Source organism: Pseudorasbora parva, chromosome 11 (assembly GCF_024679245.1).
Source record: "Pseudorasbora parva isolate DD20220531a chromosome 11, ASM2467924v1, whole genome shotgun sequence".
Taxonomy (NCBI): domain Eukaryota; kingdom Metazoa; phylum Chordata; class Actinopteri; order Cypriniformes; family Gobionidae; genus Pseudorasbora; species Pseudorasbora parva.
Genome location: NC_090182.1, coordinates 3,380,242 through 3,452,330, shown reverse-complemented (window position 1 = coordinate 3,452,330; position 72,089 = coordinate 3,380,242). Strand labels below are relative to the sequence as shown.

Sequence of the window (72,089 nt, the reverse complement as noted above, 5' to 3'; positions counted from 1 at the left end):
ATCCACATCGGCCTGTGGTAATAACCATTGGGGAATAACAGACCATGGAAATGTTAAACTGATGGGCATCTCATTTATTTACATTTCTTTCATCACTTCATCCATCCAAAAGTCTTGTTTTCAAACTTTTCTTTTTCCCACCATGGATTTAAACGATCTTTTACTGGATGATCTGTAACATGTCCTTGTATACTGACCCAATAATTTAATGATAATTGCATTCTCCTAAGATCTAAGGGCATTTCCCGTTTCAATCTGCAATGCTGCAGTAGGAGTCGACCTTATAGCCCCTGTTAATAACCTTAATGCCTTATGTTGAAACCTGTCCAATTCCTTCAGCACGCTCACAGAAGCAGATTGATATATTATACATCCATGATCAAGTGCTGAACGTATTAGTCCATTATATATACTTCTCATTGCCATCCTCTCAGCCCCCCAATCCTTACCCACCAAACATTGCATAAAATGTTGTACTTTCCTAGCCTGACAAGCCTGACAGACATCAAGATGTTTGGTCTGGAAACTCACCATTGACGGCTCAATCCGAGGGGCGGGATAAACGGATGTCTTTCAAACTCCCTCTGCACGCGATAGGATAGCGCTACACCAACCAGAGCAACGACGGTGAAGTAGAGCTCGCTGACTGATTAAACATTCGCCGTATCCGGTCGGCTAAACTCTGAACACATCTTCCCCTTTTAAAAATGACTTCAGTGCCGTTCTTTGTTCTTTTCTCTCGAAAAGCTTAACTCCAAGTCTTCAGATTCTGAGGAATACAGCTCAGATAGGTATTGAGAGTTGCTAGACGACACATGCCGGAAAATTAAATTTGCTGCCGCTAGGGTGCGTCTAGATTTCTAGGCTAGTACTTTCCTACATTTATCAATAATTTTCTCAATATGCATTTTAAATGTGAAATAGAAATGTTGAAATCATAGGCAGAGTTAACAATGGAATGACACAGCTGAATATAATCAAGCATAATGAGTCCAGGCAGTGGGTTATGGGTAATGTAGTCCATGATAAGACAGCACAAGAGTCTGGAGGAGAGCCCCCTAGTGGAGATCATGAGCACTACAGCTGGAGGATGAGACAGTCCTTTGATGAACTGCTAATGTCTCATACTATAAGACTATCAATTTAGTTTTATTTTTGGTAGTAAATTATGCCAATGTACATTTTTATATAAATGACTTAGTGTTATGAACAGTCTTAAAGAAAGAAAAGATGACTAACTTGTAATTAGTTTTAGTGGTTTATGTAACCGGCCCCAGAAGGTCCAAAAGTTCACCAGAGATTCCACCCTCTAATAAAACCATTATCAGGAAGTGACTAATCTTTTTATTTCTACCTTTCATTTTTACTGAAAGCTAAAACGAGTCGGTGTTGTGAAGAACAGAGGACGACGATTTGCATTAGGATTTTTGTGTATTTCTAAATTAGATTTTTATTGTAATCGTTATTTACTTTTCAAACCAAATTTTAGAAAGTGAAAGTAAATTGTAGATTACTGGATCTTTCACAAGACGAGGAAATGGATTCACAATCTGCTGAAGATCCTACTTGTCCTATTTGCCTTGAAATCTTCAAGGTTCCTGTTTTTCTGTCCTGTAGTCACAGTATTTGTAAAGAGTGTCTGCAACAGTTCTGGAAAACTCAGGAAACTCAGGAGTGTCCCGTCTGCAGGAGAAGATCCTCAAGAGGTGATCCTCCAGTTAATCTAGAGTTAAAAAACTTGTGTGAATCATTGATAAAGGAGAGAAATGAGAGGCGTTCATCAGAGTCTGAGGAGATCTGCAGTTTACACAGTGAGAAACTCAAACTCTTCTGTCTGGAGGACAAACAGCCTGTGTGTGTCGTGTGCATAGTCTCAAAACAACATGACAATCATAAATTCAGACCCATCAGTGAAGTGGTTTCATCTTATAAGGTAAGACAAATGTCTCTCATTTCATGCTAAATACAGTGATAAACACAGTAATATTTGTGTATACAATAGAATAGTAGCCTATTTACTTTTGCTCGGACTAAATCTCCATGATCACTACTGATATAAAATTATCCACTAAGCTTTGAATGCTATGATGTTCAAATCTTGAATGTAACAGCATTGGTACAAAACATTTTTGGAAAAAATTAGATATGTCATGGGTTATGAAATCAAGCTCTAGGCCTGCAGACGCTTCTACACACATTAGTGTAAGAATGGGTCGCTCTCAGGAGCTCAGTGAACTCAAGCGTGGGGCCGTGATAGGTTGCCACCTGTGAAATAAGTCCATTCCTGACATTTATAAATATTCCACGCTCAGCTGTTAGTGGGATTATAACAAAGTGGAAGCGATTGGGAACAACAGCAACTCAGCCACGTAAAATCCCAGAGCGGGGTCAGCGCATGTTGAGGGTCACAGTGTGTAGAAGTCACCAACTTTATGAAGAATCAACAGCTCCAGACCTCCAAACTTCTGTGGCCTTCAGGTGAGCTCAAGAACAGCGTAGAGAGCTTCATGAAATGGGTTTCTATGGCCGAGCAGCTTATCCAAGCCTTACATCACCAAGAGCAATGCAAAGCGTGGGATGCAGTGGAGTAAAGCAGCCGCCACTGGACTCTAGAGCAGTGAGATGCGTTCTCTGAGCGACCAATCACGCTTCAGGCTGACAATCCCATGGACGAGTCTGGATTTGGCGGTTGCCAGGAGAACAGGACTCACCTGACTGCATTGTGCCGAGTGTATAGTTTATGGTGTGGGTTTGTTTTTCAGGGGTTGGGCTTGGCTGCTTAGTTCCAGTGAAAGGAACTCTTATGCTTCAGCATACCAAGACATTTTTGACAATTTTATGCTCCAAACTTTGTGGGAACAGTTTAGGAACAGCCCCTTCCTGTCCCAGCATGACTGCGCACCAGTGCTCAAAGCGTCGGTCCATAAAGACATGGATGAGGAGTTTGGTGTGGAGGAACTTGACTGGCCTGCACAGAGTCCTGAGCTCAACCCGATAGAACAGCTTTGGGATGAATTAGAGCGGAGACTGAGAGCCAGGCCTTCTCGTCCAACATCAGTGCCTGACCTCACAAATGAGCTTCTAGAAAAATGAGCAAAAATCCCCATAAACACACTCCTAAACCTTGAGGAAAGCCTTCCCAGAAGAGCTGAAGCTGTTAGAGCTGCAAAGGGTGGGCCGACTCCATATTAAACCCTACGGCTTAAAAATGGGATGGCATTAAAGTTCATGTGCATGTAAAGGCAGACGTTCCTAAACTTTTGGCAATATAGTGTACTTTCAGTTCCTGCATTTGCATTTGTACAACCACAAATTTACAATTGCATGGATATAATAATTAAGAATTGCCCATTGCAAAAAAACACATTTGTTTGGGGATTTCTTGATGTTTATCATTTGCAATTAAATCATTTTAAAGGACCCGCCGTTTTTCATGTGTTTTTAAAGCTTTGATTATGTTTACAGTGTGCAATATAACGAGTTCATGTTTCGCGTGTAAAAACAGTATTTTTCACACAATTTGCTTATCTGTACAGCGCTGTTTCCTCTGTCCTACAAACGGCCTGATGATTTCCTTGTTCTATGAGGTCCCTCCTTCAGAAACACGTAACGAGTTCTGATTGGGCCAGCGCTTCCCGTGTTGTGATTGGACAGCAGCTTAGCGCACTTTGCCCGGAAAGGTCCCGCCTCTTACCATAACGGGGAGATGCAAGCGCTGAATGCGCGCTCTTCTCCACGTGGGAGAGCAACGAGACCACGCCCCCTATTTTGTTAGTCATCAAACTGTTCGTCATTACAGCAGGAAGTGCAGCGGTGTAGTCCAAACCGGCCGCTCGCTAGGCCTCGAAAGGGAACTTCTGTTAAATTAAATATCTCGCTTGGCATTGAACTTTGAGCTTTATAATTTTACAGGTATTATTTATGCTCTAACAGCAACATTACACACTAACTAAAGTTTGAACGATGGGATCGCAAAGAACAGGACCTTTAAAGATATATGGGTAACACTTTATAATAACGTTCAGTTGTAAGTCATTTATAAGTGGTTAGTTAATGATGAACTAATCATTTACAAAACATTCATAAATGATTATCAAGTGATATGCTAACATTTTATAAATGTTTTGTAAATTCCGTTACAAGTCATTTACAAGTGATTAGTAAATAATTAACTAATGATTTATGAAACATGACACTGCATTTCATAAATGTTACTAACATTTGTTACTTTTTTGTATATTTTGTAGATTCAGTTATACATTATTTATAATTATTAGATAATGATAAACTAATCATTTACAAATCATGACTATACATTCATAAATGATTAAGTATAATATGCTAACAATTTGCAAATCTGTAAGTTATCTTTAAAAAATAGCATATCATAAAGTAACCAAACAAATCTTAGTAAATGGTTAAGTTACTAGTTAATATATTATTAATCACTGAAATGTCAGTGTACCATTATCTCAAGTTATGAACAAATGATGATTAAACCATTAGTAGATAATGAATATATAATTTATTGATGCATCAATACATTTTTAAGCTGGTCTGTTAAAACCCACAAAATGCATTTATGCTAAAGCAATTTTTTTTTAAAGAATGATAAATTACTAGTTGTCAAATTAATAAACATTTTAGAATGACTTAAAGTCAGGGGATTGCAGTGCGTTAAGTTAAATCCTTTCACTCAGTTGGTCAGACTGGTGTTCTGTGAGGGGTCTAACGTTAGTGATAATGTGAACTGGTGTTCTGTGATGGGTCTAACGTTAGTGATAATGTGAACTGGTGTTCTGTGATGGGTCTAACGTTAGTGATAATGTGAACTGGTGTTCTGTGATGGGTCTAACGTTAGTGATAATGTGAACTGGTGTTCTGTGATGGGTCTAACGTTAGTGATAATGTGAACTGCTGTTCTGTGAGGGGTCTAACGTTAGTGATAATGTGAACTGGTGTTCTGTGAGGGGTCTAACGTTAGTGATAATGTGAACTGGTGTTCTGTGATGGGTCTAACGTTAGTGATAATGTGAACTGGTGTTCTGTGAGGGGTCTAACGTTAGTGATAATGTGAACTGGTGTTCTGTGATGGGTCTAACGTTAGTGATAATGTGAACTGGTGTTCTGTGACGGGTCTAACGTTAGTGATAATGTGAACTGGTGTTCTGTGACGGGTCTAACGTTAGTGATAATGTGAGCTGGTGTTCTGTGACGGTCTAACGTTAGTGATAATGTGAACTGGTGTTCTGTGGGGTCTAACGTTAGTGATAATGTGAACTGGTGTTCTGTGATGGGTCTAACGTTAGTGATAATGTGAACTGGTGTTCTGTGAGGGGTCTAACGTTAGTGATAATGTGAACTGGTGTTCTGTGATGGGTCTAACGTTAGTGATAATGTGAACTGGTGTTCTGTGATGGGTCTAACGTTAGTGATAATGTGAACTGGTGTTCTGTGATGGGTTTAACGTTAGTGATAATGTGAACTGGTGTTCTGTGAGGGGTCTAACATCAGTGATAATGTGAACTGGTGTTCTGTGATGGGTCTAACGTTAGTGATAATGTGAGCTGGTGTTCTGTGATGGGTCTAACGTTAGTGATAATGTGAGCTGGTGTTCTGTGAGGGGTCTAACGTTAGTGATAATGTGAACTGGTGTTCTGTGATGGGTCTAACGTTAGTGATAATGTGAACTGGTGTTCTGTGATGGGTCTAACGTTAGTGATAATGTGAACTGGTGTTCTGTGATGGGTCTAACGTTAGTGATAATGTGAGCTGGTGTTCTGTGATGGGTCTAACGTTAGTGATAATGTGAGCTGGTGTTCTGTGAGGGGTCTAACGTTAGTGATAATGTGAACTGGTGTTCTGTGATGGGTCTAACGTTAGTGATAATGTGAACTGGTGTTCTGTGATGGGTCTAACGTTAGTGATAATGTGAACTGGTGTTCTGTGAGGGGTCTAACGTTAGTGATAATGTGAACTGGTGTTCTGTGATAGGTCTAACGTTAGTGATAATGTGAACTGGTGTTCTGTGATGGGTCTAACATTAGTGATAATGTGAACTGGTGTTCTGTGATGGGTCTAACATCAGTGATAATGTGAACTGGTGTTCTGTGACGGTCTAACGTTAGTGATAATGTGAACTGGTGTTCTGTGATGGGTCTAACGTTAGTGATAATGTGAACTGGTGTTCTGTGACGGGTCTAACGTTAGTGATAATGTGAACTGGTGTTCTGTGACGGTCTAACGTTAGTGATAATGTGAACTGGTGTTCTGTGAGGGGTCTAACGTTGGTGATAATGTGAACTGGTGTTCTGTGAGGGGTCTAACGTTAGTGATAATGTGAACTGGTGTTCTGTGAGGGGTCTAACGTTAGTGATAATGTGAACTGGTGTTCTGTGATGGGTCTAACGTTAGTGATAATGTGAACTGGTGTTCTGTGAGGGGTCTAACGTTAGTGATAATGTGAACTGGTGTTCTGTGATGGGTCTAACGTTAGTGATAATGTGAACTGGTGTTCTGTGATGGGTCTAACGTTAGTGATAATGTGAACTGGTGTTCTGTGATGGGTCTAACGTTAGTGATAATGTGAACTGGTGTTCTGTGATGGGTCTAACGTTAGTGATAATGTGAACTGGTGTTCTGTGAGGGGTCTAACGTTAGTGATAATGTGAACTGGTGTTCTGTGATGGGTCTAACGTTAGTGATAATGTGAACTGGTGTTCTGTGATGGGTTTAACGTTAGTGATAATGTGAACTGGTGTTCTGTGATGGGTCTAACGTTAGTGATAATGTGAACTGGTGTTCTGTGAGGGGTCTAACGTTAGTGATAATGTGAACTGGTGTTCTGTGAGGGGTCTAACGTTAGTGATAATGTGAACTGGTGTTCTGTGATGGGTCTAACGTTAGTGATAATGTGAACTGGTGTTCTGTGATGGGTCTAACGTTAGTGATAATGTGAACTGGTGTTCTGTGACGGTCTAACGTTAGTGATAATGTGAACTGGTGTTCTGTGATGGGTCTAACGTTAGTGATAATGTGAACTGGTGTTCTGTGACGGGTCTAACGTTAGTGATAATGTGAGCTGGTGTTCTGTGAGGGGTCTAACGTTAATGATAATGTGAACTGGTGTTCTGTGACGGGTCTAACGTTAGTGATAATGTGAACTGGTGTTCTGTGACGGGTCTAACGTTAGTGATAATGTGAACTGGTGTTCTGTGACGGGTCTAACGTTAGTGATAATGTGAACTGGTGTTCTGTGATGGGTCTAACGTTAGTGATAATGTGAACTGGTGTTCTGTGATGGGTCTAACGTTAGTGATAATGTGAACTGGTGTTCTGTGACGGTCTAACGTTAGTGATAATGTGAACTGGTGTTCTGTGATGGGTCTAACGTTAGTGATAATGTGAACTGGTGTTCTGTGAGGGGTCTAACGTTAGTGATAATGTGAACTGGTGTTCTGTGAGGGGTCTAACGTTAGTGATAATGTGAACTGGTGTTCTGTGATGGGTCTAACGTTAGTGATAATGTGAACTGGTGTTCTGTGATGGGTCTAACGTTAGTGATAATGTGAACTGGTGTTCTGTGATGGGTCTAACATTAGTGATAATGTGAACTGGTGTTCTGTGAAGGGTCTAACATTAGTGATAATGTGAACTGGTGTTCTGTGAAGGGTCTAACATTAGTGATAATGTGAACTGGTGTTCTGTGATGGGTCTAACGTTAGTGATAATGTGAACTGGTGTTCTGTGACGGGTCTAACGTTAGTGATAATGTGAACTGGTGTTCTGTGATGGGTCTAACGTTAGTGATAATGTGAACTGGTGTTCTGTGAGGGGTCTAACGTTAGTGATAATGTGAACTGGTGTTCTGTGATGGGTCTAACGTTAGTGATAATGTGAACTGGTGTTCTGTGATGGGTCTAACGTTAGTGATAATGTGAACTGGTGTTCTGTGATGGGTCTAACATTAGTGATAATGTGAACTGGTGTTCTGTGATGGGTCTAACGTTAGTGATAATGTGAACTGGTGTTCTGTGAGGGGTCTAACGTTAGTGATAATGTGAACTGGTGTTCTGTGATGGGTCTAACGTTAGTGATAATGTGAACTGGTGTTCTGTGAGGGGTCTAACGTTAGTGATAATGTGAACTGGTGTTCTGTGATGGGTCTAACGTTAGTGATAATGTGAACTGGTGTTCTGTGATGGGTCTAACGTTAGTGATAATGTGAACTGGTGTTCTGTGATGGGTCTAACGTTAGTGATAATGTGAACTGGTGTTCTGTGATGGGTCTAACATTAGTGATAATGTGAACTGGTGTTCTGTGATGGGTCTAACGTTAGTGATAATGTGAACTGGTGTTCTGTGAGGGGTCTAACGTTAGTGATAATGTGAACTGGTGTTCTGTGATGGGTCTAACGTTAGTGATAATGTGAACTGGTGTTCTGTGATGGGTCTAACGTTAGTGATAATGTGAACTGGTGTTCTGTGATGGGTCTAACGTTAGTGATAATGTGAACTGGTGTTCTGTGGGGTCTAACGTTAGTGATAATGTGAACTGGTGTTCTGTGATGGGTCTAACGTTAGTGATAATGTGAACTGGTGTTCTGTGACGGGTCTAACGTTAGTGATAATGTGAACTGGTGTTCTGTGATGGGTCTAACGTTAGTGATAATGTGAACTGGTGTTCTGTGAGGGGTCTAACGTTAGTGATAATGTGAACTGGTGTTCTGTGAGGGGTCTAACGTTAGTGATAATGTGAACTGGTGTTCTGTGATGGGTCTAACGTTAGTGATAATGTGAACTGGTGTTCTGTGAGGGGTCTAACGTTAGTGATAATGTGAACTGGTGTTCTGTGAGGGGTCTAACGTTAGTGATAATGTGAACTGGTGTTCTGTGAGGGGTCTAACGTTAGTGATAATGTGAACTGGTGTTCTGTGAGGGGTCTAACGTTAGTGATAATGTGAACTGGTGTTCTGTGATGGGTCTAACGTTAGTGATAATGTGAACTGGTGTTCTGTGATGGGTCTAACGTTAGTGATAATGTGAACTGGTTTACCCTCCAGTGAAGCATCAGGTGCACGTGTCAGAGAAGACAGCTGTCTATACCCTCACCAGTCAGCATTTACATTAAAGTACAAAGTGTTCATCACCTCTTAGAGATGATGTTGTAAACGCATGAATAAATCATTTACAAATCTTTATCACCCGTTACAAATGATCTGCACACGTATACAAGGCATTTACAACGCTTTCTGCGTCCCCTAATCTAAAGTGTAGACTATTCATCACTTGTAAATGTTTTACACGTCATTTGTAGATATTTCTCACCCATTGCAAATGCGTCCATTGATTGCTACAACAAATGTAACATTAAATGTGAAAATTACATTCTGCTATTCCTCACCTGTTGCAATAGAAATGTGTAAATAGGTAATTCATCTAAATACTTAAAGCATTTAACTCCAATTCGTCACAACCAATCCCTTCCCTAAACCTACCCGTTTGTGTTTTAAAATAATAATAAAAACTCAGATTTACTACAGCTGGAGGATGAGACATGTTTATTGCACTCACCGATTCTGAAGTAAATTTCATCAGTACTTTATATGCTTCCTTTTTCTTTCTAGTTGCCCCGTTTTCTCTTTCACTATCCGTACCCGACATAGGACACCAATGATTCTTTCGTTTCCTATTTTCTACTACGGTCCAATTACCATTTCTAGATCCCTCCTTACCTCGATCAAACATTTCTCCTTCCATATCCAAATCCCTTCTACTATCTAAGTCACTTCCTTCCATCATTTGCTCCACTCACAATCCAGTTGTTTGCCAACTCCAGAATCGACCAGTTCTGAACTCCATTTATTTTAATTAGACACAACTGAATAATCGAGCATGAGTCCAGGCAGTGGATTATGGGTAATGTAGTCCATGATAAGACAGCACAAGAGTCTGGAGGAGAGCCCCCTAGTGGAGATCATGAGCTCTACAGCTGGAGGATGAGACAGTCTTATATTAGAGACACTAGCAGTTCATCAAAGGACAATCAGTTTTGGGTTTTTGGTATCAAATTATGTCAATGTACACATTTATGTAACTGACTTAACATTATTAAGTATAAAAAGAAATAAAATGTCTAACTTGTGACTAGTTTTAGTGGTTTATGTAACACCAGAAACTCCACCCTCTTACAAACCCTATCAGGAAGAGACTTGTCTTATTATTTCTTACTTTCGTTTTTACTGAAAGCTGAAACGAGTCAGAGCTGTGAAGAACAGAGAAGGACACTTTATATTAGGATTATTGTGTGTTTCTGAATTAGATTTTTATTGTAATTATTAACTTTTAAAGCAAATATTAGAAAGTGAAAGTAAATTGTAGATTATCGGATCTTTTACAAGACGAGGAAATGGATTCAAAATCTGCTGAAGAGCTTTCTTGTCCTGTTTGCTATGAAATCTTCAAGGTTCCTGTTTTTCTGTCCTGTAGTCACAGTATTTGTAAAGAGTGTCTACAACAGTTCTGGAAAACTCAGGACACTCAGGAGTGTCCCGTCTGCAGGAGAAGATCCTCAAAAGCTGATCCTCCAGTTAATCTCACGTTAAAAAACTTGTGTGAATCGTTGATAAAGGAGAGAAATGAGAGGCGTTCATCAGAGTCTGAGGAGATCTGCAGTTTACACAGTGAGAAACTCAAACTCTTCTGTCTGGAGGACAAACAGCCTGTGTGTGTCGTGTGCATAGTCTCAGAGAAACACACCAAACACACATTCAGACCCATCAGTGAAGTGGTTTCATCTCACAAGGTAAGACAAATGTCTCTCATTTCATGTGATAAATACAGTGCTAAACAGACACACATAATATTTGTGTATGCAATAGACTAGTAGACATGGCCACAGGTGTATAAATCAAGCGCTAGGCCTGCAGACGCTTCTACACACATTAGTGTAAGAATGGGTCGCTCTCAGGAGCTCAGTGAACTCAAGCGTGGGGCCGTGATAGGTTGACACCTGTGCAATAAGTCCATTCCTGACATTTCCTCACTACTAAATATTCCACGCTCAACTGTTAGTGGGATTATAACAAAGTGGAAGCGATTGAGAACAACAGCAACTCAGCCACAAAGTGTTAGGCCACGTAAAATCCCAGAGCAGGGTCAGCACATGCTGAGGGTCACAGTGTGCAGAAGTCACCAACTTTCTGCAGAGTCAACAGCTCCAGACATCCAAACTTCTGTGTCCTTCAGATGAGCTCAAGAACAGCGTAGAGAGCTTCATGGAATGGGTTTCTATGGCCGAGCAGCTCATCCGAGCCTTACATCACCAAGAGCAATGCAAAGCGTGGGATGCAGTCGAGTAAAGCAGCCGCCACTGGACTCTAGAGCAGTGAGACGTGTTCTCTGAGCGACCAATCATGCTTCAGTCTGACAATCCCATGGACGAGTTTGGTGATCGCCAGGAGAATGGGACTTGCCTGACTGCATTGTGCCAAGTGTAAAGTTTGATTGAGGGGGGATTATGATGCGGGTTGTTTTTCAGGGGTTGGGCTTGGCCCCTTAGTTTCAGTGAAAGGAACTCTTAATGCTTCAGCATACCAAGACATTTTGGACAATTTCATGCTTTCATGTCCCAGCATGACTGCGCTCCAGTGCTCAAAGCGTCGGTCCATAAAGACATGGATGAGGAGTTTGGTGTGGAGGAACTTGACTGGCCTGCACAGAGTCCTGAGCTTAACCCGATAGAACAGCTTTGGGATGAATTAGAGCGGAGACTGAGAGCCAGGTCATCTCGTCCAACATCAGTGCCTGACCTCACAAATGAGCTTCTAGAAGAATGGGCAAAAATCCCCATAAACACACTCCTAAACCTCGAGGAAAGCCTTCCCAGAAGAGCTGAAGCTGTTTGAGAGGGTGGGCCGACTCCATATTAAACCCTACGGATTAACAATGGGATGGCATTAAAGTTCATGTGCAAGTAAAGGCAGGCGTCCCTAAACTTTTGGCAATATAGTGTTCTTTCACTTCCTGTATTTGCATTTGTACAACCACAAGTTTACAACTGCATGGATATAATAATTAAGAATTGGCCATTGCAAAAAAACACGTGTTTGGTGATTTCTTGATGTTAATCATTTGTAATTAAATCATTTTAAAGGATCCGTTTTTCATGTGTTTGTAAAGCTTGTAATCCCGTGTTGTGATTGGACAGCAGCTTAGCGCACTTTGCCCGGAAAGGTCCCACCTCTTACCATAACTGGCGATGCAAGCTGAATGCGCGCTCTTCTCCACCCGGGAGAGCAACGAGACCACGCCCCCTATTTTGCGTGTTCTTGTGGGCGGAGCTTTAGTCAACAAACGGCTCTAGTGACGTCATCACAGCAGGAAGTGCAGCGGTGTCGTCCAAACCAGCCGCTCGCTCTAGGCCTCGAAAGGGAACTTCTGTTAAATAAAATATCTCGCTTGGCATTGAACTTTGAGCTTTATAATTTTACAGGTATTATTGCTCTAACAGCAACATTACACACTAACTAAAGCTTGAACGATGGGATCGCAAAGAACAGGACCTTAAAAGATATATGTCCTGCCATTTTCAGGCCCAAATGCTTCTGAGACATTCATCATTAAAATATTAATATAACAATAAAAACATCCAGACACACAATGTTTAAACCTCTTATAGCTTCATCAGTTTCACAGATTTTCATCTTAACCTGTAGAAGGAATTTAATACAGCGCTGAGGTCCTTACAAAACAAGCTCAAACATGGAGAAGAAATGAAAGGAGAGTGTGATAAAACAATCCAACACATCGAGGTGAGGATGTGTAAAGAGTTAAACACTCAACACACACACACACACAGTTTATTATTGACATTAGTGGAGTGTGTGTTCACACAGAGCTGACTGAAGTGAATGTGATGTGATTTCAGTCTCAAGCTGAGCACACAGAGCGTCAGATTAAAGAAGAGTTTGAGAAGCTTCATCAGTTTCTCAGAGACGAAGAAGAAGCTACAATCACTGCACTGAGGGAGGAAGAGGAGCAGAAGAAGCAGAGGATGAAGGAGAAGCTGGAGGAGATGAACACACACATCTCAGCTCTTTCACACACAATCAGAGACATGAAGGAGATGATGAAAGCCAATGACGTCTCGTTTCTAAAGGTGACCAATCAATCTGGCTTCATTCTTTGAGTATAAAACAACTTGAGACTCACTGACAATGAGAGTGTTTGATAAGATATTAACGTGTTTTCAAACTCTATATTTTCCAGAACTTTAACGCCTCAATGGAAAGGTGAGTGAGCTGCTCGTATCTCTTCTCTCAGTGGATCTGAACTCAAATTCACTGCAGTTCTGACTCCTGAATGTTCCTCCAGAGTCCAGATCCCACAGCCGGATCCACGGATGAGTTCTGGAGCTTTGATTGATGTGTCCCGTTATCTGGGTAACCTGCGGTCCAGAGTCTGGAAGAAGATGCTGGAAACTGTCCAACACAGTGAGTCTCAGCAGATCTGACACCAGCGCAAAACATCCTTCAGATAGAAACACACACAACATTAACATCTGATAGAAATATATTTAATAATCACTCGAGTTTCTGAGTGAATCTGAACTGTATTTCAGAAGATCATCAGATCATACAGTGAACTCATAATGACTACAGAAGTCTGTTCCTCATGGTCTCTGCTTATGTATTAGGATACAATAGTGTTTATTGAATATGATATTAAACCTGAAGCCTCGATCCATTCTGACAGAAACTGACAGACCATTGTCATGATAGCAGGATTTATGATCTCTTTCATATAGTGTATGATATACAGAAAAATATACATGTTTGTATTGAACATTTATGGAGCAACAGATTTTGTGTGAAAATAAATCATAAAAGTGGTTTACTTTATTAAAAATTTTTTAAAATGTATGAGGTGACGAGGGCCACACATGGGGCAAAAGGCACAGTATTAATACAAATACTTTAGCTAAAATAATGTTTTATTTAATACCTGTTCAAAACAATCACTTTAGCAAAGTTTGAACATGTTTCTGTTTATTTTGATGAATAAAATAATACCTTTTTGATTAATAAATTTGCTGTCATTAAAATATATCTGAAAAATATAGAAACAAAATCATTTAAATAAGTAAAGATTCTGAAAGCGTTGAAGGAGATCCCATAATAATTTAATATATATTTACAGTAATAACAATAACTTTTATATTAATAATAATAATATTTGTCATAATAGCAGGATTTATAGAAAGTCTTTATATGTGTTTTATATTTACATTTCTGATCATATTTCATCCTGTAATCTGATGTTCTTCTCTTTGCAGCTCCGTTGACTCTTGATCCAAACACAGCAAATCCTCGTCTCACACTCTCGTCTGGTCTGACCAGTGTGTGTGTGTCGCTCAGTGATGAAGATAAAACACTTCCTGATAATCCAGAGAGGTTTGATGAGTGTCCATGTGTCCTGGGATCTGAGGGCTTTAACTCACGAACACACTGCTGGGATGTGGAGGTCGGTGACAGTACAGGCTGGGGTCTTGGAATAACCACAGCATCAAACCAGAGGAAGGGAAAGGATTTCTCTGAGTCTAATATCTGGTTTGTGGGGTACGTGAACAGCAAATACGGCTCTCATTCCCCAGATCAACCCTTCACTGCCTTTCCTGTTAAAGTGAAGCTTCAGCGTGTGAGAGTTCAGCTGGACTATGATAGAGGAACAGTGTCATTCTCTGATCCTGTAACTAACACACATTTACTCACATTCAGGACGTCCTTCACTGAGACTGTCTTTCCATTCTTATATAATGAATGCACAACTCCTCTGAGGATCTTACCAGTTAAACTGATTATTACAGCAGAAAATCACAGTTAAATCTGATTCTGCTTCCAGATCAATGGGTTATTGATGTGATATGATACAAATTAATATAATTAGTATTGTCATCATTTAAAATGCAGTGAATGGTTAAACATTTATTTTCTTACATGGACCTGTTGTTATAAAAACTGCTTTGTCTTTTGATTCTTTACATTTTTGAGCCCAATCTCAGATTTGTCCTGTGGTGTGACCGTCTCAAGCATGGGTCAGAAAACCACAACTTTCATAAAAAAAAAAAAAAAAAACATAAATATAATCTGTGGCAGGGTGAGTACAGTTTTTTGAGCACTTTGTTGTTTTGGCTTGGATTTAATTTCTTGAAATATGAACTGAATTTAGAAATGCTTGGCTGTGTTTAATAAACTAAATGTATTTTTGAAATGAAGACGGCGTTTGGAGTGGAGTGTGTGTTAAATAATCACTGTTCCCTGAATCAACGGCTCAATACAAGAGGCCGACCTAAGAGTTCACAGTAAAAAAATCCCCATAACATTTACGGTAAAACAAACGGCAGCTGTGGTCGCCAGAACTTCACCGTAAGAAATACGGTAGCAACATTTAAGGTTTTAAAGAGGTAAGTTAAATTTACAGTAAATAACTGTATTTCATTGACTGAAATAGTGTTGAATTACCAACCTATTGAAATGCTAATATCTGTGATGTACCTTTGATATACACTGACAACCAATCACAGTGGAGATGAGAGTCACATGACGAATCAAAGCTCAGGAGGATAACGCTAATATATCAAAGGTGCCCAGTGTCATTCACACAAACACTAAACACCGGCCCATGACACTTTAAAAATGCAATAAACATTAATTTAACAACATTAAATGTAACATTAAACCCTAATGAACATAACTGGTTAGAAAAAAACTAAGAAAAAAGAGTAATTTCAGTGAAAATACATCAAATGTGAAGTGTCATGCAGGCAATTCTGGGAATATCAGTTTACGGTTTTTAACTGTAAATTACACAATGACTTTTTCACTTCCAAAAACTGTAAATTTAATGGTATTTTAGTGTAAATGTAAGTTTAGATCAGAGTTATTCAATGTATAATACGGAAGCTTACTCGCCTAAAAGCTTACCGTTATTTGGTTTAAACCGTGCGTAGTACAATTTTTATTTTATTTTTTAGTACAATACGACAAAAAGTCTTTCTTTTTGTTAAATAAAGAAAACAAGGATGTTCTGCCGTCTCACAATACTTGAAGCACAGACGTGAGAAATGTATAAAATAATTTGTGTCTACTTTTACATGTTAATATGTAAACGTTTGGGAGAAGGAGAAGCAGATCTGAATAAGCGTTACGGCATGAAAGAGCTCAGATCGGTGCGGTTTTCTGTTGATTTTGTTGAGTTCTGTTTTTATACCGTGAGACTGCTTGAACATCACCATCATTTAACCAAACAACACAGCTGGACAGGGACGGACTGGGGCTAAAAAACAGCCCTGGACTTTCTCCCAAATAGGCCCATCATCCGGCCATTCGCCCCTAGCCGTGCGCAGCAGACACTGTACTATGGTGTACTATGTACTACACTGTACTTGGGTTCTTCTTTAACTTCTTCCCATCCACCTTTCTCCTTACGTTTTCTGCTAGCCATTCTGCCGCGATTTGATTCCTGAAATCCGGGGACCAATCACAGTTTTAGTTTTTTTGTAGCACGTAGCAGTATATAAGTGATCGCATTAGTGCCCCTGCTGATGGCTGTTCATATCAGGGACGTTTATAGGATTGTCATTTTAGGGGGTTAGCACACAGTGAGCGTAGCCTATGGGAAAAATGTTCACACTTTAGTTTAGGGTCCAAATTGCGCTATTAACTAGCTTACTAGCATTCATACCCACATTGTAAAATAAGGCAAATTTTGAACTTTTGCAGTACAGTTGGATGTTTAAGCTATTTCATCTTATGTTAAACTGACTTTAAAAAATGAGTTACATCTTGTTTAACTAATAAAAAATAGTTTAACATTTCTTAACTTATTTTGATGAGTTAAAACAATGTAAAAACATATGTTGTCATAATTTTTTTTACAGTGGATATTGGCTGTTACGTATAAAGCTAATATTAATACCTTATTGCATGGCCATATTGTAGCCTACATGCATTAATCGTACCCGATAATGTTGACAGGTTTATAACCTGATATCCCAAATGATCTACATATGAGCATTTTAAGATGTTCTGAAGGCCAAAATATAAAACCATGTCACTGAGCAGTAGATTATTTGTCTTTATCTCCACATCTCTCTCTTTCTCTGTTTTTATCTTGCCCTGTCTCTTCCCCTCATAACGCTGAGCTTTGACTGATATAGTTTTTCTATTTTCGTCAGTGAATAAAATAAACATGGTTTACATATTAACATACTGATATTTATATGTTTTATGAATAATGTTCTTAGACACGTTAATATATTGTTTATTAAAGTTTAAGTTTATTAAATTAATTCACAATATAAACACATTCATAATCTTATGCCCAATACAGGCTGAGGTTTTTATTTTTTATTTACTGAAGGTTACAAATAGAATTATATTAATTTACAATATATACACATTCATTATCAATATGCCTAATCTGATGAAAGTGGCTTTGCTAATATTTCTTGTTGAATGCAGAGCTGCCAACTCTCACGCATTGGCCGTGAGACACACGCATTTGATTGGTTTCACACGCCACACCCCTGATTTCTCACGCTGAAGTGTCAACCCTGTCGGTCAAATGCCTGAAAGATAAGTTTATCTATAGATCTACCTGATGAGCCACTCGTAATCGATTAGTTATGCTTTCGGTGAGGGGGTTCAAGATAAATGTGCAAATAAATAAGTGTAGCGCGACCAAAAGCTACAGTCCGTTTTGAGTTCTGACGAAAATGAGCAATGAGCGAAGCGCGAAAGCGTCGCTAGCTAACTATGGTCGCAAGTTCCATCATTAACGTTAACCGAGTCGGTGTTTCCCGAAACATTGTTCCAACAAACGTTTGCAAACTGCATCACGAAGTTGGTTGGAATAACAGCTCTCGACCTGTGATTAGAAGCAGAGTTTCTTGGTTTCATGACGTGGACTTAAATGTCCGTTTCTTAACGAAACAATTCGTAACGAAAATAAATAGTCAAGCAATGCGCACGCGAGCAGCTCATGACTGGAGTCTCAGAGCGGTTCTGTTCGCGCTTCATCACTGCATGTGCTGTGAGTAACCTGCGCATCTTTAGCCTAATCCTGACGCCTGAGGATCTCATTTAAGGTGCATACATTTTGTTCTTGCACTGATGTTAAATTTGTAGCCATTTTGCACTTTGACGGCCAGTTTGAGATATAGGCTATATTTCAGAATTTTTGCAATAATTCTGACAGTTTTTCCATTGAAATGACTGGGAAAAAGTGTTCAAATAAACCCGAATTCACCCCATACTCTGTGAAATTATAATTACATTGCATTATGTTGCTTGGAACCCCAAATATTACAACATTCTTCATTAACAGTTATTCAGGTATTTGTAACAAAATCAGGGTATATGCAGGAATCCTGAAGTTAATTTCAATACCTTTTTAAGACTTCTTAAAGACCTTCTCAAAATATTTTAAGACCTTATCGCACTTCAAGTTCTAATCGGCAAACGAACCTTTAATAAACAGTTGTAGTCGAATGTAGACTTAAAATCTCTATCGTAGCCCAATTTTGTGAAACTAAATATGTCAAACTAAATATAAGGACATCCCTCAGGCAGCAGTAAAGGCTACTGCGCCTTTAAGACCTGATGCAGGGATATGCTCGTCTTTCTCGACTGTGCATACTATACAGTTCACTTAAGGCATATTCAGACTATGTCTGCTAGGATACTCATCAAGATGGACATGTTGACATACTTCTTGTGCGAGTTTGTCCGTTTAAGCACAAGACTTGAAAGAGAACTCAATATTTGCGCGCTGTGAGACGAGCTGTGAGACGCTCTCGGATGATGCACAGCGTCAGATCTTCTCACAGCGCGCACGAGTCTCTCAGCGCGTCTTCACCCGAGTGATGGCGGAGAAAACGACTGGTTATATGCGCACATACGGCAGCACTCGCATGCATTGAATAAAGTTTACAAAGAGGTGAAACAGCTCGGTAGGTGAAGCGAGTTTACCGCCACAACTCTAAATCAGCCGCATTTGGCTGGTGGCGGTGCTGATGTCCATCCCTGGCGCGTGCGCTCCGAGCCCATCTCAGACTGAGCACCCCGGTGTTTTTTAATACTTATGGGGATGAAAATAAATATATTCATAAATACTTTTTGGAGTCAAACTCTTTTGACAAAGCTTGAACAAAATACTTTCAAAATTTAAGACTTTATAAAGCCGTGATAAGACTTTTTAATACTTTATAAGGGTCTTAATTTTCCCAAAATTGATTTATCACCTTTTAATACTTTTCAAGACCCCGCGGATACCCTGAAAATCTCATTGTAAAAAAAGAAGAAGAATGAAGTAGTTTCAATATAGCTAGCGACTTTTTGAAAGTAGTGTAGCTACTTTTTCATAAGGGTAGCTTGAATGTAACTTAACTATTAAAGTAGTTTTACTACAAAACTTTTTTTTTTAGATCAGCCACAGCAAAAAAAAAGCCGCACGACAGACAGGACAGACAGATTTTTTCCTTTTTCTTCCCTGTGAAAGTATGCTGTAGGTTGATAATGTATAATCAATTTGTTCTATTTAGAGAAAATTATGGCTCTAGTCAGGGGGCGTCACTTCAGTGCAACCCTACCCACATCGGGGTACTGGCGACAGTGACTCCACATGATATCGTGACACTCACATTTCAAATGAAATGCACTGGTTTCAGATTCGAAAATCACACGGCATTCGCACTCGACCGCCACGCTTAGGACACTGACCACCTTTTCATCAGAGCATGTGAGCGACGCAGACTGGTGTGACGCTGCGCTAGATATTCCGCTGTATGCCAGTGCTCTCCACTCACACTTCCCTCTAAAATGTGAATTGTTTGATTTAAAAGTAGCAATTTCAAGCTTTCTTTAGACGTATGTTTCATGTTTAAGTCATGTGATAAGTATTCAGTGAGTTTCAGATTCTCTCGCAGACAGATAGTGCACCGTTTTTATTTATTTTACAAAAGCACAAAGTTTTGTTGTTATTGTAAGTTTATTATAAATTATGTCTCACATTTATCTGTATGACCAAAAATGATATCCGCTATCATGACTAGTGAGGAAAAAAACATCAGAGCTCGCCGGCGCGATTGACGAGCGTAACGAAACCTCTTGCCTGTTTCCGGGGCCTTCTGCTAAAAGCTGAACTGATAGACTAAGTCTGTCTGTTTTTAATACATTTCTTGAATACATGTTTTAATTAGGCCTATAGATAGTTATTATATGTGTGCCTTTAAAGCAATAGGCTATATTGTATAAAGTGTAATAGATGTAACTTGTCTGGAGTGCTAAATTGCAGAGCTGGTGCAAACGTATCCGTATTGATATGATCAGATCAGACGCTTTCTCTTTAAAATATCGTATTTGTTGTTGTTTTTTTATTGTTGTTTTTTTAAATAATAATTGCACAGCACATATTCATCTAAACGGCGTCGGGATGTTCATTAACCGTATAACGCTGTGAAGGTAGACAGTTTTTTTTAACCCCAAAGCAAAGTATGATCAAGAATACGAGTGTGTGTTGGAGAGAGAGATGCACGCAAAAAGAACTAAACCAAACTAAGCTACTGATTTTAGTTGGTCTAAATCATGGACGGCCAACTAAAATGGTCTAAATCAATTCCATTTGTAGCCTTCAGTAAATTAAATAGCTCAGTTATTTTTCTGCCTGTATTGGGCATAAGATTAGTAGCCTAATGAATGTGTGCATATTGTGAATTAATTTAATAAACGTCGTTACCTTTCCAAGCAGCCTTCAATAAATTAACGTGTCTATGAAATTGATTCTTAAAACATTAATATCAGTTAACCAGATTTACTTTCATCACTGACGAAAATTGTCCCTGACATGGTTTTTAAGCTATTGTTATCAATTTTTTTTGGTCTTCAGAACATATTAATATGCACATACAGTATTGTTCAAAATAATAGCAGTACAATGTGACTAACCAGAATAATCAAGGTTTTTAGTATATTTTTTATTGCTACGTGGCAAACAAGTTACCAGTAGGTTCAGTAGATTGTCAGAAAACAAACAAGACCCAGCATTCATGATATGCACGCTCTTAAGGCTGTGCAATTGGGCACAGAAAAAATGAAAAAAAATGAACCAACTTGGTTGAACCAATCAGATAAGAGTAAATCGAGCAGCTCATTTGATTGGCTCCAGAAGAAGGTGGACCCGCCTTCCTCCTCGTGCTTGATAAACTCAGTCAGTGACAGAATCGTGCCAAAACTGTAAGCGCAGCTAAAAGAAAGACGGAACTGTGCAAATCGGTTTATTTCGGGAGCCTTTTTGCCCTACGCACACAACAAGTCATTTAGACAGTTGCAACAGTTTATTTTTTTACACAAAGGTTGGTTTTACACGCTCAATCTATTTCGCAGTTCCTGACTCTCTTTTTTCCGCTTGCAAATCGATGTTCACAGGCGTGCAATGCTTTTGGCCGTATTTTGGCGAAATAAACGTGTCAAAAGGGTAAGCGTAGAAAAATGGAAGTCAGAAGAATACAGATCATATTTATTTTGCGTTAACATGAAGCTGCAGTTTCACAATACATGAATTACACTTATGAAAACAGTAAAATGCTGCAAATATTTTTTTCTTACACTTGAAAGGCAATTTACACCTTTGCAAAACTTGTCTTGTGCATGCAAATTTGTGGCACTTGTGTTCCATGTAACTACTCATTATAATGCTGTTTGCACATTACACTCCTGCACTTCTGTTATCCACGTATTTATTTTTATAGTCTCCAGTTTACTTTATCTCACTTATTTTATTCCACATCTCTTATTTTCTTTTACTTGATTAATTCATAATTCTACATATGTATATATATATAGCACCTTATCCTATTCCTATTTTATCCTATCCCTATTTTATAATTTATTGTGCTTTTTTTGTTAATTGTTATTTGCTGTCCATGGAGCGGACCTGTCTACATTTCACTGCCGGTTGTATTCTGTATAACTGTGTATGTCACAAATAAAACTCTTGAACTTGAACACATCTGTAACATACGGGGAAAATTAGCTTTATTTGTCATTCAAATATGACGACGAGGACCCCAACGATTGGCCTTCTTTTCCTTCTCAAACAAACTGCATCTTTAACAGCCCAAGTTTCACAATTTCCCCGGACCCCGTTGGACCACGCACCAGAGGGAGACTGGCACAGAGATTCACCCTTTTCTCGACTAATTTGGTCTAGGTCTATATTACTTTTGTATTGCTTTTTTATATTAACGTTCTTTTAGAAATATTTTATTTGTTATTTATACTAGTACCCTATTGTGATGATTTTTTCACGACCCAGATTTTTTGGTGCCCCCACCAAGCACTTGGTGCCCTACGCGCAGTGCGTGATGTGTGTGTGCGGAGCGCCGGCCCTGCTTCTTGTGTGAGTTTGTCCGTTCAAGCGCAAGACTTGAAAGAGAACTCAATATTTGCGCGCTATATTTGAGAAATGTTCTCACAGCGCGCGTGAGAGTCCTCATTCGCGTCTTCTGGCGAATGTACGGGTTATGACGGTAAAATGACTGGCCATACGGCAGCACTCGCATGCATTGAACACAGCTTATAAAGAGAGACCGTTTTGCCCACGTTTTTTTCTTTTGTTATCGCTGTTGTATCACTGAGGAGTCAGCACGTGTGTCCATCGACAGATACATAAAGCATTATTTTCAAGTTACAACCCATATTAAATATGCGTCATCAGGTGTGAGATGAATGGGATGGGAAACGCTGCACTAAAGTAACGTAGTCCAACAACAGGCTGACAGCTGAGACAATAAACTTTAGCTAACTCGCTAAAACATACAGCTAGCCGCAAAAGGCCTCTCTCACAAAGCCTACACTTCAGCTGTGGTCTGCCTGGAAGACGGCAAACAAATGAATAAACTAAGTACATTAGGGCCTGTTCTTACCTTTGTGTGCAGGCTCTACGGTTTGCATGCAGGCTGATGTTGTTGATGGTGGATCTCCTTGATGTTGTTGCCTGCCTACATCCGGGTGCGCGCATCAGTCCTTGCAAACAACTAGTCGTACAATGTCAAAGTGTATTTACATCTGCCACAATCGATCATATACTAGTTCATTCACCATTCATTGGAATGTCTCTTTTTTTGTTTTTTTATGTTGGTTTGTGTAGGTTATTAGGTTATTTGAATTTGCCATGTTGATATGAACCTCCAATGAAGTTGCTCGTCATTATTACGTCAGACGTTTTTTCAATCCACTCTTGAACGAAATGAGTTAGGGGGTCAGTTCTACTCATAAACTCAGAGCTAATCTTGTCTAAATAATCAATAACTGGGAAACTACTTGAGTGAACTTAAAACTTTTAGAGTGCCTGAACAATATTGCAGCTTTGAGTACAGCTCTGCAATTTTATTGGGTTAAAAAGTTCTGTTGGGGAATACAGTGTAAGGTTAGGGAGAACTACATCACAAAATAAAGACTAGAACGAGGCACAGGTAAAAATGCAGGAACAAAGAAAAATAAGAATAAATCAAAAAGGAAATTCTCAGACAAGGAAAACGAAATCTAGCGCTGACTGACAGAGAGCTCGAGGATTTCAAACATCATAAAAAAAACACACAAAAGCAACGAACCAGCAAGGCAAGGCTAGTTTTATTCATGAAGGGTGTCTTTATAGATGTTATAATGGTTATAAAGCAAGGACACAAGGGAAGGTAGCACAATATAAATGAACCAGAGCACATGAGGATCAGATGAGCACAATTAGTGAACCAAGGACTAGACCAGGGCTCGTATTTATCGAGCTTCTAATGGAGCTTCCACACCTGCCTCCTTTAGTTCGGCTGAATCGTACTAGAGCTCGTTTCCCTCTTTGGTGCGGTTCGTTTGGTCAGGTGTGAAAGCAGCGATCGCACTCGGGTGCGCACCAAAAGCGGACCAAACAAGCGTACCGAGAGCTCCTTGAAGAGGTGGTGCTTTCAAACGAACTCTGGAGCGGTTCGCTTGTGGTGAGAACGTGATCCGACCTCGAACAGGACCAACTGCAAAAGCACTGATCATTTTTGGACTAAACCAGCTGCCGTAGTCAGAGTTAAGAATAATTAATGCACGCCTCCGCTTGGAGTGACGAGCGATGCGCGCTCGCCGTTTACAGTGCATTAGAGCGTTGTTTTCAAGTCAAAGCTGCGCTTCATTATAGAAATGTATTGTTTGCATAAGTAGATCTAATTTCTGCTGGTCTTCGGCATTCTTTAGAGCATTTGCAGTGCATTTGCAGCAGATAGACACAAGTGCCGATATGTACTGAAGCTTTGGTAACAAAACCAACGGTTCAAAAACAAACATATAAAAGTGACAGGAGCAACGCTATACATTTCGCCGCCTTCACGCTCGCTGTCGTTACTGAGCAACCGGGTAAAGAGCTGCTGCTTTGATGATGCAAATGAACCCCGGTTCGTTCCCAAATAATATAATATGAACACAGTCGAGCGGGGGCAGGAAGAGCAAACGAACTCGGGTTCGGTCCAGGCAATCGAACCAAGTGTGAAAGCACCCTAAAAGTGCCATTTTTATTTTTATTAAGTGCTGAGAATTCATGAAATTTAAACTTTCAAACTTAAGTATAAAAGCAAGTCTTCAAATTTCTTAAAGCTAAGAATACCGCTGTGGCAAGCAGCGAGGCGAGGGACGTGAGAGCGGGCCGGTGGCGAGTGATGATGAGCGGCAGCTGCGCGACACACCGGTCTCATCTCACGGAGGAGTGACGGGAGTATAAGAGGAGGAGCAAAGACCGTGGAAGACGAGAGAGGACCAGGCCTGGACTTTACGGTGAGTTTTGTTTATGGTTTATTATGTGTGTGTGGGCAGTCGTCCATGAGGGGCTGTCCGCGTTACTTTCGTTTTATTTATTTTGAATTAAATGTTGACGTTCGCCGGTTCCCGCCTCCTTCCTTCCCATATCTACAAACTTTATTACAACCGCTTACTCTCCCAGTTATTTAAAGCTGCAGTCCGTAAGTTTTTGCGCTCTAGTGGTTAATAAACAGAACTGCATGCGTCTTGTGGAAGAACATTGCAGCCGGATCTACTTCTCTCTGTTTCTGTCTATGGCGGATCACGCAGGGACTGTGCTCCTCCGCAGCGGTACCGACCAGTCTGGCCTGAAATAGTCCTGTTACGTCCACGGACGTATTTGTTTTGCCCCTCCCCTCCCCTCCTGTTTTCTTTCCATAGCTGTGTCCCAAAGTGAAGGGTGCGCACTTCGAAGGCCATGCACTTTGAAGGCCAGACCAGGCCACGCCTTCAAAGTGCACAAAGTGCACGAAGGGCGAACCGAGGGACAGGGTTGCCAGGTCTGAATAATAAAACCCCTCCAATTGTTATTCAAAAGTATCGGAATCACAGCCAGAATGGGCCAAAATATCCCAAAATGCGGGGCGCGGGCAGTAGAAATATTGCTTAAGTAAAGACAACTTAACCTGTGGACTATAGGCTACAAACACCCCAAAGCAACAGTAGCCTAAATGCAACCCCATTCCAGACTTGGCAACAATGAACCAAAGCGCCGTTAATGGACTAGCAGGTTCTGACAACTGACAGTGGACGTTCGTGAGGAGATTTTAAAAAGAGAAATGGAGCATATATATATATATACTTTTTTGAGCTTTCTATTGGGTTTTGTCATGCTTCAAAGCCTGCGACGATGGGCTGGACCATAAGCATGTAAATATGTAGCCGGTTAAATATGGTCAAATTGCAAATATTAGTTAACAGTTTATTTCTTATGTTAAATGTAACTGTTACAATATATTTTAAACATTTAGCCTATATACGTCCAAGTTTTTTTTTTTTTTTAAGTAGGCCTACTTATTTTTATTCAACTCATCATCTCAGATGCATTTTTTATGGCATGCCATGCAGCCGTCGACCTATTCGGCCCCGCAAAGCTGCGGACAGTGGAAATATGCACTCATCCCAGAAGATGATGTCCCGCTCAGGCCTTACCAGAGTCTCTATTGTGCATTATTCCCCATCCCGGTCCAGCTCCAGCTTCTCCCGCTCAGCGCAATGAAAGTGTAGAAAAGGGTTTTCTTCGGGTTTGGCTGATAATAAAAATGTGTTGTTTCTAATGTTAAACTTAAAGTTATTTTATTGGTCTATAAATAGGCTATAGTTGTAAAAAGCCTACGTAATAGACCAATTTATTTTCATTTTCATTTTAAATTACATGTCAAGAAAATATATGTATAAACATAAATGTGTTTAATGTAGCTTGAAATTATAACGTGCATTACAAAAATAAGTAGCTAGAAAAACCACTTCTCTTTAATTTAGCCTACGTTTGACGTTAACGAAAATGAACAATAGACAGCAGTTCGTTTAATTTACAAATAACTTGCATAAAAATGAATAAGCTAGCTGTTGCAAAGGTAGCGCTGAGGCGCCATCTAGTGGCCTGTGGCGGAGCGGCGGAAGTGACTGTGCACGAGTAATGTGCATGACGAGAAACAGCTGCTCTCCCCAAGAAGACCGAATTTCCGAAGTCGCGGTGCAGTGTTCGCGCTGATTATTAATGACTGTGTGCGTCCATTTGAAGAAAGTGAGTTTCATTATATTCCTTACTTGTTTAAGATTTTTTATATATGTGAGTTTCTAGGAATAATCGAGTATATGGATCATAAATCCACTCGGGACAAAATGAGTCATGCCGTGTTGTTGACAAAGGATGAACGTCATCGTATAATTCATATTCACGTCGTTTAGAAGTAATATAAGTGTTGTTCTTGTAATATTTAGACACATATATCATTTGTTCTGTAAAGATTAACATGTTAAGGAACAGGGATTCAAAAGTTATTTTGCCTGGATAAATAGTTGGACATGATGTTAAACTGAAAGATTGCATCAATAATGGTGTTGGATGTAACATTTATTTTGTCTATTTGCAGCCATACACATATACAGTCAAGTATAATGCAAACCAACTGCATCCTCTGCATCCAAATCTGCACCTGTAATCTAAAGTGTGACAACATTGTGGTCTAATGTATGTCTGTGCTGCTGAAGAAACTTCAGTAAAGTGTTCAAACTCATTCCTGACTCCTGTCTTGCGTTCTGACCGACGCTCCAAGGCGAGAACTATAACCTACTAAGCACCTGTGGTCCTTTCTCCTAAACACTAGCCATTTAAATTGTTCTGTGTGGGCCACGCATTCAGCCTTTGGAGGATCGATGTTTCGTTGACCGTCGTCAGTGAACATTCATTCATTCATTCATATATATATATATATATAAAAAACTTTATTTTAGCATCTAAGTCAGCAGTTTTCGCTTGTTTGTATTTTTTTCTTATAATTCTGAGTGACAGATGTCACATTTGATTTAGCCTATTTTTCTGTGATATTTGTTTTAGTTACGGTGTTGACATAGGCTAGCCTAGGCTGTAAGAAAAATAAATGATTGCACGGACAATTCCTATCCAGTGTCTCTCTTTCTGTAAGGGAAATTTAAAAGATAGATTGTGGAAACAAAATCTAAATTTAGCTGGGTCGGGAATAAAATAATTTATTGCGGGTGAGCACGGAGTGAATTTTGCGCGAGCGGATCGTGCGGTGCGGAATAGCGGGAGCAGGACGAAAATACAGCGCCGCGCAGATTATATTTTGAAGGCTATTTAAAGAAAGTGTATGGGAAAAAAAGAAACAGCGAAAAGGGTGATAATGGACTGATTCCTCTTCTTGAGATAATGGTTGAGAAATGAATAGCATTTAAAAATTGGGAAATTAAAGTTTATCTTGCTCAGGGCAGGGAACTGGGAACTGTGTGAATGCACTAACGTTGGACGTTTTATTTACTTCTAGCGCTCGCGCTGTTGTGTTCAATAGTACCCAGGCTACACTTGAGTTACCGACCGCTACCGTCTTTAACTGGAATCTGATCGAGTGGCGCGGGAATGCGGACCAGTCAAATCCTGTAGTCACCAGTGTGCTATGAATTCTGGGATAGGGAAGGCTGCGAAGTTATGGGAAGGTCCCATGTGCTGTACCCTTCCTTTGCCTGAGAACCGAAGGGCGCATTTTGAAGTCGCTCATGAATTGCTGCAGCCTTCGTCGCACCGCTGTGACGCAATCGCACTTCAAATGTGGCCTTCAGAGGTGCAGCTCTCCCTTTGGGACAGCCTACGTAGTGCCGCTGTGACGCAATCGCACTTCAAATGCGGCCTTCAGAGGTGCAGCTCTCCCTTTGGGACAGCCTACGTAGTGCCGCTGTGACGTAATCGCACTTCAAATGCGGCCTTCGAAGTCCGCGCACTTCACTTTGGGACACAGCTCATGTCTCCGCAAGCAGGAAATGATGGCTGCCACCTGACTCCAATAAGCAATTGATCTGCTGTGATTGGATGAGGAGAGGAGGTTGTGGGAATTTAAGCAGTACCTTTCCAGACACGGAGTGTGTGTGTGTGTGTGTGTGTGTGTGTGTGTGTGTGTGTGTGTGTGTGTGTGTGTGTGTGTGTGTGTGTGTGTGTGTGTGTGTGTGTGTGTGTGTGTGTGTGTGTGTGTGGAGGGCTGTTCTGGGAGGATTCGCTTCTCAAACCCTATCAGCTTTATTAGTTTCTTTCTTTATCTTTGTTACTTTAAAGGAGAACCATTGTTGCTTGAGTTTGTATTGTGTTAAAGTTATTGTGGTAACTGGCACCTACTACAAGTAAACTCCTTTGTTTTGTACGTCATCATCTGTTAGTATTTAATGATCTTGTCGTCTTTTTGTTTATCACTTTTATTTTGTTAATCATTTGGGGAAAGGATTAGTAGAGAGGTAGGTGCCAATTTCTTTATTTTCTGTTTTCTCCTGTTTAAGTTAGTTAGGGAGTCAGTGTACTTCTGTTGTATTTTGTTCTCTTAACTTTTTGAGTTTAGTTAGTTTTCTCCTGATTAGTTAGAGGTTTTATGTTTGTTGTTTTGGCCTTGCCCCCTCTTGAAGCCTCAATCCTCCCGTTTGGAAATAAAAGTCCTTGTTCTTTTTCCACACAAGTTGTTTTGAGGTCTATCTCTTGTTAAGAAGCTCTGGGGTTGGGAACTGAACCTTGCTGCCTCCACACATCACACCAACAGCTATTCGGTTATAAGTCCTTTTAACCCTAGACTACATAGGGACGTAACAAGTCCCAATATAAACACTTATTATTAGGGGTGTCAACAATAATCGATTCGGCGGTGCATCGCGATGCGGGGCATGCACGATTCAGCATCGATGCGGCAAAGTGCCATTATCGATTATGTCACTGTTTATTTTCTGGCGGACGATAAAGTTGTGAAGTTTCAAATACTTAAATAAGGACATCTATTCAGCGATTCAGTGACATCTTCCAAAATCCTGTTTGTGGCACAGCAAAGTGTCTTGAATCGACTCTAAAGGCTTCAACATACAACGCAAGAACAATTACGTTATTTTGTTCTCGCAGGCCTGGTTTGGGAGTTCTCGCAGCTTGTTCTCGGCACATCGCCTGACCAGAACTTTTTTTCTTGCTGGTGTCCGAGAACTATCGTGTGATTGGTCAGACATTTAATGTGGGCGTGGTTAATGCGGAGAAACGTAGATTACGCACCTGCTTTTCTCGTGAAGTATGAATGTACTGGCCAGAACCAACTTTATTCTTGTTCTTGCCACCTCGAGAAAACGAACACATTTCTTTGTTCTTGCAGAGTATGTCCCAAGCTTAAGACTGACACTTAAGATTTAGTCCTACACTTCACTTAAAGTGTGATTGGGATGCTTGATAACTAACGTTTAAGCGCAGCTTTGAGCCAAGTCAATTCTTAGCAGTGTTCTTGTGAGTAATTTGACGATGCTTGATAAATACGGGCCCAGACTCCATCAATGAGCTAAATGGACCTTTCGGGAAGATGAACTCCCAAAACTACGGCTAGGTTCTGAGATATCGTTAAACAGTTTTACAAGAGTTCCCTCAGGAGTCAACCTGCCACAGGCTCTTCCGATAGTCCCACTCCGATACTTATTGACTCTGTCCTAAAGGCCGTCGCGGTACATCACGATGAAAGTTGGTGATGATTATAGTGGTCCCCAGTTTTTGGGGCTCATCAGAACGCTTTCTTACATCTCCGGCCTCAATTATTTCCTTATAACAGTTTCCTAAAGTGGCGGAGAGAATGTTCTTCCTTTGTTATTATGAAACATTAGGACAATGTTTTATTAAGATCATTATAAACACGTTCAATTTAAGAACATTCCCAAAATATACTCAAAAGGTTGCACAAAAATGCTCTAATTTTGTTAACTCGTCACATTATAAGAACATTCAACATCTAATCTCTCAATGATATCCTCAAAACAGTTTCCTAATGTGGCAGAGGGAATGTTCTTCCTTTGTTATTATGAAACTTTGGGACAATGTTTTTTTAAGATCATTGTACAACTTGTTACCTCAGAAACATTACTAAAACATCCTTTGAATGTTGCAGTTAAAATATTATATCTTGGTTTGCATTTAACGGGATAGGAAAATTCAAATTCATTCAAATGTTTTCTTCAGAACATTAACCAAACTTGTAGGGAATGTTAGCCGAAGTTCTGAGAACGTTGGGTGAGCGGTGGAGGAATATATGGCCGTACCATATAACTCACACATCCAAGAAATACTCTAGCTGGTAACTTCTCCTCATCAAATTGCAACATAAGTGACAAACTATCCATCCTTTCCTTATTTCTGTCACATTTCAGTCTTTTATCATTATTTACTGATGCCTCTGTAAGTTTGGCTTTTATTGTCTCATCAGAAACATCAGTCGGTACTCCTGAAATCACTCCTCTTATCCACTTCTTTTCTTCCACTATAGAGCAGATTTTTTCAGGGAACTACACTGCCACCAAAATGGTCGCATATGCGACCTTTTAAAATGCCATTGCGACCCGAATTTCTATGGGGTCGCAAATGTATCACTGATTATTTTTGTACCTACCTTATGTTTTAGGCAATATACTATGATTTACTATGAGCATTTATTAATACAGAAATGTGTATTTTAAGAAAACGTTTTATAACGTGCTCTGAGCATTCAACACATCAAGTTCAACCCCGCGACCCCCGCCCCCTCCCAAAATGTAGGCGAGGCGTTGTAACGGATTCACAGAGGCAGGATTCAATTGCAAGTAACTCTGTTTAATGACAGAAGTGTCACAGAAGCCAAAACTCAGAACACAGAAGAAGTCCGGATAAGACGGAGCAGTGAGAGAGACTCTGTTGGCGACACAGGCAGGCTGTGAGCAGCAGTGACTCGGGAGCGCGGTTGAGGTAATCCGGGAAGGGATCCAGCGTTTCACGGAAGGGGGAAACGACAACCAACACGGAGACACAAGGGGAACATCCAACAACGCTCTGACAAAGACAAGAGAGAACAGAGAGACTAAATAGGGTGAAGGTGATGAGTTGCAGCTGGTGCAGGTGATCAGCCACAGGTGCGTGATGAGCCAATCCCAGGCTCCGCCCTCATCTACATTCAACACGCACCCAAGAGTGAGACAGGGAATCCATGAACCGTGACAGTACCCCTCCCCCTAGGAGCGTCCCCTGACGCTCCCAGCCGACCTTACCTGTTGATTGTAATCATCAATAAGGGAGTGATCCAGAATGTCCCTAGCAGGAACCCAACTTCTCTCCTCCGGACCGTAACCTTCCCAGTCCACCAAGTACTGGAAACCGCGTCCCCTCCGTCTAGAATCCAGAATGCGATTAACCGAATAAGTTGGTTCCCCATCTACGAGTCGCGGCGGTGGGGGAACCGGGACTGGCGGATTAAGGTGGGAGTGAAAAACAGGTTTGATTTTGGATACATGGAAGGCGGGATGAATCCTCCTGTACGCCGGAGGGAGTTTGAGGCGGACTGTCACCGGACTAATGATCTTGGTGACAGTGAACGGGCCGATAAATTTGGGAGCAAGTTTATTAGATACGGAGCGGAGAGGAATGTTCTTGGTAGAAAGCCACACTTTTTGACCGACGACGTAAACGGGAGGCTTAGACCGGTGGCGATCGGCTTTAGCCTTGGTGCGCGCTCCCACCTGGAGCAGAGTCTCACGGGCTCTGGTCCATGTGCGATGACACCTCTGGATAAAGGCGTGAACAGAGGGGACCGCGACCTCGGAATCCAGACTAGGAAAAATAGGTGGCTGGTAACCTACACTACACTCAAATGGCGAAAGGCCCGTAGATGACACTGGTAACGAGTTATGAGCGTACTCAACCATAGAGAGTTGCTGGCTCCAGGATGAAGGATTCTTGGATACCAAACATCGCAACACTCTCTCCAGATCCTGATTGGCTCTCTCGGTCTGACCGTTGCTTTGGGGGTGATAACCCGAAGACAGACTAACCGTGGCTCCTAGTAATTTACAAAACTCCTGCCAAAATTTGGACACAAATTGGGAACCTCTGTCGGAGACCACGTCCATCGGGAGGCCATGTAACCGAAAGACGTGATCTACTACAGATACCGCTGTCTCCTTGGCTGAGGGTAATTTGGGCAAGGGAATGAAATGTGCTGCCTTCGAGAATCGGTCCACGACGGTCAAAACGACCGTCTTGCCCTGGGAGGGCGGGAGGGCGGTAACAAAATCTAGAGCGATGTGGGACCAGGGTCTCGAAGGAACAGACAGCGGCTGAAGTAACCCCTGGGGAGGTTGGTTAGATGTCTTACCAACCGCACAGACCGAGCAAGCCAAAATGAAACTGCGAATGTCGCGAGCCATAAGTGGCCACCAAAATCGTTGCTTTATTAAACTGCAAGTGCGGTTTACCCCTGGATGACAGGCAATGTTGGAGCAGTGACCCCATTTGAGGACCTCGGATCTTAACCCCTCCGGAACGAACAAACAACTCGGTGGGCCGCCGGGCGGGGGCGTTACCCCTTCTAAGGCCACTTTGACCTTCGATTCGATCTCCCATGTGAGTGTAGAGATAACTATCTTCTCTGGCAAAATACACTCGGGAGTAACCGGGCGTTCGGAAGCATCAAAAATACGAGATAAAGAGTCGGGTTTGATGTTTTTAGACCCGGGGCGGTACGAGAGAACAAAGTCAAAACGTCCGAAAAAAAGTGCCCACCGAGCCTGCCTGGAGTTGAGTCTTTTAGCAGATCTAATATATTCAAGGTTCTTATGATCCGTCCATACAATAAAAGGTACCCCCGACCCTTCAAGCCAATGACGCCACTCCTCCAACGCTAACTTGACGGCCAACAACTCTCTGTTACCAATGTCATAATTGCGTTCGGCAGGAGAAAGACGATGGGAGAAAAACGCGCACGGGTGCATCTTGTCATCTGAGGGAGAGCGCTGTGAAAGAACCGCTCCTACCCCCACCTCTGACGCGTCGACCTCTACCACGAACTGACGTGTGGGATCAGGGGCGACTAAGATGGGAGCCGAAACAAAGCGGCTTTTCAGTTTGGCGAATACAGCCTCGGCTGTATCGGACCACCTGAACGTCATTCGGGGAGAGGTCAAGGCAGTCAGAGGTGCGGCTAGTTGGCTGAAATTGCGAATAAAACGCCGATAGAAATTGGCGAACCCCAGAAACCTCTGTAGGGCCTTACGGGAATCTGGACTTGGCCAATCCATCACAGCCTTAACCTTGTCGGGATCCATGCGCATTCCCTCCGATGACACGATGTACCCTAAAAAAGGAACAGACTGTGCATGAAAAGCGCATTTCTCCGCCTTGACAAAAAGCCCATTCTCTAGCAACCTCTGAAGCACTCGTCTGACGTGTCGAACATGTTCCTGGAGAGACGAAGAAAAAATCAAAATGTCATCCAGGTAGACATATATGAATTGGTCGACCATGTCTCTCAACACATCATTGACGAGTGCCTGGAAAACCGCTGGGGAGTTGGAAAGGCCGAAAGGCATGACCAAGTATTCAAAATGCCCCCTGGGGGTGTTAAATGCGGTTTTCCATTCATCCCCCTCCCTGATGCGAACCAAATGATAAGCGTTACGTAAGTCCAACTTCGTGAAGACGGATGCTCCCTGTAACCTCTCGAAAGCTGAAGACATCAACGGCAAAGGATAGGTATTCTTTACCGTGATGTTATTCAGCCCTCGGTAATCAATGCAAGGTCGCAGAGAACCATCCTTCTTCCCCACGAAGAAGAACCCCGCCCCCGCTGGAGAAGAGGAAGGGCGGATGAATTTGGAGGCTAGAGAATCAGAAATATATTTCTCCATGGCCTCCCTCTCTGGAATAGAAAGAGAGTATAGTTTGCCCTTAGGCGGAGACTTACCTGGGAGTAACTCTATAGCACAGTCATAGGGACGATGCGGAGGGAGAGAAGCAGCTCGGGACTTACTGAACACTTCCTTCAGGTCGAGGTACTCCGGAGGCACGTTAGACAGATTCACCGTCTCACTCTGAAAAACAGAACGAGAAACAGACGAACAAGCAGACACCAAACAAGACTCATAACATTTATCACTCCACGCAGACACAGAGTTTTGTCCCCAGTCAACCCTTGGATTGTGTAACTCCAGCCAAGGGTGACCGAGGACAACGGGAGCCAAAGGGGAGTCCAGGATGAAAAATGAAATGCGTTCGGTGTGGTTGCCGGAAGTGATCAGTGTAAGTGGTTCAGTGGTGAATGAAATGTCAGGGAGAACTTGTCCGTTGAGTGCGTTGACAGAAATGGTGTTCTTGAGTGCAATGGTGGGTATGTTAAGTTTGTGAGCAAGGGCAGAGTCAATGAAGTTACCTTCCGCTCCCGAGTCGAGGAGGGCGAGGCTGGAATAATCCTGAGCTGCCCACAGCAATCTCACCGGGAGGAGAGTGGAGGATGAGGTCTTTTCCACGGAGATCCCGCCCGACAGTAGCCTTCCTTTTACCGCCGGGCGTGGTCTTTTACCGGGCAGGAGTCTAGCAGGTGTCCGTTCCCGCCGCAGTACAGGCAAAGACCACGGGATCTCCGTCTCGCCTTCTCCTCCCGGGAGAGCAGAGCTCGACCTACCTGCATGGGCTCCGGGTCGAAGGTGTAGCTGACCGCATCCGTAGCGCTGGCCTGAGGGCATTCGACACTCCCATGCTGAGGCTCCATCCTGGACCTCAGCCGACTCAGACGAGCGTCCACCCTCAAAGCAAGGTCAATGAGACCGTCAATCTTCTCCGGAAGGTCGATGGCGAATATCTCCTTCTGGATGCGGTCAGCCAGCCCATGCAGGAACATGTCCCACTGTGCCTCCTCGTTCCACTTGCACTCGGCGGCCAGGGTGCGGAACTCGATGGAATAATCCGAGACCGAGCGGTTACCTTGGCGGAGCTCTGCGAGTTGACGTGCCGCTTCTCTTCCGGTCACCGCTCGGTCAAACACCCTTCTCATCTCTGCCGCCAGTGTCTGGAACGAGGAGCAGCAAGGATGTTGGTTCTCCCACACCGCCGTTCCCCAAAGTGCGGCTCGTCCGGAGAGCAGGGTGAGGACGAATGCCACCTTGGATCTTTCCGTGTTGAAAGTCTGCGGTTGAAGAGCGAAAAACAAGGAACACTTGGTAAGGAAGGCTCTGCAATAATTGCTCTCACCGGCATAACTCTCGGGGGTAGGCAGACGTGGTTCCGGTTGCCGCGATGTAGATGGTGTGTGGGGAATCGGCGGTGGGTCGGGCACAGTGGGACCGACGAGTTGTTGCATCTGTTGGGTCAGCTCGGCCACCCGTGCCACCAAGGTGTGTACTGCCTGTCCTGTGGCAGTTAAGTTCGCCTCCTGCTGGTCCAGTCTCTCGTTGCTGCTGGTCAGTAGGGCGATACTCGCTGAATCCATGGTTGGTCAGAGCGTTCTGTAACGGATTCACAGAGGCAGGATTCAATTGCAAGTAACTCTGTTTAATGACAGAAGTGTCACAGAAGCCAAAACTCAGAACACAGAAGAAGTCCGGATAAGACGGAGCAGTGAGAGAGACTCTGTTGGCGACACAGGCAGGCTGTGAGCAGCAGTGACTCGGGAGCGCGGTTGAGGTAATCCGGGAAGGGATCCAGCGTTTCACGGAAGGGGGAAACGACAACCAACACGGAGACACAAGGGGAACATCCAACAACGCTCTGACAAAGACAAGAGAGAACAGAGAGACTAAATAGGGTGAAGGTGATGAGTTGCAGCTGGTGCAGGTGATCAGCCACAGGTGCGTGATGAGCCAATCCCAGGCTCCGCCCTCATCTACATTCAACACGCACCCAAGAGTGAGACAGGGAATCCATGAACCGTGACAGGCGTACGTTGATTAAAAATAATATACCTCTCGTTAAGACACACACAGCAATCGCATATATATCTCAACATAGCCTACAATCTGTACGTGTTGAAATTAAGCGGACAATTGACTCATATTGTAAGAAGGGAAGTAACCATCACTTGATGTCGATGCGACATGTCAAACGGAGCCTGTGAGTGGGAATGATGTGGCTGAGAAGGATTCGTCAGGGAAAGCACACGCGGGAAAAACGAAACGGACATATGAATTTCGACACCAGTGGCTCGAAGAATAAGTTACCAGTGGTTAAGGTACCAAGACGGAGCAATGCACTGTATGTAAGTTACTGTAAATTCTGTGTGCCATCAATTGCTTGCAGGACTGTCCAAATTTGTAACTGCGTCAAAACAATTCAAACACGAATCATTAACGTTAGCCGCCACGTTTACATGCACACTTTTTTGTCATTCCAATTAAAATAATTACGATTGAAAGATTCAGTGGACTGTTTACATGAGACGTTATCTAAACCGAGCTGACTTTCAATCGCAATCATCACAGAGCAGTTTGTCTGCCGCTTCAGAAAAATGTCGACGCTTCTCTCCAGCAGCTGAATGTGTTCACGGATGCCATAGCAACTCTCAACAGCCACCAGGACTTACACGGTTTTATAAAATATATTTATTTGTTGTAAAGTGTAATAATCATCTCAGAAAAAATAAATTCTTCTGTCAGGAGCAGTTGAAGTAAAAAGTGCCTGGGACAAACGCTGTCAAGATGAGAGGATGTAGCCAGGCTATGTCTGTGTCATTATGCCAACATTATCTTCATACGTTCTTAAGAAATAAAAAGTTTACCCCTCAGAAAAAAAAACTTTCCTCTCAACATTATAGCCTGCGTTTGAGCGCGGCACGCAGTCAGTAGTGAAGGCGCGCGCTGTGTATCACGTCATATAAGGACGCACACTGAAAAGTAATCCGGTCAGGTCATTTAACATGGTTACATTTTTCATGAAAAGGTTTATCCCACCCCTCTCAAACTGATTACAATTTCATTCGGTTTGGGCATTTTTATTCAGATTGAGGTGTGTATATGGAGCATTTTCATTTGGATTGGACTTTTAAACCGATTATAGTGCTCCATGTAAACGCACTGAAGCTTCACAATGATAGTATTTTTCTTATTATTTTATGGATTATATTTATTTTATTTTTCCTTAAGAGTTCAGGAGTCTGCCCATCTGTGCCCACCACAGCATGTTGAAATGCAAAAGAAATTCATTTTGCACTTTATTGTGTACTGTATTTTTTATGGCAATCTATCCCAACCAGAAAGAAAACAAGAAGGCATGTGGTTTAAAAGATGGCAAGTAAAAAAAAAGCACATCGGTATGCAATACAGTTTCATTATTGCTCATTATTATCCAGAGTGGCTTACTATAAATAATTTGTGCGACCAAATCATGTTTTGTGCCAGTAACTGAAAAAGTTAGTAGCGCAAGTGCCACCAGTGGAAAAGGTTAGTGTAGTTCCCTGTTTTTTGACCCATCATTGATTTTAATCCTATTGCTGTTTTTTGTTGTAGTAACATTCGGTTATCTCTCAACATCTTTGCATTGTCTATTTTTCCCAACTTTTCCTTCAGTGCTTTAGTTAATTTTAATGTGTTTATTGCACTCACTGATTCTGAAGTAAATTTCATCAGTACTTTATATGCTTCCTTTTTTCTAGTTGCCCCGTTTTCTCTTTCACTATCCGTACCTGGCATAGGACTCCATTTTTTCTTTTGTTTCCTATTTTCTACTACTGTCCAATTACCTTTTCTAGATCCCTTCTTACCTCGATCAAACATTTCTCCTTCCATATCCAAATCCCTTCTACTATCTACGTCACTTCCTTCCATCATTTGCTCCACTCACAATCCATTTGTTTGCCAACCACAGAATCGACCTGTGCTACGCTCCACTCCACTTTAAGACACGCACTTGCAAACTTCCCTCAGCACTTCCCCCTTGGAGGAATCCCCGCCGCCATTTTGAAGTGAGTCTCACTTCATGAAGTGGACAAAGGAAGTTTATATGGACAGACCCTCGCTCCTTCGATTTTGACCGAGGGAGCGAGTCTTCTTCATAAGTACACTTCAGGCAGGTTCATATACCACAATGCAACGCGATTGTGACATCACCACATATCACGATTAATTAACCCTACCACAAACAACTCTATGATAGTTTTTAAAACATTTAAAACAACCTAAACACATCCATATACATATAGAATGCCGCATTAAACAATTTCGTAAAGGAAAAATAAAATAAAAAATCAACTCCACAGTGGATTCCAAGTGATGAAGGGTTTAGGATGTTCCAGTTCAGTCCATTGCAAAGTTTCCACCAGTAGTGGGGCTCGTACAACGCAAGCAATGACGCACATCTGAGTGAACGAGATGGAGGGAAGTTAGCAAGTGAAGGGGATAATAAAAACGAACCGGAACGCAGCACTGTTCCTAACTCCTATGGCCCGGTCAACCAATCTCCATTTATTTTAATGAGACACAACTGAATAATCGAGCATAATGAGTCCAGGCAGTGGGTTATGGGTAATGTAGTCCATGATAAGACAGCACAAGAGTCTGGAGGAGAGCCCCTAGTGGAGATCATGAGCTCTACAGCTGGAGGATGAGACAGTCTTATATTAGAGACACTAGCAGTTCATCAAAGGACAATCAGTTTTGGGTTTTTGGTATCAAATTATGTCACTGTACACATTTATGTAACTGATTTAACATTATTAAGTATAAACAGAAAAAAAATGTCTAACTTGTGACTAGATTTAGTGGTTTATGTAACACCAGAAACTCCACCCTCTTACAAACCGTTATCAGGAAGAGACCAGTCTTATTATTTCTTACTTTCGTTTTTACTGAAAGCTGAAACGAGTCAGAGCTGTGAAGAACAGAGAAGGACACTTTATATTAGGATTATTGTGTGTTTCTGAATTAGATTTTTATTGTAATTATTAACTTTTTAAAGCAAAGATTAGAAAGTGAAAGTAAATTGTAGATTATCGGATAATTTACAAGACGAGGAAATGGATTCAAAATCTGCTGAAGAGCTTTCTTGTCCTATTTGCTGTGAAATCTTCAAGGTTCCTGTTTTTCTGTCCTGTAGTCACAGTATTTGTAAAGTGTGTCTACAACAGTTCTGGAAAACTAGAAAAACTCAGGAGTGTCCCGTCTGCAGGAGAAGATCCTCAAGAGGTGATCCTCCAGTTAATCTCACATTAAAAAACTTGTGTGAATCGTTGATAAAGGAGAGAAATGAGAGGCGCTCATCAGAGTCTGAGGAGATCTGCAGTTTACACAGTGAGAAACTTAAACTCTTCTGTCTGGAGGACAAACAGCTTGTGTGTGTCGTGTGCATAGTCTCAAAACAACATGACAATCATAAATTCAGACCCATCAGTGAAGTGGTTTCAACTTACAAGGTAAGGCAAATGTCTCTCATTTCATGCTAAATACAGTGCTAAACAGACACACATACTATTTGTGTATGCAATAGACTAGTAGACATGGCCACAGGTGTATAAATCAAGCTCTAGGCCTGCAGACGCTTCTACACACATTAGTGAAAGAATGGGTCGCTCTCAGGAGCTCAGTGAACTCAAGCGTGGGGCCGTGATAGGTTGCCACCTGTGCAATAAGTCCATTCCTGACATTTCCCCACTACTAAATATTCCACGCTCAACTGTTAGTGGGATTATAACAATATGGAAGCAATTGGGAACAACAGCAACTCAGCCACGTAAATTCACAGCGTGGGGTCAGCGCATGCTGAGGGTCACAGTGCACAGAAGTTGCCAACTTTTTGCAGAGTCAATAGCTCCAGACCTCCAAACTTCTGTGGCCTTCAGATGAGCTCAAGAACAGCGTAGAGAGCTTCATGAAATGGGTTTCCATGGCCGAGCAGCTCATCTAAGCCTTACATCACCAAGAGCAATGCAAAGCGTGGGATGCAGTGGAGTAAAGCAGCCGCCACTGGACTCTAGAGCAGTGAGACGTGTTCTCTGAGCGTCCAATCACGCTTCTCTTTCTGACAATCCCATGGACAAGTCTGGATTTGGCAGTTGCTAGGAGAACGGGACTTGCCTGATTGCATTGTGATAAGTGTAAAATTTGGTGGAGGGGGATTGTAGTGTTGGGTTGTTTTTCAGGGGTTGGGCTTGGCCCCCTTAGCTCCAGTGAAAGGAACTCTTAATGCTTCAGTATACCAAGACATTTTGGACAATTTCATGCTCCAAACTTTGTGGGAAGAGTTTGGGGACGGCCCCTTCCTGTCCCAGCATGACTGCGCTCCAGTGCTCAAAGCGTCGGTCCATAAAGACATGGATGAGGAGTTTGGTGTGGAGGAACTTGACTGGCCTGCACAGAGTCCTGAGCTCAACCCGATAGTACAGCTTTGGGATGAATTAGAGCGGAGACTGAGAGCCAGGCCTTCTCGTCCAACATCAGTGCCTGACCTCACAAATGAGCTTCTAGAAGAATGGGCAAAAATCCCCATAAACACACTCCTAAACCTTGAGGAAAGCCTTCCCAGAAGAGCTGAAGCTGTTAGAGCTGCAAAGGGTGGGCCGACTCCATATTAAACCCTACGGATTAAGAATGGGATGGCATTAAAGTTCATGTGCATGTAAAGGCAGGCATCCTAAAACTTTTGCCAATATAGTATAATTGCCAATTGCAAAAAACACATTTGTTTGGTGAAAACATGATTTCTTGACGTTCATTTTCAATAAAAAAATATATTTCCTGCCATTTTTAGGCACAAATGTTTCTGAGGTTAATATATATAAAAACATCCAGACACACAATGTTTAAACCTTTTAAAGCTTCATCAGTTTCAGAGATTTTCATCTTAACCTGTAGGAGGAATTTAATACAGCGCTGACGTCCTTACAAAACAAGCTCAAACATGGAGAAGAAATAAAAGGAGAGTGTGATGAAACAATCCAACACATCGAGGTGAGGATGTGTAAAGAGTTAAACACTCAACATTCACACACAGTTTATAATTGGCATTAGAGGAGTGTGTGTTCACACAGAGCTGACTGAAGTGAATGTGATGTGATTTCAGTCTCAAGCTGAGCACACAGAGCGTCAGATTAAAGAAGAGTTTGAGAAGCTTCATCAGTTTCTCAGAGATGAAGAAGAAGCTACAATCACTGCACTGAGGGAGGAAGAGGAGCAGAAGAAGCAGAGGATGAAGGAGAAGCTGGAGGAGATGAACACACACATCTCAGCTCTTTCACACACAATCAGAGACATGGAGGAGATGATGAAAGCCAATGACGTCTCGTTTCTAAAGGTGACCAATCAATCTGGCTTCATTCTTTGAGCATAAAACAACTTGAGCCTCAGTGACAATGAGAGTGTTTGATAAGATATTAACATGTTTTCAAACTCTATATTTTCCAGAACTTTAACGCCTCAATGGAAAGGTGAGTGAGCTGCTCGTATCTCTTCTCTCAGTGGATCTGAACTCAAATTCACTGCAGTTCTGACTCCTGAATGTTCCTCCAGAGTCCAGATCCCACAGCCGGATCCACGGATGAGTTCTGGAGCTTTGATTGATGTGTCCCGTTATCTGGGTAACCTGCGGTCCAGAGTCTGGAAGAAGATGCTGGAAACTGTCCAACACAGTGAGTCTCAGCAGATCTGACACCAGCGCAAAGCATCCTTCAGATAGAAACACACACAACATTAACATCTGATAGAAATATATTTAATAATCACTCGAGTTTCTGAGTGAATCTGAACTGTATTTCAGAAGATCATCAGATCATACAGTGAACTCATAATGACTACAGAAGTCTGTTCCTCGTGGTCTCTGCTTATGTATTAGTATACAATAGTGTTTATTGAATATGATATTAAACCTGAAGCCTCAATCCATTCCGACAGAAACTGACAGACCATTGTCATGATAGCAGGATTTATTGAAAGTATTTATATGTTTTATATTTACATTTCTGATCATATTTCATCCTTTAATCTGATGTTCTTCTCTTTGCAGCTCCGTTGACTCTAGATCCAAACACAGCAAAACCTGATCTCACACTTTCATCTGATCTGACCAGTGTGTGTGTGTCGCTCAGTGATGAAAATAAAACACTTCCTGATAATCCAGAGAGGTTTGACAGGTGTCTGTGTGTCCTGGGATCTGAGGGCTTTAACTCAGGAACACACTGCTGGGATGTGGAGGTTGGTGACAGTACAGGCTGGGGTCTTGGAATAACCACAGCATCAAACCAGAGGAAGGGACTGGATTTCATTAACTATAATGTCTGGTATGTGCTGTACATGGACAGCGAATACTTCTCACAATCTCCAGATCAACCCGTCACTGTCTTTCCTGTTAAAGTGAATCCTCAGCGTGTGAGAGTTCAGCTGGACTATGACAGAGGAACAGTGTCATTCTCTGATCCTGTAACTAACACACATTTACTCACATTCAGGACGTCCTTCACTGAGACTGTCTTTCCATTCTTATGTAATCGCTGCACAACTCCTCTGAGGATCTTACCAGATAAACTGATTATTACAGCAGAAAATCACAGTTAAATCTGATTCTGCTTCCAGATCAATGGGTTATTGACGTGATGTGACATGTTCACTGTATCACAAGTATTGTCATCATTTAAAATGCAGTAAATGGTTAAACATTTATTTGTCTTACATGGACCTGTCGTTATAAAAACTGCTTTGTCTTTTGATTCTTTACATTTTTGAGCCCAATCTCAGAATTGCCCTGTGGTGTGACCGTCTCAAGCATGGGTCAGTAAACTATAACTTATATATAGGCTTATATAAAATAAAAATATTTTATATATATTTAAAAAATCATAGAAATAATCTGTGGCATGTTTTTTACCACTTTGTTATTTTGGCTTAGATTTTAATTTCTTGAAATATGAACTGAATTTAGAAATGCACTTGGCTGTGTTTAATAAACTAAATGTATTTTTGAAATGAAGACAGGCGGACTGTCACCGGACTAATGATCTTGGTGACAGTGAACGGGCCAATAAATTTGGGAGCAAGCTTAATAGAAACGGAGCAGAGTGGAATGTTCTTAGTAGAAAGCCACACTTTTTGACCCACGACTTATACGGGTGGCTTAGACCGGTGGCGGTCGGCTTTAGCCTTGGTGCGCGCCCCCACCTGGAGTAGAGTCTCGCGGGCTCTAGTCCATGTGCGGTGACACCTCTGGACGAAGGCGTGAGCGGAGGAGACTGCGACCTCGGATTCCAGGCTAGGAAAAATTGTTGGTTGGTACCCTAAACTAGACTCAAACGGAGAAAGGCCCGTAGATGACACTGGTAACGAGTTATGAGTGTACTCAACAATAGAAAGTTGTTGACTCCAGGAAGAAGGGTTCTTGGAAACAAAACATCGCAACACCCTTTCAAGATCTTGGTTGGCTCGCTCAGACCGACCGTTGGTCTGGGGATGGTAACCCAAAGACAGACTGACTGTAGCTCCTAATAATTTACAAAACTCAGTCCAAAATTTGGACATAAACTGAGGACCCCTGTCAGAAACCACGTCAATCGGGAGGCCATGTAACCGAAAGACGTGATCAATGACAGTAACCACTATCTCCTTGGCTGAAGGTAATTTGGGCAAGGGGATGAAATGAGCCGCCTTCGAGAACCGGTCCACAACGGTCAAAACAACCGTCATACCCTTAGAGGGTGGGAGGGCGGTGACAAAATCTAGCGCAATATGGGACCAGGGTCTTAAAGGGACTGACAGCGGTTGGAGTAACCCATCTGGAGGTCGGTTAGATGTCTTACCAACCGCACAAACCGAGCAAGCCAAAACAAAATCATGGACATCGCGAGCCATTAATGGCCACCAAAACCGTTGCTTTACTAAGTGCCTAGTGTGGAGGCGTTACCCCTTCTAGGGCTGTCTTGACCCTCAATTTCGACCTCCTATACGAGTGTGGAGATAACTACTTTCTCCGGTAAAATACACTCGGGAGTAACCGGGTGCTCGGATGGATCAAAAATACGAGATAAAGATTCGGGTTTGATGTTCTTGGAACCCGGGCGGTACAAGAGAGTAAAGTCAAAACGTCCGAAAAAAAAGGGCCCACCGAACCTGCCTGGAGTTGAGTCTTTTGGCAGATCTAATATATTCAAGGTTCTTATGATCGGTCCAGACGATAAAAGGTACTCCCGACCCTTCTAACCAATGACGCCACTCCTCCAACGCTAATTTGACGGCCAACAACTCTCTGTTACCAATGTCATAGTTACGTTCGGCGGGTGATAAACGATGGGAGAAAAACGCGCAGGGGTGCCTCTTGTCGTCAGAGGAAGCGCGCTGGGAGAGAACTGCACCTACCCCCACCTCTGACACGTCGACCTCCACCACGAACTGACGTGTGGGATCAGGGGCGACTAAGATGGGAGCCGAAACAAAGTGGCCTTTGAGGTTGGAGAATACAGCCTCAGCTGTATCTGACCACCTGAACGACGTTCTGGGGGAGGTCAAGGCAGTCAGAGGTGCGGCTAGTTGGCTGAAGTTGCGAATGAAACGGCGATAGATTGTGAGTCAACTGTTGGCGAACTGTGCATGAAATGACAGACTGCATGAAAATCGCATTTCTCCGCCTTGACAAAAAGCCCATTCTGTAACAACCTCTGAAGCACTCGTCTGACGTGTTGCACGTGTTCTTGGAGAGACAAAGAAAAAAATCAATATGTCATCCAGGTAAACATATGAACTGGTCTACCATGTCTCTCAACACGTCATCGACAAGTGCCTGGAAGACCGCTGGGGAGTTGGAAAGGCTGAAAGGCATAACCAAGTATTCAAAGTGCCCCCTGGGGGTGTTAAACGCCCTTCCATTCATCCCCCTTCCTGATGCGACCCAAATGATATGCATTGCATAAATCCAATTTTGTGAATATGGATGTTCCCTGCAACCTTTCAAAAGCTGAAAACATCAGCGGTAAAGGATATGTATTCTTTACAGTGATGTTGTTCAGCTCTCAGTAATCAATACAAGGTCGCAGAGAACCATCCTTCTTACCCACAAAAAAACCCCGCCAGAAACAGAAACAGAAGAACAAGCAAAGACAAGACCCGTGGCAGGACTCGCTCCACATGGACACAGTATCGGAGCCCCAGTCCACCCGAGGATTGTGTTTAACCAGCCAGGGGTGTCCTAACACAATGGGTGCGACGGGTGAGTGCATAAGGAGGAAGGAGATGGTCTCAGTATGGTTGCTAGAGGTGATGAGGGTTATGGGTCCAGTGGAAAGGGAGATGTTGGGAAGTGGTTGTCCGTTGAGTGCACTGACCGAGATCTGGTGAAGAAGAGATGAGATGGGAAGATGTAACTCGTGCGCCAGTCAAATTTCCAAAAAGTTGCCCTCAGCCCTGGAATCCACCAGTGCCCGTGCGTCGTGAGTTCTGTTGTTCCCCCATCTTAGTCTTACCGGAAGGAGAGTTGATGGAGAGGTCTTCCCGGCGGAGACCTCACCCGATAGTAACATCAACTGTACTATCGCGCTTGATCTTTTACCGGGCATGAGTGTAGAAAATGACCCTGACCCGCACAGTACAAACACGGTCCTTGGGACCTCCGCCTCTCTCTCTCCTCCTGGGAAAGCCGGGCTCTCCCTACCTGCATGGGCTCGTGATCGATGGGACCGACCGTGTTCTCCTCCACGCTGCCCCGACCTCTGGCGCCTCCGTGGTCGTGGGTCGATTGAACGTGTTGGCCCAGTCGGTTAATGCGAGCTGTGCACAAACACTCCTGTGACGAAGCAGTGGAGCGGGAACACAGACAGCAGGAGAGCGTGACGCAGGGACTGAGATGGGATCCTGATGACTGCGTGCAATGGTGAGGGTAAGTCCGTGGTGAGATCGAGGAACGAGGAACAGGCACGCGACATGGGAGACTCAAACACCGATCTGACAACATGGAGAGGGAGAGAAGACATTAAGTAGGCTGGAATGATGATGAGCAGCTGCCGCTGATCTGGCTAACAAGTGACCACGCCCCTCAGAACAAACAACGTAACGAGACACACCCACACAACATACACAAGACTAGAATGAGACAGCGGATTTACCAACCGTGACAGTTTTATCAATATTCAAATTTTCTAACTACTCTTCCATCTTAGATAACCACACCTAAATATTTAACTTGTTTTTTTAACTGGGATAACGTACAACGTAACATTAGGATGATTGTGAATGGGCAATAACTCACATTTAGACATATTTAGCTTTAGACCTGAAGCATTAGAAAAACCGTTGCTTAGCTTAAGTGCTTGGGGTATTTGCTGTTCATTCTTTTAAAAAGAGAGTGGTGTCGTTGGCAAATTGACTGACAATACAATTATTTCCTTCTAAATCTAAGCCTAATTTGATACCCATTTTGAGCAAAATAGATTACACTTCTGTTACCATAATAAATAATAAAGGTGAACATCCACACCCTTGTCTGATGCCTCTTTTGATCTCGAACCTTGGGCGTGTACCTTGGGTAAGAGCTACAGAGCTCTTTATGTCTTTGTAAAGCATTTTACTAATGTTTATAAACTTAGGACCAAAACCAAAATGTTTAAGGGTGCTTTCACACCTGCCTCATTTATTTTCAGTTAAACGGTGACAGGATGCACGTAACTAAGCGACAGAGTCCATTAAAGATGATTAAGTAGCACTTGACTGTTGCTAGGCAACGTGGGGGAGAGGACGCTGGCGTTGTCTGTTCCCCGCTTCTCCACCCACAAATCATGTTACTGTACTATTAGATTAAGATTTTATTTTATTTTATTATGTTTGTGACTAGTCTAACAGTCAGAGCTACTATTGGGACTGTTACTGATTGCTGGCAGCCACTGAGAGGACTCTTCAGCTCTTCGCCGTTTTCCACCGCTTCTCTGATGTTTATGTTTGAATTGCTGCGGTTGGTTCTGGTTTGGAGGACATTTGATGTTTCTCGCCGCGACTGCTCACTGGTGGTCTCCCTCAGGCTTAAGCTGAATGGTGGCTGAAGTTTGCACCGGGCTAGCGTCATTTGGGCCAGCGTCATCGGCGTCCAGCATGAGGTTGGGATGTTCCGCTTCTCGGCTGCGCCGCTGTTCCGTCCTGCATTGCGGTTGTGGAGCGGCTTGGACTTCTGCGCCGACCCTGGTGTGTCCACAGAAGTGCCCGGAAAAATGTTCTGCCTCCTGCATGGTGCTGCGGCGATCCCCATCGTTTGAATCATCATGAAGACCCATCATCTCTGGTCTTCAGCTGTCGTGCCTCGACGATGTCATCAGGACACTGCCGCTGGGAGAAATTTAAAACATGGAGTGGACCACAGTGTGCTGCGGAGCTAACAGAGACTTCCACCATCAGCTGTTTTCTGTTCACCATCAGCTCTGTTTCTGTTCACCATCAGCTCTGTTTCTGTTCACCATCAGCTCTGTTTCTGTTCTGTTTTCTGTGTTGGTTGATTGTTTGTAGTATCCATTTTTACTTGTTTTTCATTGTTTTGTTTTGTTATTTTTTCCCCCTTTGTTGCACTTTGAGATTCTCCGGAATGAAAAGTGCATTATAAATAAAATCTATTAAGTAGTGCCGAAGCTTGCATACTCTTCTGCTACACACTCAAAAGGATGTACTTTTTGTTCACAAAAAGAGTACATACTTTTAGGACGTAGTATAAGTAGGCGAATTGGGACACAATAGTTTGCCAACCTCAAAATCCACCTGTTCCTTCTTCTTCTTATGTTTTATGGCAGTTTGGCAAACCAACTTAAAAGGTGCATTCCCGCCACCTACTGGTCTGGAGTGTGAAGCGCACATATAGGCTACTCAATCAACCGAAACAGGTATATTATTTTTCCTCTGAAGTCCTCCCATCTTCCTAATCATACTCCATAACTCATTAATGTCTATTTCTTCCCCAATGCTATTACAAAATTCCCTCCAACAATTTCTCTTTGCTACTCTAATTTCTCTCCTCACCAATGCCTGAGCTCTCGTATAGCATATATTATCACTGAACACTAATGTTTTCCTTGCTTTCTTAAGTGCCTTATTTCTTTTTGTAATTAATTCACTACATCTTACATTCCACCATGGCACTGACTTTTTTTTTTTGTGGTAATCCACCTGTTCCAAACTCCTGTGGACCGGTCGGCCAATTCCCATTTATTTTAATGAGACACAACTGAATATAATCGAGCATAATGAGTCCAGGCAGTGGGTTATGGGTAATGTAGTCCATGATAAGACAGCACAAGAGTCTGGAGGAGAGCCCCCTAGTGGAGATCATGAGCACTACAGCTGGAGGATGAGACAGTCTTATATTAGAGACACTAGCAGTTCATCAAATGACAGTCAGTTTTGCTTTTTTGTATCAAATTATGTCAATGCACACGTTTATGTAACTGATTTAAAGTTATTAAGTATAAAAAGAAAAAAAGATGTCTAACTTGTGACTAGATTTAGTGGTTTATGTAACACCAGAATCTCCACCCTCTTACAAAACCGTTATCAGGAAGAGACTAGTCTTATTATTTCTTACTTTCGTTTTTACTGAAAGCTGAAACGAGTCAGAGCTGTGAAGAACAGAGGACACTTTATATTAGGATTATTGTGTGTTTCTGAATTAGATTTTTATTGTAATTATTAACTTTTTAAAGCAAAGATTAAAAAGTGAAAGTTAATTGTAGATTATCGGATCTTTTACAAGACGAGGGAATGGATTTAAAATCTGCTGAAGAGCTTTCTTGTCCTATTTGCTATGAAATCTTCAAGGTTCCTGTTTTTCTGTCCTGTAGTCACAGTATTTGTAAAGAGTGTCTACAACAGTTCTGGAAAACTAAGGAAACTCAGGAGTGTCCCGTCTGCAGGAGAAGATCCTCAAGAGGTGATCCTCCAGTTAATCTAGAGTTAAAAAACTTGTGTGAATCGTTGATAAAGGAGAGAAATGAGAGGCGTTCATCAGAGTCTGAGGAGATCTGCAGTTTACACAGTGAGAAACTCAAACTCTTCTGTCTGGAGGACAAACAGCCTGTGTGTTTAGTGTGCAGAGACTCAGAGAAACACGCCAAACACACATTCAGACCCATCAGTGAAGTGGTTTCAACTTACAAGGTAAGACAAATGTCTCTCATTTCATGTGATAAATACAGTGCTAAACAGACACACATAATATTTGTGTATACAACAGACTAGTAGACATGGCCACAGGAATATAAATCAAGCTCTCGGCCTGCAGACGCTTCTACACACATTAGTGTAAGAATGGGTCGCTCTCAGGAGCTCAGTGAACTCAAGCGTGGGGCCGTGATAGGTTGCCACCTTTGCATTAAGTCCATTCCTGACATTTCCTAACTACTAAATATTCCACGCTCAACTGTTAGTGGGATTAGCCACTGGACTCTAGAGCAGTGAGACGTGTTCTCTGAGCGACCAATCACGCTTCAGTCTGACAATCCCATGGAGGAGTCTGGGTTTGGTGGTTGCCAGGAGAACAGGACCAGCCTGACTGCATTGTGATAAGTGTACAATTTGATTGAGGGGGGATTATGGTGCGGGTTGTTTTTCAGGGGTTGGGCTTGGCCCCTTATTTTAGTGAAAGGAACTCTTAATGCTTCAGCATACCAAGACATTTTGGACAATTTCATACTCCAAACTTAGTGGGAAGAGTTTAGGGACGGCCCCTTCCTGTCCCAACATGACTGCGCTCCAGTGCACAAAACGTCGGTCCATAAAGACATGGATGAGGAGTCTGGTGTGGAGGAACTTGACTGGCCTGCACAGAGTCCTGAGCTCAACCCGATAGTACAGCTTTGGGATGAATTAGAGCGGAGACTGAGAGCCAGGCCTTCTCGTCCAACATCAGTGCCTGACCTCACAAATGAGCTTCTAGAAAAATGGGCAAAAATCCCCATAAACACACTCCTAAACCTTGAGGAAAGCCTTCCCAGAAGAGCTGGAGCTGTTAGAGCTGCAAAGGGTGGGCCGACTCCATATTAAACCCTACGGATTAACAATGGGATGGCATTAAAGTTCATGTGCAAGTAAAGGCAGACGTCCCTAAACGTTTGGCAATATAGTTGTGGTGTGACAAGCAGCGGGCCGGTGACGAGTGTTAATGAGTGCCAGCTGCATGACACACCGGTCTCGTCTTGCAGCCATGTGACGGGAGCATAAAAGGAGGAGCAAGAGCAGCGGAAGACGAGAGAGGACCAGGCCTGGATTTTCTCTCGTCTTCCGCTGCCCTTGCTCCTCCTTTTATGCTCTCGTCACATGGCCACGAGACGAGACCCGTGTGTCATGCAGCTGGCACTCATTAACACTCGTCAACGGCCCGCTCTCGCTTTCCCTCGCCCCGCTGCTTGTCACACCACAATAGTGTACTTTCACTTCCTGTATTTGCATTTGTTCAACCACAAATTCGCAACTGCATGGATATAATAATTAAGAATTGCCCATTGCAAAAAAACATTTGTTTGGTTATTTCTTGATGTTTATCATTTGCAATTAAAAAAATAAAAAACATGACATTTTCAGGCACAATTACTTCTGAGATTAACACATTCACCATAAAAATATTAATATAACAACAACAACAAAATCCAGACACACAATGTTTTAACCTCTTAAAGCTTCATCAGTTTTCCATAGATTTCCATCTTAACCTGTAGGAGGAATTTAATACAGCGCTGACGTCCTTACAAAACAAGCTCAAACATGGAGAAGAAATGAAAGGAGAGTGTGATAAAACAATCCACCACATCGAGGTGAGGATGTGTAAAGAGTTAAACACTCAACATTCACACACACAGTTTATTATTGACATTAGTGTAGTGTGTGTTCACACAGAGCTGACTGAAGTGAATGTGATGTGATTTCAGTCTCAAGCTGAGCACACAGAGCGTCAGATTAAAGAAGAGTTTGAGAAGCTTCATCAGTTTCTCAGAGACGAAGAAGAAGCTACAATCACTGCACTGAGGGAGGAAGAGGAGCAGAAGAAGCAGAGGATGAAGGAGAAGCTGGAGGAGATGAACACACACATCTCAGCTCTTTCACACACAATCAGAGACATGGAGGAGATGATGAAAGCCAATGACGTCTCGTTTCTAAAGGTGACCAATCAATCTGGCTTCATTCTTTGAGCATAAAACAACTTGAGACTCACTGACAATGAGAGTGTTTGATAAGAGATTAACATGTTTTCAAACTCTATATTTTCCAGAACTTTAACGCCTCAATGGAAAGGTGAGTGAGCTGCTCGTATCTCTTGCTCGGATCTCTTTTACAAAGGTAATTTGATTTCAGAAAAGCTTCATTCAAATCAACTGCTGGAGACAACTCCCGTTCTTTGGTTTACCTAGCATATATACATAGCTGCTTTCCCAAAATGGTAACAACCTTCAGCTATTTTTCCAGTTGGTTTCCTGGCTCAAATCACCACATTATTCTTCTGTCGATCATACATCTTCTGTATGTCATTTTGGAGCACGTCATCAACGTCCACACACATTACTACAGGGCAAACGCAACCTCAGCATACATCTGATGTCTAATAGTGTCTTATATACAGCTTATTTTACATTAAATTCACTCATCAAATCTTCTAGATGAGCTGCTCGTATCTCTTCTCTCAGTGGATCCCCAGATAGCAGACAAACAGTGAATCAGCGTTGAATCAATGTTAAGGCATCAACTAAAATATCATTGAATCAATGTTGAGATGTCAATGTTGAGAATGTTGATTTTTCATCAGGTTTGCACCCTGAAATAATGTTATTTCAACGATGAAAAATAGATCAAGATGGGCTTAAAATCAATAGTTTTCCAACTAAAATTAAACCACTTATTTAAGTGAATCAATGTTGAATCAATGTTAATACATCAATCAAAATATCATTGAATCAATATTGAAATATAACATTGATTTTTCATCAGGTTTGCACCCTGAAATAATTTTATTTCAACAATGAAAAATAGATCAATCTTGCTTTATGTACAGCAGGATTCTATGCCAGTTCATTTGTCTCTTTATTTTATTCATTTTAATCAAAGACCATGTGTGGCTGCAATCGATATGATTTTGCATCAAAAAGTCACTCAAAGTAAACAACATCCTTCAGTTTACATGCAAATGTCTTTATTTATGCCCCCACAGTTACAACAGGAAATCTCACATTGACTTGAAACAATTACATCTGAATTTATAACACAAATGAGAAGAGCCTGGAAAAACATGACAACTTACATCTGTAAAATGGAAGTAAACACAAATGTAAACTTGCCAATAAATACAGAAATGACACAGTACTACTGAAAGAAAGAAGGTAGAAGAAAGAATAATACTCCAAACTCAGGGGGTTCCACCATGAGCAATGCCCCGAAGCCTTTCAGGTTGTAATGGAGCCAGTTTTGCACCGTCCCAGCAAAGATAAACTCTGATGCCTCTTTTTATCAGCATTCACAGCATCTAAAACAACAAGAAGTTAGTAAATATTTGGAAATGTGATTAATTATACATTACAAATATAGCCTTCTACAAAAAGATGAAACTTGAAATTTTATCAAAATCTTGATATCCCAGTTAAAACGGTAACATTAAATTCAGGACTATTTAATGCATTTTAGAATCGACTTTAAAGGACCCTCAGACACACAATGAATGAAAGAGCAAAGTGAATATATCCGGTGTTTTATCTAATAATATTATTGTATTTAATAGTAAATAAATAAAGTGTGAAAATGAAACAAGTAAATGAATGACCAAATAGCTAAATTAAGAAAATAAAAGAGGAGCTGTATAGGCTACATGGTGGTTTGGAAGAGATTTTTTTTTCCATTTTACAACACGAACTGGAGGGACAACGGTTTACTAAATTTCTGTAGTTTGACATAGCTGCCTACAGAACTTAAAAATCTCACTCTTTTCTTTTTTCTTGCTGCATTAAAGATTAAACTGTAAGGATGTAATTGTGATCTGCTCTCGTGATGATATCGTACAGCTGAAGCAGAGCTATGAACTGATTGTATTTCCCCTCACCGCGCTAACAGGTCAATCAGTTCTAGTTCTGCTTCAGCTGTGAGATACTCTCACGAGTGGCCAACACAATTACTGACAAGCCAGAAATTCATCTAACCTTCCGATCGCCTCTCGTTTATACACTGGACGAATATAGGATGATTCAAAATGATTCATCTGTGTGTGCAACGAGTAAGATACGTTTGTGGATCCGCGCCGCGCATTCATTTTACTCGTTGCACGCACAGATGAATCATCTTAATACAAAAATCATCTCATAAAATAGATGAACACCTCAAAACAAACGACGCACGACCAAAAAAACAAAAAAAAAAGAGTTGCACGAGTCAGAATTCGGACACAATTCACAGTGTATATGCCAATCTTAAGAAGAAAAATGAATACAAATATGATATGGTTTGGTGAAAAACAAACTGAAACTCAATGTATTAAGATTATCCTGGCCGTTGGTTGTGTAACTTACGAGGGCGCTCATGTGACTATTATTAACATTGCAGTTCACTAAAACTCTCAGAAGCACACAAGTTGTAAAACATAAAGATGAATAAAAACACTAAATTAAAATTGAGATGAATTGTATAAATATATTTTTGTAGGCCTACTTACCTCTAAAAAACATGGTGGTTGTCCTGTGTCTCTTTTTCGCGATTGAAGTCTGTTCAGCTGCGCTTGCTTTGATCTGATTGGTGGATGTCTTGAAGGTGCATTACCGCCACCTGCTGGATTGGATTGTGGCGCATTCGATAGGGACACATATTCTAAATTCTTTATTAACTTGTACATTCATGTACTAGCATGTACATTCTACATGATTTAAATAATAATAATAGGCTACATTTTTATTTATTTAAAACTGATAGACTAAATTTATGGTAGAAGTTCTTTGTTTTTATTTGTTTTTTGCATTTTTTATTATAATAACATGAAACACAGAATGACAACATTACATGCCAGTAAGCAGGAAAATAATATACCTTTTAAAAAGATTCATAGTTTTTACAGCTTTCTTATTGGAAGAGTCAGACATCAAACATGCATACAATTTTAACTCTTCCAGAAAAATTTAAAGAAAGGCTTACAATTACAAAATTTACATTTATGTATTCTTTGTGAATCCACATACTCGTTGGTGTACTCATCGTATCCTTTGAGGATAATAAATGTGCTCACATTCACACAAATGTAGCCAATTGATTTGGACTTGCCTTAACATGTTGAATAATGTGACAGATAGATTGACCGTAAGCCTCACCAGTCGAGAAATAAGCTGACCAAACATCAGCATTGATTCAATGTTTGTCTTTTCAACACTGAAAAGCATGGAATTATCAACATTGATCCAATATTATTTAGCAGTGAATTTTCAACATTGGTCCAGTATGGTGTTAGCATTGAATTTTCAACATTGATCCAATATTACTTAGCATTGAAGTTTCAACCTCAACCAAAATGATGATTCTGATGGAATTTCAACATTGAATCAATGTCACCATGCTATCTGGGTCTGAACTCAAATTCACTGCAGTTCTGACTCCTGAATGTTCCTCCAGAGTCCAGATCCCACAGCCGGATCCACGGATGAGTTCTGGAGCTTTGATTGATGTGTCCCGTTATCTGGGTAACCTGCGGTCCAGAGTCTGGAAGAAGATGCTGGAAACTGTCCAACACAGTGAGTCTCAGCAGATCTGACACCAGCGCAAAACATCCTTCAGATAGAAACACACACAACATTAACATCTGATAGAAATATATTTAATAATCACTGGAGTTTCTGAGTGAATCTGAACTGTATTTCAGAAGATCATCAGATCATACAGTGAACTCATAATGACTACAGAAGTCTGTTCCTCATGGTCTCTGCTTATGTATTAGGATACAATAGTGTTTATTGAATATGATATTAAACCTGAAGCCTCAATCCATTCTGACAGAAACTGACAGACCATTGTCATGATAGCAGGATTTATAGAAAGTCTTTATATGTGTTTTATATTTACATTTCTGATCATATTTCATCCTGTAATCTGATGTTCTTCTCTTTGCAGATCCGTTGACTCTTGATCCAAACACAGCAGATCCTCGTCTCACACTCTCATCTGATCTGACCAGTGTGTGTGTGTCGGTCAGTAATGAAGATAAAACACTTCCTGATAATCCAGAGAGGTTTCACAGGTATCCATGTGTCCTGGGATCTGAGGGCTTTAACTCAGGAACACACTGCTGGGATGTGGAGGTCGGTGACAGTACATTCTGGAGTCTTGGAATAACCACAGCATCAAACCAGAGGAAGGGAGAGGATTTCTTCAAGTCTAATGTCTGGTTTGTGCTGTACGGGAACAGCGGATACTTCTCTAAATCCCCAGATCAACCCTTCACTGTCTTTCCTGTTAAAGTGAAGCTTCAGCGTGTGAGAGTTCAGCTGGACTATGACAGAGGAACAGTGTCATTCTCTGATCCTGTAACTAACACACATTTACTCACATTCAGGACGTCCTTCACTGAGACTGTCTTTCCATTCTTATATAATCTCTGCACAACTCCTCTGAGGATCTTACCAGTTAAACTGATTATTACAGCAGAAAATCACAGTTAAATCTGATTCTGCTTCCAGATCAATGGGTTATTGACATGACAAGATAAAAATTTAAATAATTAGTCATAATTTAAAATGCAATAAATGGTTAAACATTTATTTGTCTTATGGACCTGTTGTTATAAAAACTGCTTTGTCTTTTGATTCTTTACATTTTTGAGCCGTGGTGTGACCGTCTCAAGCATGGGTCAGAAAACTACAACTTTTATAAAAATATATGAACTGAATTTAGAAATGCTTGGCTGTGTTTAATAAACTAAATGTATTTTTGAAATGAAGACGGCGTTTGGAGTGGAGTGTGTGTTAAATAATCACTGTTCCCTGAATCAACGGCTCAATACAAGAGGCCGACCTAAGAGTTCACTGTAAAAAATCCCCATAACATTTACGGTAAAACAAACGGCAGCTGTGGTCGCCAGAACTTCTGTAGATTTAAGTTAAATTTACAGTAAATAACTGTATTTCATTGACTGAAATAATGTTGAATTACCAACCTATTGAAATGCTAATATCTGTGATGTACCTTTGATATACACTAACAGCCAATCACAGTGGAGATTAGAGTCACATGACGAATCAAAGCTTTGAGGACAACATTAATGAACAGGTGTCATTCACACAAACACAAATAACTTAAATATAAGCAGCAGCACAAATAAATACTATTGAGCAAAGATACTAATAAAATAAACAATGCTTTTCAGGTGGGTCTAACATTAGTTTTAGGTTGAGAAATTGAATAAAGAATCAAATGTAAGATAACTGCATATACAACTGTTTAAAATAAAGATTAATCCTTATTAAACTTACAAAAGCTATTCAATCAAGAGCAGTGAGTGATTCCTTATCTTTTGTTTGACATTAAACAGACAGCAGTGACGGCTACTGCCCCTTTAAGACCTAATACAGGGATATGTGTCGTCTTTCTCGACTGTACACAGTTCTCTTAAGCCATATTTAGACTATGTCTGCTTGGATACTCATCAAGATGGACATGATGACATACTTCTTGTCAGGGCCGGCGCTAGCCCATTTGGGTGCCCTAAGCACAAGGCCGGACTTACCATTGGGCTTGACTGGGCTCAAGCCCATGGGCCCCGTCCAATAGGGGGCCCCGTCATTTTCCGTTTGGTTTTTTCAATATGTCAGTCATTTCATTTTTATTTTTAAGTTTGTGGAAAACTGGCAGCCAAAAGTGGCCCGCCAGCGATAATATCTGGCCCGCGCCCGCATCTGCCGAATCTGGCAGATTGTTTTAATAGCGGCTGGGTCTGAAACATATTTGCCAGTGTAACGGAGGCGAGGTTTTTTTTACGGTCTATGAGCCAAGCTAACGAGAACTGTGCAGGTAAACTCCTGTCATTTCAAGAGATGCTTTCCTCGTCTAGTGTGCAAGCATGGTGTGAGCATGGCGTTTCTGTTACGTGTCAGCCACGAGGGAAGCCCTATACTTCATGTTAAATATAAATATATTGCCTTTGATACAGCAAAGACAACGTCTGCAGTCGCCTATTGACCATACATATCTATGGTATTGACGGCAAAAGAGGCTACAGAACATTTTATTCTGTATTGACAGGTTTAATATTTCAAAATCGATAATTATGTTGTTTTTTATTATTATAATTAGGCCTATATCTGCATTTATGTTAACCTACAGACTTTCACACATGAAAATGTCATTTTTTAATATGTATTCGTGTCAAAATGGCATATAAACATTTTTTCCTATTCTATTTTGCCTGGAAACGCTTCCAACACGCTCGCATGTCGCGTGAAAAATAGGCGTCTCTTCTATTCGAAGCATGCACGCGTTTTCCGCGCGGCTCGGACCACGGCACGGTGTGACGCAGGCAGTATGCAAGCTCTAACCGGTGGGAGCCGAAATACAAACGGACACGCCACGCAGCCGAGACTCTCACGGCACGCTTGCAGTGTATCTCCTGTGCGAAAAGACCCGAGTTCAAACCCTGCCTGGCGCGGGCAGTGCGAAACTAGGTAGGCTAAATCAACATTATTACTTAACACACTTATTATCAAATTTTTCTTTAGTGATCTTGTCTTCAAAATAATACGAAAAGCTTCAATCGGTGGTCATATAAATAAATTATCAGTTTTTTTTTTGACATGTAACTTTACATATATATATATACTTTACCAGTCAGCATTTGAAATTAGCATTCCACTTCAAATAGCGATTGGATCGTTTATATTGTTAAGCCACCAGATGGCGACAAATTACTTTTAAAAAACATTTGTCATTGAATCGTTCATTCAGGAGATTCGTTCAAAGATGGTGATTAATCTATGAAACAGTTGTATTTGATTGAGGAATTGAATCATTCATTCAAACCCGAGTTTTTTTTTTTTTTTTTTTTTAATAATTCAGATTAATTTTTTTTTTTTTATAGACTTCAGCAATTAACATACATTATGTTATTTTGTTTAGTTGTTTGTTCAGAATCGTGATCTCTATTTTTATTCTCAGTTTATCCAGAATTGTGTTGCTCTAATACATAGCTTGTGTATCATTTTGTTCTATCTAAAGTAATGTATAGAAGCTAGGGCCCGGAAGTGACTCAAGCCCAGGGGCCCCCACCACCCTAAGTCCTGCCCTGCCTAAGCACAAACCAATTTGGGAGTAATCTGATTGAATGGTGTGTTTAATATTAACATCAATACTGTTCTTTACGGATGGGAAACGCTGCACTAAAGTAACGTAGTCCAACAACAGGCTGACAGCTGAGACAATAAACTTTAGCTAACTCACTAAAACATGCAGCTAGCCACAAAAGGCCTCTCTCACAAAGCCTACACTTCAGCTGTGGTCTGCCTGGACGATGGCAAACAAATGAATAAACTAAGTACATTAGGGCCTGTTCTTACCTTTGTGTGCAGGCTCTACGGTTTGCATGCAGGCTGATGTTGTTGATGGTGGATCTCCTTGATGTTGTTGCCTGCCTACATCCGGGTGCGCGCAGCAGTCCTTGCAAACAACTAGTCGTACAATGTCAAAGTGTATTTACATCCGCCACAATCGATCATATACTAGTTCATTCACCATTCATTGGAATGTCTGGTTTTGTTTTTTTATGTTGGTTTGTGTAGGTTATTAGGTTATTTGAATTTGCCATGTTGATATGAACCTCCAATGAAGTTGCTCGTCATTATTACGTCAGACGTTTTTTCAATCCACTCTTGAACGAAATGAGTTAGGGGGTCAGTTCTACTCATAAACTCAGAGCTAATCCTGTCTAAATAATCAATAACTGGGAAACTACTTTAGTGAACTTAAAACTTTTATGGTGCCTGAACAATATTGCAGCTTTGAGTACAGCTCTGCAATTTTATTGGGTTAAAAAGTTCTGTTGGGGAATACAGTGTAAGGTTAGGGAGAACTACATCACAAAATAAAGACTAGAACGAGGCACGGGTAAAAATGCAGGAACAAAGAAAAATAAGAATAAATCAAAAAGGAAATTCTCAGATGAGGAAAACGAAATCTAGCGCTGACTGACAGGGAGCTCGAGGATTTCAAACATCATAAAAAAAACACACAAAAGCAATGAACCAGCAAGGCAAGGCTAGTTTTATTCATGAAGGGTGTCTTTATAGATGTTATAATGGTTCTAAAGCAAGGACACAAGGGAAGGTAGCACAATATAAAGGAACCAGATCACATGAGGATCAGATGAGCACAATTAGTGAACCGAGGACTAGACCAGGGCCCGTATTTATCGAGCTTCTAATGGAGCTTCCACACCTGCCTCCTTTAGTTCGGCTGAATCGTACTAGAGCTCGTTTCCCTCTTTGGTGCGGTTCGTTTGGTCAGGTGTGAAAGCAGCGATCGCACTCGGGTGCGCACCAAAAGCAGACCAAACAAGCGTACCGAGAGCTCCTTGAAGAGGTGGACTCTGGAGTGGTTCGGTTGTGGTGAGAACGTGATCCGACCTCGAACAGGACCAACTGCAAAAGTACTGATCATTTTTGGACTAAACCAGCTGCCGTAGTCAGAGTTAAGAATAATTAATGCACGCCTCCGCTTGGAGTGACGAGCGATGCGCGCTCGCCGTTTACAGTGCATTAGAGCGTTGTTTTCAAGTCAAAGCTGCGCTTCATTGTAGAAATGTATTGTTTGCATAAGTAGATCTAATTTCTGCTGGTCTTCGGCATTCTTTAGAGCATTTGCAGTGCATTCGCAGCAGATAGACACAAGTGCCGATATGTACTGAAGCTTTGGTAACAAAACCAACGGTTCAAAAACAAACATATAAAAGTGACAGGAGCAACGCTATACATTTCGCCGCCTTCACGCTCGCTGTCGTTACTGAGCAACCGGGTAAAGAGCTGCTGCTTTGATGATGCAAATGAACCCCGGTTCGTTCCCAAATAATATAATATGAACACAGTCGAGCGGGGGCAGGAAGAGCAAACGAACTCGGGTTTGGTCCAGGCAATCGAACCAAGTGTGAAAGCACCCTAAAAGTGTCATTTTTATTTTTATTAAGTGCTGAGAATTCATGAAATTTACCCCTACTTTCAAACTTAAGTATAAAAGCAAGTCTTCACATTTCTTAAAGCTAAGAATACCGCTGTGGCAAGCGGCGAGGCGAGGGACGTGAGAGCGGGCCGGTGGCGAGTGATGATGAGCGGCAGCTGCGCGACACACCGGTCTCATCTCACGGAGGAGTGACGGGAGTATAAAAGGAGGAGCAAAGACAGTTGAAGACGAGAGAGGACCAGGCCTGGACTTTACAGTGAGTTTTGTTTATGGGTTATTATGTGAGTGTGGGCAGTCGTCCATGATGGGCTGCCCACGTTACTTTCGTTTTATTTATTTTGAATTAAATGTTGACGTTCGCCGGTTCCCGCCTCCTTCCTTCCCATATCTACGAAATTTATTACAACCGCTTACTCTCCCAGTTATTTAAATCTGCAGTCTGTAAGTTTTTGCACTCTAGTGGTTAATAAACAGAACTGCATGCGTCTTGTGGAAGAACATTCTTTCCATGTCTCCGCAAGCAGGAAATGATGGCTGCCACCTGACTCCAATAAGCAATTGATCTGCTGTGATTGGATGAGGAGAGGAAGTTGTGGGAATTTAAGCAGTACCTTTCCAGACACTGTGTGTGTGCGTGCGTGCGTGCGTGCGTGCGTGCGTGCGTGCGTGCGTGCGTGCGTGCGTGCGTGCGTGCAGGGCTGTTCTGGGAGGATTCGCTTCTCAAACCCTATCAGCTTTATTAGTTTCTTTCTTTATCTTTGTTACTTTAAAGGAGAACCATTGTTGCTTGAGTTTGTATTGTGTTAAAGTTATTGTGGTAACTGGCACCTACTACAAGTAAACTCCTTTGTTTTGTACGTCATCATCTGTTAGTATTTAATGATCTTGTCGTCTTCTTGTTTATCACTTTTATTTTGTTAATCATTTGGGGAAAGGATTAGTAGAGAGGTGGGTGCCAATTTCTTTATATTCTGTTTTCTCCTGTTTAAGTTAGTTAGAGAGTCAGTGTACTTCTGTTGTATTTTGTTCTCTTTACTTTTTGAGTTTAGTTAGTTTTCTCCTGATTAGTTAGAGGTTTTATGTTTGTTGTTTTGGCCTTGCCCCCTCTTGAAGCCTCAATCCTCCCGTTTGGAAATAAAAGTCCTTGTTCTTTTTCCACACAAGTTGTTTTGAGGTCTATCTCTTGTTTAGAAGCTCTGGGGTTGGGAACTGAACCTTGCTGCCTCCACACATCACACCAACAGCTATTCGGTTAAGTCCTTTTAACCCTAGACTACATAGGGACGTAACAAGTCCCAATATAAACACTTATTATAGGTGTCCCATAATGATTCAGGGTAAGACAAAAACACGGTTTGGAAAATGGCTTCATGTTGTACATTCTCATGATATAATTTTTGTAAATCTTGAACACGAAAAAAGTTACGGACAGCAGCTTTAAGACCGCTTGAGAGGTCTCTCAAGTGGTGAGGAGTTGCCAGTAGGGGCTTGTGATGACTGAGGAGACTGAGAAAGTTCTTAAATAAGGACATCTATTCAGCGATTCAGTGACATCTTCCAGTTTGTGGCACAGCAAAGTGTCTTGAATCACCTCTAAAGGCTTCAACATAAAACGCAAGAACAATTACGTTATTTTGTTCTCGCAGGCCTGGTTTGGGAGTTTTCTCAGCTTGTTCTCGACACATCGTCTGAGCAGAACTTTTTTTCTTGCTGGTGTCCGAGAACTATTGTGTGATTGGTCAGATATTTAATGTGGGCGTGGTTAATGCGGAGAAACGTAGATTACGCACCTGCTTTTCTCGTGAAGTATGAATGTACTGGCCAGAACCAACTTTATTCTTGTTCTTGCCACCTCGAGAAAACGAACACATCTCTTTGTTCTTGCAGAGTATGTCCCAAGCTTAAGACTGACACTTAAGATTTAGTCCTACACTTTACTTAAAGTATGATTGGGATGCTTGATAACTAACGTTTAAGCGCAGCTTTGAGCCAAGTCAATTCTTAGCAGTGTTCTTGTGAGTAATTTGACGATGCTTGATAAATACGGGCCCAGACTCCATCAATGAGCTAAATGGACCTATCGGGAAGATGAACTCCCAAAACTACGGCTAGGTTCTGAGATATCGTTAAACAGTTTTACAAGAGTTCCCTCAGGAGTCAACCTGCCACAGGCTCTTCCGATAGTCCCACTCCGATACTTATTGACTCTGTCCTAAAGGCCGTCGCGGTACATCACGTTGAAAGTTGGTGATGATTATAGTGGTCCCCAGTTTTTGGGGCTCATCAGAAAGCTTTCTTACATCTCCGGCCTCAATTATTTCCTTATAACAGTTTCCTAAAGTGGTGGAGAGAATGTTCTTCCTTTGTTATTATGAAACATTAGGACAATGTTTTATTAAGATCATTATAAACACGTTCAATTTAAGAACATTCCCAAAATATACTCAAAAGGTTGCAAGTAAAATGCTCTAATTTTGTTAAGTCGTCACATTATAAGAACATTCAACATCTCATCGCTCAATGATATCCTCAAAACAGTTTCCTAATGTGGCAGAGGGAATGTTCTTCCTTTGTTATTATGAAACTTTGGGACAATGTTTTTTTTAAGATCATTGTACAACTTGTTACCTCAGAAACATTTGAATGTTGCAGTTAAAATGTTATATCTTTGTTTGCATTTAACACTATAGGAATAGTTTTAAATGAGAAAACATTCTTAAAATATATTAATATTCATTAAACATTACATTCAAATATTTTCTTCAGAACATTAACCAAATTTGTAGGGAATGTTAGCCGAAGTTCTGAGACCGTTCCCTGCTGGCTGGGGTGCTATCAAGGCGCCACTGAGAGACAGAGGGCAGCCGGAGCAGGGAGAGGAAGTCAACCTGTACGGAAACATGACCATGTCAACCCTCCCAGCTACAGAAAAGAGGCTACAAGAAATAAGGGAACACCAAGAACGTGATTAAATACTGAGCCAAGTGAAAAGGTACTGTACTGAGGGCTGGCCAGACAGATCCACAATAGACAGAGCTTACCTGCCATACGCACATGTCGAGGAAGAGCTATCAGTGGAGAACGGCTTATTACTGAAAGGAAGTAGGCTAGTTATTCCCAAGCTGCTACAGACAGAAATCCTTCAGAAACTGCACGCAGGACACCAAGGTATAGCAAAGTGTCGTGAAAGAGCCAAACAATCTGTCTGGTACACAGCTTCAGAAAGTGGTCGAGGGCTGCGACACAAGTGCAAAAGAAAGAATTAACCCCAAAGAGCCACTGCTGCCTACAGAATTCCCTGATAGATCATGGGCAAAGGTGGCTGCTGACTTGTTTCAGTGGGACGAAAACAAGTGTCTATTGGTGGTAAACTACTTTTCCCGTTTCATTGAGGTAGCTAAACTCACATCAACAACCTCATTAGCAGTAGTTGAACATTGCTAATCTATCTTTGCTAGGCATGGCATACCGTCCGAGGTCATGACAGATAATGGACCCCAGTTCTCGTCTGAATGCTTCACTCAGTTCGCAACACAGTGGGGGTTCAGACGCTAAATGTTCAGCCCCAAATATGCTCAGAGCAATGGAGAGGCAGAGCGAGCCGGGCGGACAGTTAAAGGCCTCCTCCAGAAAGAAAAAGACCCCTATCTGTACCTCTGTCATCTCTCAAGCCGGGCTGGACTGACATAACCAAACTCAAAGAGGAGGAACAGAAGAAGAGACAGAGATTGAGCTGGAACTTCATCAAAAGACACAGAGCTCAACATCTCACAAGACTGACACCAGGCGACCATGTCTGTTTAAATGACACAAAGGAGAAAGGGACGCTGATAAGACAGGCGGAAGCACCAAGGTCATACGTCATTGACACTCACAGAGGAAACCTGCGCCGCAACCGAAACCAACTCGTCTCTACCCCAGTGGCTCCTGCAGCGCAGACCGTCCTACCAGAGCCAGAGCAACTTACTGGTCAGCCAGTGAGGCCAGATCATGCAGAGCAAGAGCCAGTTCAACCATGCAGTCCTGAGCCTCCGGCACATTACCCTGCAAGAGAGAGACAACCTCCAGGGTACCTGAAGGATTTTGTGGTTAAATAGCAGGTTCCCCTGGTGAAACTGAGTGATTTCTATGTGGCAGAATAAACCCCCACACTCAGTAGAAGGATTGGGCAGTGTACCGCACCCTCTTAGTTCAGATTTTCAGTTAATGTTTTATATGCTTATTGTTCTTGAGATACTGTTTGAACTGGGACTTGTAAGTGTTAGTTTAATCTTAAGTTATATATCAGTGCAACTGATCTTAGAAAGGGGGATGTTAGTGGTAAGGGATTTTATAGGACACATAATGGGATGTTGCCCCCTTGTGGTGAGGTGGTAAACTAGGCACTGAAATAAAGTCATGCTTTGAGAACACACGTTGGAAATCTCTCTCTGTGCTTATTTGTTAATTTATAGCCACTTAACTCTACAACATCGACCCTAAAAATACTTGCTTACCTTGAATAAACTACAAAGTTGCACCGATGAAGCCCAGGCCAAAACGGATCAAGCACGAAGTGGCGATAAATTCAAAAACGACTGGTGTGAGAAAATTTCAGAACAGTGGGGGGAGCGGCGTTAACCCAGATAATGGGTTACTCTTTGAAAAATAACCCAGAAACCCAAACAACCCAGGAATTGGATCTAAATATTAGCCATATAACCCAGAAAATGGGTTACTCTCTGAAAAAAATAACCCATCATTTTAACCCAACACAAATAACCCAGAAAATGGGTTGAAGAACCCAGGAGTTTTTAGAGTGTATTGCATTTTTTTGTTGTAATGAAATTCTGTTATCTCTCAAAATTTTTGCATTGTCAATTTTTCCTATCTTTTCCTTCAGGGCTTTAGTTAGTTTTAATGGGTTTATTGCACTCACCGATTTGGAAGTTAATTTTCTTCATACTTCCTTTTTCTTTCTATTTGCCCCGTTTTCTCTTTCACTATCTGTACTCGACACAGGACACCAATGATTCTTTAGTTTCCTATTTACTACTACTGTCCAATTACCATTTCTAGATCCCTTCTTACCTCGATCAAACATTTCTCCTTCCAGATCCAAATCCCTTCTACTATCTACGTCACTTCCTTCCATCATTTGCTCCACTCACAATCCAGTTGTTTGCCGACCCCAGAATCGACCTGTTCCGAACTCCATTTATTTTAACGAGACACAACTGAATAATCGAGCATAATGAGTCTAGGCAGTGGGTTATGGGTAATGTAGTCCATGATAAGACAGCACAAGAGTCTGGAGGAGAGCCCCCTAGTGGAGATCATGAGCTCTACAGCTGGAGGATGAGACAGTCTTATATTAGAGACACTAGGGCTGCGTCCGAAATCGCGTACTTCCATACTATATAGTATGCGAAAAACAGTACGCGAGCAGAGTAGTATGTCCGAATTCATAGAATTCGAAAAACAGTATGCGAAAACTACCCGGATGGCATACTACTTCCGGCGAGATTATGAAGTGCGCATACGATGGACACTTTACTATCCCATGATGCCACGGGAGAGAGGAGCTTGTTATATTTGAAAATGGCAGAAAACGGAGATGCAGCTGTTTTCAAGTGTAAGTACTTTAGAAACAACTTTTTGTTTATTTGTGGTTAAATTGTATTTGTTTAACATCATATAAGTAAACGACTGTCTTGTTAGAAGTTTATATGATGTAAAGTAAGGGTGTCCTTTTCCAGCCGATTCAGAAAAATTATAGTTTTATCATTATTAGACTAATGTAAATCAGCTACCGATAGCACTGTTTTCACAAAACAAAGACGTTCGTTGTTTAGCAGTTTAATGAGAATTACACAACTTCAGTAAATTAAAACGATGTATTTCTCCTTTACCAGTGTTGATATTATCAAAATGTTGTTGGTTACACAGCAAACTGCTGTTAACAAGTTTAAGTTACCTCAGCTTGTCCATGTACGTTATCGTTAGCATTAATAGACTGACCATGGTTCATCACATGTTAATCTCTGTGTTAATTTTGCAGGGGCTGATGAACACACCCGTGTTTTAACCAAGAAGTGAGAGAAAGAAAAGATTCCTTCGGTTACTAGAAATAATTGCTAAACAATGATGTTAATAAAGAAATCAAATGATACAGTGTCTCCTTTCATTTGTTTGTAAATTCACCATCATGCTGTTTAGCAAGTTATATTACAAAACACTTAATTCCTAGGGCTTTATAGTAGCTAGATTGTCATTGGTAAATTGCTAATATATGGCCTTGAGTATTTTTTTTTTAAGCGTTCTGTATGTGTTGCTGGTTTTGAAAACAAGCTAATTGCAGGTGTATCTGAGAAATATGCTGTCTTACTCTGAATACGAGTGCTGCACTGTAGAGAAAAACACACACTCCAGACACCATTAAAATGTATTTGCTTTATTTTTGTGTATTTAACTTTCAAATGAATACGTAGGATACAAAGCTTAAAATAAAATCACATAATTTTGCCGTACATAGCGTAAAACACCACCAAAAGGAAAGGTATTAAAATGTTTTTTTATTATAGTGTCATCACGAGGAAAGAAGTTTAACTTAAGCAGCTTCGGTAAGTAACTTTCACAGGTTTCAAAAAGATCTAAAAGGACTTTGATACTAGCAATCTCATTTATAGGGCATCACTTTAAAATAGTTCAATAACGTTAAAGTTATATGTTTCTTTTAAAGCGTGTACAAGATGAAGACTTTACGATCTCGGTAATTTTTGGATTTACTCTTGAAGTAAATAATTTGTAAAACATGAAGCTCAAATATGTGATATGTAGCTATAATTTCAAATGTTTGGCACACAAATTCACACTCAGCTTAAGCCATTGTGCCAGTGGTTGGTGGGTGTCCTCTAGGGACCACTGTAGCTCCATTAATAGAGAGACGCACACACATTTGTTTCTGAGGTAATATTTAAAAGCTAAATACATTATAATACTTGCATTATTTGAGAAATTCCGCACAAGCTCTCGACGTAGGCGTGACCTGCGAGGAGCTGACCGACGCCTCCTCTGGCTTGTGAGCTCGAACGATGTAAAAACGCAGATAAAAGCGAAGCAGATCTAAAAACATCGCTCGCGATTGTGTGCAGTCGGTGGAATGGGCTCTTTAAATCTCCGCGCTGTCATGACGGCGTCTATCACGTGACAATTCCATCATGGCGCATGTAGTACGTCCGACTCCATTCATACTACCCGTATTCATACTATATAGAACGTACTTTTTTAACGGTCGCGAAGTACGTTCTAATTCAAATGTAGTACCTACTCACATAGTACGCGATTTCGGACGCACCCTAGCAGTTCATCAAAGGACAATCAGTTTTGCTTTTTGGTATCAAATTATGTCAATGTACATGTTTATGTAACTGACTTAAAGTTATTAAGTATTAAAGAAAAAAAAGATGACTAACTTGTGACTAGTTTTAGTGGTTTATGTAACCCCAGAAACTCCACCCTCTTACAAACCCTATCAGGAAGAGACTAGTCTTATTATTTCTTACTTTCGTTTTTACTGAAAGCTGAAACGAGTCAGAGCTGTGAAGGACAGAGAAGGACACTTTATATTAGGATTATTGTGTGTTTCTGTATAAGTTTTTTATTGTAATTATTAACTTTTCAAAGCAAAGATTAGAAAGTGAAAGTAAATTGTAGATTATTGGATATTTTACAAGACGAGGAAATGGATTCAAAATCTGCTGAAGAGTTTTCTTGTCCTGTTTGCTATGAAATCTTCAAGGTTCCTGTTTTTCTGTCCTGTAGTCACAGTATTTGTAAAGAGTGTCTACAACAGTTCTGGAAAACTCAGGAAACTCAGGAGTGTCCCGTCTGCAGGAGAAGATCCTCAAGAGGTGATCCTCCAGTTAATCTCACGTTAAAAAACTTGTGTGAATCGTTGATAAAGGAGAGAAATGAGAGGCGTTCATCAGAGTCTGAGGATATCTGCAGTTTACACAGTGAGAAACTCAAACTCTTCTGTCTGGAGGACAAACAGCCTGTGTGTGTCGTGTGCATAGTCTCAAAACAACATGACAATCATAAATTCAGACCCATCAGTGAAGTGGTTTCATCTTACAAGGTAAGACAAATGTCTCTCATTTCATGCTAAATACAGTGATAAACACACAGTAATATTTGTGTATAAAATAGACTAGAAGCCTATTTACTTTTGCTCAGACTAAAACTCCATTATCACTACTGATATAAAATTATCCACTAAACTTTGAATGCTCTGATGTTAAAATCTTGAATGTATCAGCATTGGTACAAAACATTTTTGGAAAAAATAGATATGTCATGGGTTATGAAATCAAGCTCTCGGCCTGCAGACGCTTCTACACACATTAGTGTAAGAATGGTCGCTCTCAGGAGCTCAGTGAACTCAAGCGTGGGGCCGTGATAGGTTGCCACCTGTGCAATAACTCCATTCCTGACATTTCCTGACTACTAAATATTCCACGCTCAGCTTTTAGTGGGATTATAACAAAGTGGAAGTGATTGGGAACAACAGCAACTCAGCCATGAAAAATCCCAGAGCGGGGTCAGCGCATGCTGAAGGTCACAGTGTGTAGAAGTCACCAACTTTATGAAGAGTCAACAGCTCCAGACCTCCAAACTTCTGTGTCCTTCAGATGAGCTCAAGAACAGCGTAGAGAGCTTCATGGAATGGGTTTCCATGGCCGAGCAGCTCAAGCCTTACATCACCAAAATGCAAAGCAATGCAAAGCGTGGGATGCAGTGGAGTAAAGCAGCCGCCACTGGACTCTAGAGCAGTGAGACGTTTTCTCTGAGCGACCAATCACGTTTCAGTCTGACAATCCCATGGACGAGTCTCGGTTTGGCGGTTGCCAGGAGAACAGGACTCGCCTGACTGCACTTTGTGCTGAGTGTAGAGTTTATGGTGTGGGATGTTTTTCAGGGGTTGGGCTTGGGTTGCGCTCCAGGGAAAGGAACTCTTAATGCTTCAGCATACCAAGACATTTTTGACAATTTTATGCTCCAAACTTTGTGGGAAGAGTTTGGGGACGGCCTCTTCCTGTCCCAGCATGACTGCGCTCCAGTGCACAAAGCGTCGGTCCATAAAGACATGGATGAGGAGTTTGGTGTGGAGGAACTTGACTGGCCTGCACAGAGTCCTGAGCTCAACCCGATAGAACAGCTTTGGGATGAATTAGAGCGGAGACTGAGAGCCAGGCCTTCTAGTCCAACATCAGTGCCTGACCTCACAAATGAGCTTCTAGAAGAATGGGCAAAAATCCCCATAAACACACTCCTAAACCTTGAGGAAAGTCTTCCCAGAAGAGCTGAAGCTGTTAGAGAGGGTGGGCCGACTCCATATTAAACCCTACGGATTAACAATGGGATGGCATTAAAGTTCATGTGCATGTTAAGGCAGGCGTCCCTAAACTTTTGGCAATATAGTGTACTTTCACTTCCTGTATTTGCATTTGTACAACCACAAATTTACAACTGCATGGATATAATAATTAAGAATTGGCCATTGCAAAAAACACATTTGTTTGGTGATTTCTTGATGTTTATCATTTGCAGTTAAATCATTTTAAAGGACCCGTTCCCTTATCGAGGGAACTTCACACTGCGTCGAAACGACGTTTTGGGGATGCTCCCTAAGCATCAGCGAATCTGAAGTCTGAATAAACACTAGTCCAATCCGATTGGCCGTGCATGATGACGTCATCGTGACGGCATACCCGGAAGTATAAAAGGGCAGCCGGCGCGTAATGGCGGCAGTTATTGCTCTTAAGCATAGCGCTCTCTGTTTTGTCTGTCTATTTACTGTTGTTCTGTCCAGTTGCGAGTGTGTGAGAGATTTATTAAAAAGTATGGAAGAGAGAAGGAGCCGCCTGTAAGCATTGTGGGCTGACACTCATACTGCTCCGCTCTCGGCTGGCCGTGTTCGATAAGGAGACCTGCCAGCCTCGTGTGCCCCATGGTTCTGCACCCGCTGTCGGTGACTCGGCGTCGCAGATCATGGGGTTCACAGCGGGACTTGTCAGAGGGTTTCGGGACTGCCGTGGCACTTTCCCAATCCTCCTCTGACAGTTCAGACGATCTTCCTCCCCGTGTGGAAGCCCGCTTGCCGGCATTTTCCCCGGGTTGGAGGGTCCGATGCTTGAGCTGTCTGATTCTGAGGAATTAGATGTGCTCAGCATCGAGGCGGGTGACGTTAAAACACCATACACACTGCTTCATTCATAAAATAAGGTGCTCAGGCAGTCCCCGAGGGGGCTGCCTGTAGTAACCCGGTGTTCTCCGTTCCCGTGCAGAAGCCCGCGATGCGGCTCTTCCCCAAGAGGGAGAACCAGATGCTTGAGCGATCTGATTCCGAGGAATTAGATGTGCTCAGCGTCGACGGAGTGAAGCAAACGAGAGCTCGCCACCTCATAATGCAGGCTCGTCTCGCGTTGCCGACGCAGCGCGTGCATTACGGGTCTGCAACAAAAGTGAACACATGCTATCTGTGTACATGTGATACTGTTTAGCGAGGCTTGCAGTCAGCTCCTGAGGGTGCTGGCTGTGGTCGTTGAGAAATGTCTCGTAGCATACAGAAACGTGCGTTTTCGAGTGTTTCAGCCTCGCGCCTGTGGTCTTTCATCGAGGGATGAAAGCCAAATATGTTGGGAACGAATCGAGTCTCGCGTTGCTGAGGCAGCGTGTAGATGATTAGTTGAATGCATATTTAAACAGTATGGTCTGGTGATTAGGGCTGCATTTAATTCTGAGGAATTTAAATTAAACATTATCTGACTTTGAGGAGTTAGATATGTCTATTCAGCCTATCATTCAGCATGTTCACGTGACGGGTGATTATGATGGCATTTATTTCTGAGGAATTAAATGGCATTTATCTAACTTTGAGGAGTTAGATTATCAGCCTATAATCCGAGTTGTGTTCACTATTTGGGTGTTTTTGGTGGCATTTAATTCTGTGCAATTAAATGGGATTTATCTGACTTTGAGGAGTTAGGTATTTCAGCCTATCATCCAAATTGTGTTCGTTGCTCCCGGGGAGCGATCGAGGTCGCCTCCTCTGTGGAGTCTTCTGGAAGTCGATGCTGCGATCCGCCGTCTACGACGCTCGGGCCACATTGGCTTCCAGCGAACGCATGCTGCTCTAGCCGCCTCTAGAAAGACTGCAGCTGGGCAGCAAACGCGTTCGCACACCGAAAATCCTCCCCGACTAAGCCCTGCCGGGTGGCCGCTTCAGGGGGTCGGGCAGGAGGTTCGGTGGGTACCAGAGACCAGCCTTGAGAGGCTGGTTCCCCTAGTAGAATATCTCGGCGCATGGTTATGCTCCCGAATATATCTGCTTGGGCCCTGTGTACCATGGGCAAAGGGTGCAGACTGCAGTTCAGTATTCCAATACCGAAGTCATCGGTGTGGTCTGAATGGTGGTGTGCCCAGCCCAGTGGCCTGCTGGCCAGCCCCCTCTCCAGAGGAGCGATCGAGGTCGCCCTCCTCTGTGAAGTTTTCTGGAAGTCGATGCTGCGATCCGCCGCCTATGACGCTCGGGCCACATTGACTTCCCGCGAACGCATGCTACTCTAGCCGCCT

The 72,089-nt window shown here is 41.8% G+C and overlaps 4 protein-coding genes across 4 annotated transcripts in view; all 4 read left to right on the top strand.

The window, feature by feature from the left end:
* Positions 1 to 1,537: 1,537 nt before the first annotated feature.
* On the top strand, positions 1,538 to 14,883 carry LOC137092534 (E3 ubiquitin-protein ligase TRIM35-like). Its single transcript, XM_067456810.1, has 6 exons — positions 1,538 to 1,933; positions 12,717 to 12,812; positions 12,929 to 13,159; positions 13,270 to 13,292; positions 13,375 to 13,493; positions 14,336 to 14,883. Exons 1-6 carry the CDS (start codon positions 1,538 to 1,540, stop codon positions 14,881 to 14,883), a joined length of 1,413 nt encoding a protein of 470 aa, XP_067312911.1.
* Positions 14,884 to 39,373: 24,490 nt separating this feature from the next.
* Positions 39,374 to 42,902, top strand: LOC137092533 (nuclear factor 7, brain-like). Its single transcript, XM_067456809.1, has 6 exons — positions 39,374 to 39,769; positions 41,208 to 41,303; positions 41,416 to 41,646; positions 41,757 to 41,779; positions 41,862 to 41,980; positions 42,355 to 42,902. The coding sequence occupies exons 1-6, from the start codon at positions 39,374 to 39,376 to the stop codon at positions 42,900 to 42,902; spliced, it is 1,413 nt and encodes a 470-aa protein (XP_067312910.1).
* A 6,159-nt stretch (positions 42,903 to 49,061) lies between these two features.
* LOC137092531 (E3 ubiquitin-protein ligase TRIM35-like) lies at positions 49,062 to 55,972 on the top strand. Its single transcript, XM_067456807.1, has 6 exons — positions 49,062 to 49,457; positions 51,014 to 51,109; positions 51,224 to 51,454; positions 51,565 to 51,587; positions 54,930 to 55,048; positions 55,425 to 55,972. The coding sequence occupies exons 1-6, from the start codon at positions 49,062 to 49,064 to the stop codon at positions 55,970 to 55,972; spliced, it is 1,413 nt and encodes a 470-aa protein (XP_067312908.1).
* Positions 55,973 to 68,196: 12,224 nt separating this feature from the next.
* The window catches only part of LOC137092543 (E3 ubiquitin-protein ligase TRIM35-like), a 9,683-nt gene continuing 5,790 nt past the window's right edge, over positions 68,197 to 72,089 (top strand). Inside the window, exon 1 of the mRNA XM_067456821.1 lies at positions 68,197 to 68,592. Within this exon, the coding sequence (XP_067312922.1) occupies positions 68,197 to 68,592 (396 nt within the window). The remainder of the gene's footprint in view (positions 68,593 to 72,089) is intronic.

Coding starts and splice junctions, on each gene's coding strand:
- LOC137092534 (XM_067456810.1), top strand. CDS start 1,538: ATGGATTCACAATCTGCTGAAGATCCTACTTGTCCTATTTGCCTTGAA. Junction 13,160..13,269: donor ATGACGTCTCGTTTCTAAAG/GTGACCAATCAA, acceptor TATATTTTCCAG/AACTTTAACGCCTCAATGGA. Junction 13,293..13,374: donor TTTAACGCCTCAATGGAAAG/GTGAGTGAGCTG, acceptor ATGTTCCTCCAG/AGTCCAGATCCCACAGCCGG.
- LOC137092533 (XM_067456809.1), top strand. CDS start 39,374: ATGGATTCAAAATCTGCTGAAGAGCTTTCTTGTCCTATTTGCTGTGAA. Junction 39,770..41,207: donor AAGTGGTTTCAACTTACAAG/GTAAGGCAAATG, acceptor CTTAACCTGTAG/GAGGAATTTAATACAGCGCT. Junction 41,780..41,861: donor TTTAACGCCTCAATGGAAAG/GTGAGTGAGCTG, acceptor ATGTTCCTCCAG/AGTCCAGATCCCACAGCCGG.
- LOC137092531 (XM_067456807.1), top strand. CDS start 49,062: ATGGATTTAAAATCTGCTGAAGAGCTTTCTTGTCCTATTTGCTATGAA. Junction 49,458..51,013: donor AAGTGGTTTCAACTTACAAG/GTAAGACAAATG, acceptor CTTAACCTGTAG/GAGGAATTTAATACAGCGCT. Junction 55,049..55,424: donor GCTGGAAACTGTCCAACACA/GTGAGTCTCAGC, acceptor TTCTCTTTGCAG/ATCCGTTGACTCTTGATCCA.